The 72089-nt window shown below is 42.1% G+C and overlaps 4 protein-coding genes and 1 pseudogene across 4 annotated transcripts; 3 read left to right on the forward strand and 2 right to left on the reverse strand.

Annotated features, from left to right (window-relative positions):
- Nucleotides 1–27650: 27650 nt before the first annotated feature.
- LOC115124966 (olfactory receptor 52D1-like) lies at nucleotides 27651–29247 on the forward strand. Its single transcript, XM_029654470.2, has one exon. It carries the CDS (start codon nucleotides 27742–27744, stop codon nucleotides 28711–28713), a length of 972 nt encoding a protein of 323 aa, XP_029510330.1. The 5' UTR covers nucleotides 27651–27741; the 3' UTR covers nucleotides 28714–29247.
- Nucleotides 29248–31327: 2080 nt separating this feature from the next.
- On the reverse strand, nucleotides 31328–33821 carry LOC115124964 (putative gustatory receptor clone PTE03; annotated as a pseudogene).
- A 42-nt stretch (nucleotides 33822–33863) lies between these two features.
- LOC115124968 (putative gustatory receptor clone PTE03) lies at nucleotides 33864–35404 on the reverse strand. The gene is made up of 2 exons (XM_029654473.2): nucleotides 35358–35404; nucleotides 33864–34983 (listed from the first exon to the last, which is right to left on the reverse strand). Exon 2 carries the CDS (start codon nucleotides 34934–34936, stop codon nucleotides 34004–34006), a length of 933 nt encoding a protein of 310 aa, XP_029510333.1. The 5' UTR covers nucleotides 34937–34983; nucleotides 35358–35404; the 3' UTR covers nucleotides 33864–34003.
- A 22162-nt stretch (nucleotides 35405–57566) lies between these two features.
- Nucleotides 57567–59678, forward strand: LOC115124965 (olfactory receptor 52E4-like). Its single transcript, XM_029654469.2, has one exon. It carries the CDS (start codon nucleotides 57586–57588, stop codon nucleotides 58519–58521), a length of 936 nt encoding a protein of 311 aa, XP_029510329.1. The 5' UTR covers nucleotides 57567–57585; the 3' UTR covers nucleotides 58522–59678.
- A 6110-nt stretch (nucleotides 59679–65788) lies between these two features.
- Nucleotides 65789–68247, forward strand: LOC115124967 (olfactory receptor 10J1-like). The gene is made up of 2 exons (XM_029654471.2): nucleotides 65789–65823; nucleotides 67294–68247. The coding sequence occupies exons 1-2, from the start codon at nucleotides 65805–65807 to the stop codon at nucleotides 68244–68246; spliced, it is 972 nt and encodes a 323-aa protein (XP_029510331.1). The 5' UTR covers nucleotides 65789–65804; the 3' UTR covers nucleotide 68247.
- The last annotated feature ends 3842 nt before the right edge of the window (nucleotides 68248–72089 follow it).

The following is a 72089-nucleotide window of genomic DNA, read 5'->3' on the forward strand; positions in this document are numbered from 1 at the left end:
GCAGGGTGGCAGCCACAGTGAGGATGGCAGGGTGGCAGCCACAGTGAGGATGGCAGGGTGACAGACACAGTGAGGATGGCAGCCACAGTGAGGATGGCAGGGTGACAGACACAGTGAGGATGGCAGGGTGACAGACACAGTGAGAATGGCAGGATGGCAGCCACAGTGAGGATGGCAGGGTGACAGACACAGTCAGAATGGCAGGGTGACAGACACAGTGAGGATGGCAGGGTGGCAGCCACAGTGAGGATGGCAGGGTGGCAGACACAGTGAGGATGGCAGGGTGACAGACACAGTGAGGATGGCAGGGTGACAGACACAGTGAGGATGGCAGGGTGACAGACACAGTGAGAATGGCAGGATGGCAGCCACAGTGAGGATGGCAGGGTGACAGACACAGTGAGGATGGCAGGATGGCAGCCACAGTGAGGATGGCAGGGTGACAGACACAGTGAGGATGGCAGGGTGACAGACACAGTGAGAATGGCAGGGTGACAGACACAGTGAGAATGGCAGGATGGCAGCCACAGTGAGGATGGCAGGGTGACAGACGCAGTGAGAATGGCAGGATGGCAGCCACAGTGAGGATGGCAGGGTGACAGACACAGTCAGAATGGCAGGGTGACAGACACAGTGAGGATGGCAGGGTGGCAGCCACAGTGAGGATGGCAGAGTGGCAGCCACAGTGAGGATGGCAGGGTGGCAGACACAGTGAGGATGGCAGGGTGACAGCCACTGAGGATGGCAGGGTGACAGACACAGTGAGGATGGCAGGGTGACAGACACAGTGAGGATGGCAGGATGGCAGCCACAGTGAGGATGGCAGGGTGACAGACACAGTGAGAATGGCAGACAGGATGGCAGACGCAGTGAGGATGGCAGGGTGACAGACACAGTGAGGATGGCAGGGTGACAGACACAGTGAGAATGGCAGGGTGACAGCCACAGTGAGGATGGCAGGGTGACAGACACAGTGAGAATGGCAGGGTGACAGACACAGTGAGGATGGCAGGGTGACAGACACAGTGAGGATGGCAGGATGACAGACACAGTGAGGATGGTAGGATGACAGACACAGTGAGGATGGCAGACAGGATGGCAGACGCAGTGAGGATGGCAGACACAGTGAGGATGGCAGGGTGACAGACACAGTGAGGATGGCAGGGTGACAGACACAGTGAGGATGGCAGGGTGACAGCCACAGTGAGGATGGCAGGGTGGCAGACACAGTGAGGATGGCAGGGTGACAGACACAGTGAGGATGGCAGGGTGACAGACACAGTGAGGATGGCAGGGTGACAGACACAGTGAGAATGGCAGGATGGCAGCCACAGTGAGGATGGCAGGGTGACAGACACAGTGAGAATGGCAGACAGGATGGCAGGATGGCAGATGCAGTGAGGATGGCAGGGTGACAGACACAGTGAGGATGGCAGGATGGCAGCCACAGTGAGGATGGCAGGGTGACAGACACAGTGAGGATGGCAGGGTGACAGACACAGTGAGAATGGCAGGGTGACAGACACAGTGAGAATGGCAGGATGGCAGCCACAGTGAGGATGGCAGGGTGACAGACGCAGTGAGAATGGCAGGATGGCAGCCACAGTGAGGATGGCAGGGTGACAGACACAGTCAGAATGGCAGGGTGACAGACACAGTGAGGATGGCAGGGTGGCAGCCACAGTGAGGATGGCAGAGTGGCAGCCACAGTGAGGATGGCAGGGTGGCAGACACAGTGAGGATGGCAGGGTGACAGCCACTGAGGATGGCAGGGTGACAGACACAGTGAGGATGGCAGGGTGACAGACACAGTGAGGATGGCAGGATGGCAGCCACAGTGAGGATGGCAGGGTGACAGACACAGTGAGAATGGCAGACAGGATGGCAGGATGGCAGACGCAGTGAGGATGGCAGGGTGACAGACACAGTCAGGATGGCAGGGTGACAGACACAGTGAGAATGGCAGGGTGACAGCCACAGTGAGGATGGCAGGGTGACAGACACAGTGAGAATGGCAGGGTGACAGACACAGTGAGGATGGCAGGGTGACAGACACAGTGAGGATGGCAGGATGACAGACACAGTGAGGATGGTAGGATGACAGACACAGTGAGGATGGCAGACAGGATGGCAGGATGGCAGACGCAGTGAGGATGGCAGACACAGTGAGGATGGCAGGGTGACAGACACAGTGAGGATGGCAGGGTGACAGACACAGTGAGGATGGCAGGGTGACAGCCACAGTGAGGATGGCAGGGTGGCAGACACAGTGAGGATGGCAGGGTGACAGACACAGTGAGGATGGCAGGGTGACAGACACAGTGAGAATGGCAGGATGGCAGCCACAGTGAGGATGGCAAGGTGACAGACACAGTGAGAATGGCAGGATGGCAGCCACAGTGAGGATGGCAGGGTGACAGACACAGTGAGGATGGCAGGGTGACAGACACAATGAGGATGGCAGACAGGATGGCAGGATGGCAGACGCAGTGAGGATGGCAGACACAGTGAGGATGGCAGACACAGTGAGAATGGCAGGGTGACAGACACAGTGAGGATGGCAGGGTGACAGACACAGTGAGGATGGCAGACAGGATGGCAGGATGGCAGACGCAGTGAGGATGGCAGACACAGTGAGGATGGCAGACACAGTGAGAATGGCAGGGTGACAGACACAGTGAGGATGGCAGGGTGGCAGCCACAGTGAGGATGGCAGGGTGACAGACACAGTGAGAATGGCATCTTTCCGCCGTCACAGACTTCCTCTGGACATCGTCTCTGACCGGGGTCCCCAGTTTGATTGATAATATCAACAGTAAAATTAACATATCCCATAAAAATAAGAAGTAAATTGTGCACTGTGACATGATATACACTCTTTTCTTTACTGCATCATTCACATGTACCTACAACGGGGTAACTCAGATGTGCGGCAGGTAGCCCAGTGGTTAAGAATGTTGAGCCAGTAACTGAAAGGTTGCTGGGTTGAATCCCCGAGTCGAGCAGGTGAAAGATCTGTCGATGTGCCCTTGAGCACGGCACTTAACCCATTTTTTTCTGCATAAGATTGACTGCTAAATAGCTAAATTACAGAACAACATATAAACACTTGAGGCAAATTTGCTACACTTAGGGATCATACAGTTTATATCAGGTATAAAAGGTGCGGCGATAAACACATAACACATAAGCATTTTGCTGAACCACCACCACAGCACAGGTGAAGATAACGAAGGACCGCGGGCCTAACAGGACAACCAGAGACTTAGCTGTCGCTAGTTTCCTGTTGAAGCTGGCCAGTCTGTATACAGGGCTGTGTTCACAGCAAGAGCTATGCACCACCCTGGAGGCACAGTAAGGCAGACTAGAGGCCAGGGCGACAGGGGAGACCTCCAAAAGGAAGGCCAGGGTCCAGATCCCTACCAGGATTAGCAGCAACCTCAGGTTGGTGTTGATGGTGAGGTAACGCAGAGGGAAACAGATGGCTATCACACGGTCGTATGCTAGGAGAGCCAGGAAAAAGGAATCAATATCACCCAAAAAATGAGTGAAGAACATCTGAGAAAAACACGTCCCAATGGAGACATAGTTCAGATTGAACACAAATACAGGCACCATCTGGGGGAATCATCCAGTGTTCAAAGAGATGTCTACTATTGTTAAATTCCAAACTGCAACATCTTGGGGATTTGGTAGGCTTGTGTTTATAATGAAGACTGCTAACAGAGCAAAGTTACCCGTTAGAGTGACGATGTACAGTATATTATAGATAGAGCTTAGATGAGGTAGTTCTTATTGCCCAGTGTGTAGAAGGCTGTAATATAGAATCCATCATCTGATGATTCCAGTCCATTGTAAAGGAGCACAGAAAAACCCATGTGAGGGGACGCTGTGTGTCTGGAAGAGAACTTAATGAGTTCTTATATTTTTTTAATCCATAAATTATCCGAAGATATAAAATTAAGTTCTAAACCAAACATTGACCAAGGCAAGACAATCTTTCTGGTCATTTAATACCTCCCTGACAACATTTTACTATAATACTGAACACCCACTGTACCCACGTCAATAATACTGAACACCCACTGTACCAATGTCAATAATACTGTACACCCACTGTACCCACGTCAATAATACTGAACACCCACTGTACCAACGTCAATAATACTGAACACCCACTGTACCCACGTCAATAATACTGAACACCCACTGTACCCACGTCAATAATACTGTACACCCACTGTACCAACGTCAATAATACTGTACACCCACTGTACCCACGTCAATAATACTGAACACCCACTCTACCAACGTCAATAATACTGAACACCCACTGTACCAACACCAATAATACTGTACACCCACTGTACCAACATCAATAACACCGAACACCAATTGCAACTCTGCTTTTAACAATGTTTTGTAAGCAGTCTGTCGTTTTGGTTTAATTAATGTGAGAAAACAAGCACATATGTATGTATTAACAACTCATTAAATGTAACATTGTTAATAGATCTAAGGACCTAATTATCGCCATCGTATTTTATCATATCAGGGCCTAATTATCTCTTTTGACAAATGTTTACGCTCATTAGCCTCTCTGTTAAATTATGACAACAAAAACCAAGGATAATATAGCGGAAACCACTCAGTTCTGCCTCCAGGGTCAGTGCTACAGGCCAGTGCTCCAGGCCAGTGCTCCAGGCCAGTGCTACAGGTCAGTGCTACAGGCCAGTGCTACAGGCCAGTGCTACAGGCCAGTGCTACAGGCCAGTGCTACAGGCCAGTGCTACAGGTCAGTGCTACAGGTCAGTGCTACAGGCCAGTGCTACAGGTCAGTGCTACAGGTCAGTGCTACAGGCCAGTGCTACAGGCCAGGTCAGTGCTACAGGCCAGTGCTACAGGTCAGTGCTACAGGCCAGTGCTACAGGTCAGTGCTACAGGTCAGTGCTACAGGCCAGTGCTACAGGCCAGTGCTACAGGCCAGTGCTACAGGTCAGTGCTACAGGCCAGTGCTACAGGCCAGTGCTACAGGTCAGTGCTACAGGCCAGTGCTACAGGTCAGTGCTACAGGCCAGTGCTACAGGCCAGTGCTACAGGCCAGTGCTACAGGTCAGTGCTACAGGCCAGTGCTACAGGCCAGTGCTACAGGCCAGTGCTATCCCAATATCTTTTGACAAAGGCCTTGCAGTAGTTGTGCCCACATGGGATGGACACTGGCTCAGTGAACAGACAGATAGAACATTGGAACTGCTGGAGGAAGCCATAGCTGGAAACAGACCAAAGACAATATGATTTATGATCGTCACTCTGGTGGTCAGAGTTGATAGATTTGAAAGAGACCACTGTCTGGTTCATTCATTTGATACGTACAACATTAATTTACTTTACTCAAACAAAACAAAATATTTAAAATAGCTATCTGTTAACAAAAAAATCCATAGTCGATCAACTTGTCTCATGAGTCAGAAAAATGTCCTCAACACATACTTTGAAGTCGATTAAACAATCCCCCAACTTGTCCCATTTGGTCAGAACAAACTCAACATTTGAATTTCATTCAACACTTTGCCAAAAAAAGGTGGGTCAATTCAAAAAGGCTGTTGAACTAGTTTTTTTTTTAGGTGGCCCAACTCAAAACTGGTACAGTGTGACCAAAGCCATTCCAGCTGAGGTGACCCCAGCTGAGGTGACCCCATCTGTAGTTGGTCAAATATTGCTCTTTCACAGATGACTGACACAATAACCTGAGGCTCTTGCTGTCAGCCGTTCCATAGAGGTCCATTACCAGGGCTAAGTAGGGAGGTAGAGGGACCCAGGAGAGGAGCATGTGTGCCGCACCCTTCCTATCAACTCTGCTGTAAACAAAGCAGTCATTAACCTAATGAGCAAAGTTGAAAAGAAAGTAAACATTGTGGTTGCTACAGTATACACATGGTTGGTAAGTGTACTCTTCAATAACAAGGCCTAAGGTGAGGAGAGACCCTCCAATGACACGTGTTCACAGAGGCAGCCTATGAGGTGAAGGTTATGATGACACCACTGTGTCATAATTCCATTGGGTGCTTTGTCGTAGCAACATCTCTAAGCTTCATTTCAGTTGTAACAGAGACAGATAGAGGACCTCACACTACCGAGCTCATTACAGAAATGTATCCACTGTTATATGTACAGATACATTTTATTTTCTGTTCAGGCACTGTAGAAGAGGACAATACTACACATGTGTTGTCTATGGTATACACAGCACACTGAATAAATCCTTATAGGAGTCAACTAACTACGAATGAATGTTCATTCCTATCAGGTGTCGGCTGTCAAGTCAACAAAACACCTTTTTAACAGAGCTTGTCAACTGTAATCTGCACATGATCAAGCTCCAAATCATGTTGTGGACCTCATGCTCAATGTTGAGATTGAACGTTGAGACACAATGTGCCCCAGATTCAATTGACCTGTATAAAACTGCTATTTGATGCTTCATGTAATATTTTCAAATGAGGATGCTATAGTTCCTGAATGATCAACAATCTTTCTATGAGCAACAAGTACGTAATGCATTGTACAATAAATGTCAAATGGGAATATAGTTTACATAGGTTCTCATAAAAGCCAGGAGGTTTTATTTTGTATGTGTATTTGTATCTTTCGTATAGTCTGAGATCCCCAAACACTGGAAAGCTGCTGCAGGTGTAGAAGCACGGTGGCTAGGAAAATCTCCCTAGAAAGGCCAAAACCTAGGAAGAAACCTAGAGAGGAACCAGGCTATGTGGGGTGGCCAGTCCTCTTCTGGCTGTGCCGGGTGAGATTATAACAGAACATGGCCAAGATGTTCAAATGTTCATAAATGACCAGCATGGTCAAATAATAATAATCACAGGCAGAACAGTTGAAACTGGAGCAGCAGCACGGCCAGGTGGACTGGAGACAGCAAGGAGTCATCATGTCAGGTAGTCCTGGGGCACGGTCCTAGGGCTCAGGTCAGTTGAAACTGGAGCAGCAGCACGGCCAGGTGGACTGGGGACAGCAAGAAGTCATCATGTCAGGTAGGAGCTTGGAACCCAAATTATTTGAGTGGATCCCATCCTCCTTATGAACCAGGCTTCGTTTCCAGAAGGTGTCAACATGGTAAATTAATGTTGCTACAATAGTCTCGTAGCCAGTTGTGAACGCTTATAGCAAAAAAGTGACACTGTTTTCAGTAATTCATGCATAATGCATTATACATGGGCTGATAATTTAAAGGCCTATTAATGAATGCTACAGTAGCAACAACAAATGTATGAATGCAGTCTGATATGACAGACTATACAGCGCTCTCCTCGTCTTTGGTGAAATAAGACATACTGTAAGTAAACAGAAGTAAGCTGACAAAAGTGGAGGGGAAAGGCTCCACCCATCAAGAACCTACAATTGAAGTTAAATTGTTCTTTTTTTTATAATACCAAAAAAGTGTATGAATCATGTGAAAGACAGTTCACTTTCACTATAAAACCACTATAAAATCCTTCCATAAAATAGCCTTAAGTAACCTTTCTCTCTCTTTCTTTCTTTTTTACTATTTCGGTGCTTGATCTGCAGAACATATGGTTCATCAGTTACCAAGTTCCATTGTTCTGATGAAGGCCTGAACAACCATGGCCCTGCCAAAGCATGTCTGTAGCAACCGTGTGTATTTCAATATTTGAGTATTTATTGTTTAAATATTTGAGTATTTGTAAAAACCAAATAGTCAACCAAATTGTACTTGACAGGATTTTCAGATACCTAGGTTAAATGCATAGGAGTGCCACGTCTGCTCCAGCTCTTCCCTCCCCCTGGTGCTTGAGGACACCAGGTTGCCCTGCATCACGCACTCCTGCCATCCATCACACACACCTGCCTTCCCTCTTCACGCGCATCAGCGATATTGGACTCACTCACCTGTTTATTACCTCCCCTATATTTGTCAGATCCCTGCTCTGATCACCTGGACTCACTCTTCACCTGTTGATTACCTCCCCTATATGTGTCAGTTCCTCATCACCTGTTTATTACCTCTCCTATATGTGTCAGTTCCTCATCACCTGTTTATTACCTCCCCTATATGTGTCAGTTCCTCATCACCTGTGTATTACCTCCCCTATATGTGTCAGTTCCTCATCACCTGTTTATTACCTCTCCTATATGTGTCAGTTCCCTGCTCTGATCCCCTGGACTCACTCATCACCTGTTTATTACCTCTCCTATATGTGTCAGTTTCTCATCACCTGTTTATTACCTCTCCTATATGTGTCAGTTCCTCGTCACCTGTTTATTACCTCTCCTATATGTGTCAGTTCCTCATCACCTGTTTATTACCTCTCCTATATGTGTCAGTTCCTCATCACCTGTTTATTACCTCCCCTATATGTGTCAGTTCCTCATCACCTGTTTATTACCTCTCCTATATGTGTCAGTTCCTCATCACCTGTTTATTACCTCTCCTATATGTGTCAGTTCCTCATCACCTGTTTATTACCTCTCCTATATGTGTCAGTTTCTCATCACCTGTTTATTACCTCCACTATATGTGTCAGTTCCTCATCACCTGTTTATTACATCCCCTATATGTGTCAGTTCCTCATCACCTGTTTATTACATCCCCTATATGTGTCAGTTCCTCATCACCTGTTTATTACCTCCCCTATATGTGTCAGTTTCTCATCACCTGTTTATTACCTCTCCTATATGTGTCAGTTTCTCATCACCTGTTTATTACCTCCCCTATATGTGTCAGTTCCTCATCACCTGTTTATTACCTCTCCTATATGTGTCAGTTCCTCATCACCTGTTTATTACCTCTCCTATATGTGTCAGTTACCTGCTCTGATCCCCTGGACTCACTCATCACCTGTTTATTACCTCCCCTATATGTGTCAGTTTCTCATCACCTGTTTATTACCTCCCGTATATGTGTCAGTTTCTCATCACCTGTTTATTACCTCTCCTATATGTGTCAGTTCCTCATCACCTGTTTATTACCTCCCCTATATGTGTCAGTTCCTCATCACCTGTTTATTACCTCCCCTATATGTGTCAGTTCCTCATCACCTGTTTATTACCTCTCCTATATGTGTCAGTTCCTCATCACCTGTTTATTACCTCTCCTATATGTGTCAGTTCCTCATCACCTGTTCATTACCTCTCCTATATGTGTCAGTTTCTCATCACCTGTTTATTACCTCCCCTATATGTGTCAGTTCCTCATCACCTGTTTATTACCTCTCCTATATGTGTCAGTTCCCTGCTCTGATCAGCTGAACTCACTCATCACCTGTTTATTACCTCTCCTATATGTGTCAGTTCCTCATCACCTGTTTATTACCTCTCCTATATGTGTCAGTTCCCTGCTCTGATCAGCTGGACTCACTCATCACCTGTTTATTACCTCTCCTATATGTGTCAGTTCCCTGCTCTGATCAGCTGGACTCACTCATCACCTGTTTATTACCACCTCTATATGTGTCAGTTCCTCATCACCTGTTGATTACCTCCCCTATATGTGTCAGTTCCCTGCTCTGATCACCTGGACTCAGTCATCATCTGTTTATTACCTCCCCTATATGTGTCAGTTACCTGCGCTGATCCCCTGGACTCACTCATCACCTGTTTATTACCTCCCCTATATGTGTCAGTTCCTCATCACCTGTTTATTACCTCCCCTATATGTGTCAGTTCCTCATCACCTGTTGATTACCTCCCCTATATGTGTCAGTTCCCTGCTCTGATCCCCTGGACTCACTCATCACCTGTTTATTACCGCCCCTATATGTGTCAGTTCCTCATCACCTGTTTATTACCTCCCCTATATGTGTCAGTTCCCTGCTCTGATCCCCTGGACTCACTCATCACCTGTTTATTACCTCCCCTATATGTGTCAGTTCCTCATCACCTGTTTATTACCTCCCCTATATGTGTCAGTTTCTCATCACCTGTTTATTACCTCTCCTATATGTGTCAGTTCCTCATCACCTGTTTATTACCTCTCCTATATGTGTCAGTTACCTGCTCTGATCCCCTGGACTCACTCATCACCTGTTTATTACCTCCCCTATATGTGTCAGTTTCTCATCACCTGTTTATTACCTCCCCTATATGTGTCAGTTTCTCATCACCTGTTTATTACCTCTCCTATATGTGTCAGTTCCTCATCACCTGTTTATTACCTCCCCTATATGTGTCAGTTCCTCATCACCTGTTTATTACCTCCCCTATATGTGTCAGTTCCTCATCACCTGTTTATTACCTCTCCTATATGTGTCAGTTCCTCATCACCTGTTTATTACCTCTCCTATATGTGTCAGTTCCTCATCACCTGTTTATTACCTCTCCTATATGTGTCAGTTCCTCATCACCTGTTTATTACCTCCCATATATGTGTCAGTTACCTGCTCTGATTACCTGGACTCACTCATCACCTGTTTATTACCTCCCCTATATGTGTCAGTTACCTGCTCTGATTACCTGGACTCACTCATCACCTGTTTATTACCTCCCCTATATGTGTCAGTTACCTGCTCTGATTACCTGGACTCACTCATCACCTGTTTATTACCTCCCCTATATGTGTCAGTTCCCTGCTCTGATCCCCTGGACTCACTCATCACCTGTTTATTACCTCTCCTATATGTGTCAGTTTCTCATCACCTGTTTATTACCTCTCCTATATGTGTCAGTTCCTCGTCACCTGTTTATTACCTCTCCTATATGTGTCAGTTCCTCATCACCTGTTTATTACCTCTCCTATATGTGTCAGTTCATCATCACCTGTTTATTACCTCCCCTATATGTGTCAGTTCCTCATCACCTGTTTATTACCTCTCCTATATGTGTCAGTTCCTCATCACCTGTTTATTACCTCTCCTATATGTGTCAGTTCCTCATCACCTGTTTATTACCTCTCCTATATGTGTCAGTTTCTCATCACCTGTTTATTACCTCCCCTATATGTGTCAGTTCCTCATCACCTGTTTATTACCTCCCCTATATGTGTCAGTTCCTCATCACCTGTTTATTACCTCCCCTATATGTGTCAGTTTCTCATCACCTGTTTATTACCTCTCCTATATGTGTCAGTTCCTCATCACCTGTTTATTACCTCTCCTATATGTGTCAGTTTCTCATCACCTGTTTATTACCTCCCCTATATGTGTCAGTTCCTCATCACCTGTTTATTACCTCTACTATATGTGTCAGTTCCTCATCACCTGTTTATTACCTCTCCTATATGTGTCAGTTACCTGCTCTGATCCCCTGGACTCACTCATCACCTGTTTATTACCTCCCCTATATGTGTCAGTTTCTCATCACCTGTTTATTACCTCCCGTATATGTGTCAGTTTCTCATCACCTGTTTATTACCTCTCCTATATGTGTCAGTTCCTCATCACCTGTTTATTCCCTCCCCTATATGAGTCAGTTCCTCATCACCTGTTTATTACCTCTCCTATATGTGTCAGTTCCTCATCACCTGTTCATTACCTCTCCTATATGTGTCAGTTTCTCATCACCTGTTTATTACCTCCCCTATATGTGTCAGTTCCCTGCTCTGATCAGCTGGACTCACTCATCACCTGTTTATTACCTCTCCTATATGTGTCAGTTCCCTGCTCTGATCAGCTGAACTCACTCATCACCTGTTTATTACCTCTCCTATATGTGTCAGTTCCCTGCTCTGATCAGCTGGACTCACTCATCACCTGTTTATTACCACCTCTATATGTGTCAGTTCCTCATCACCTGTTGATTACCTCCCCTATATGTGTCAGTTCCCTGCTCTGATCACCTGGACTCAGTCATCATCTGTTTATTACCTCCCCTATATGTGTCAGTTACCTGCGCTGATCCCCTGGACTCACTCATCACCTGTTTATTACCTCCCCTATATGTGTCAGTTCCTCATCACCTGTTTATTACCTCCCCTATATGTGTCAGTTCCTCATCACCTGTTGATTACCTCCCCTATATGTGTCAGTTCCCTGCTCTGATCCCCTGGACTCACTCATCACCTGTTTATTACCTGTTTATTACCCCCTATATGTGTCAGTTCCTCATCACCTGTTTATTACCTCCCCTATATGTGTCAGTTCCCTGCTCTGATCCCCTGGACTCACTCATCACCTGTTTATTACCTCCCCTATATGTGTCAGTTTCTCATCACCTGTTTATTACCTCCCCTATATGTGTCAGTTCCTCATCACCTGTTTATTACCTCCCCTATATGTGTCAGTTTCTCATCACCTGTTTATTACCTCTCCTATATGTGTCAGTTCCTCATCACCTGTTTATTACCTCTCCTATATGTGTCAGTTACCTGCTCTGATCCCCTGGACTCACTCATCACCTGTTTATTACCTCCCCTATATGTGTCAGTTTCTCATCACCTGTTTATTACCTCCCCTATATGTGTCAGTTTCTCATCACCTGTTTATTACCTCTCCTATATGTGTCAGTTCCTCATCACCTGTTTATTACCTCCCCTATATGTGTCAGTTCCTCATCACCTGTTTATTACCTCCCCTATATGTGTCAGTTCCTCATCACCTGTTTATTACCTCTCCTATATGTGTCAGTTCCTCATCACCTGTTTATTACCTCTCCTATATGTGTCAGTTCCTCATCACCTGTTCATTACCTCTCCTATATGTGTCAGTTTCTCATCACCTGTTTATTACCTCCCCTATATGTGTCAGTTCCCTGCTCTGATCAGCTGAACTCACTCATCACCTGTTTATTACCTCTCCTATATTTGTCAGTTCCCTGCTCTGATCAGCTGAACTCACTCATCACCTGTTTATTACCTCTCCTATATGTGTCAGTTCCCTGCTCTGATCAGCTGGACTCACTCATCACCTGTTTATTACCTCTCCTATATGTGTCAGTTCCCTGCTCTGATCAGCTGGACTCACTCATCACCTGTTTATTACCTCTCCTATATGTGTCAGTTCCCTGCTCTGATCAGCTGGACTCACTCATCACCTGTTTATTACCTCCCCTATATGTGTCAGTTCCTCATCACCTGTTTATTACCTCTCCTATATGTGTCAGTTCCTCATCACCTGTTTATTACCTCTCCTATATGTGTCAGTTCCTCATCACCTGTTTATTACCTCTCCTATATGTGTCAGTTCCTCATCACCTGTTTATTACCTCCCATATATGTGTCAGTTACCTGCTCTGATTACCTGGACTCACTCATCACCTGTTTATTACCTCCCCTATATGTGTCAGTTACCTGCTCTGATTACCTGGACTCACTCATCACCTGTTTATTACCTCCCCTATATGTGTCAGTTACCTGCTCTGATTACCTGGACTCACTCATCACCTGTTTATTACCTCCCCTATATGTGTCAGTTACCTGCTCTGATCAGCTGAACTCACTCATCACCTGTTTATTACCTCTCCTATATTTGTCAGTTCCCTGCTCTGATCAGCTGAACTCACTCATCACCTGTTTATTACCTCTCCTATATGTGTCAGTTCCCTGCTCTGATCAGCTGGACTCACTCATCACCTGTTTATTACCTCTCCTATATGTGTCAGTTCCCTGCTCTGATCAGCTGGACTCACTCATCACCTGTTTATTACCTCTCCTATATGTGTCAGTTCCCTGCTCTGATCAGCTGGACTCACTCATCACCTGTTTATTACCTCCCCTATATGTGTCAGTTCCTCATCACCTGTTTATTACCTCTCCTATATGTGTCAGTTCCTCATCACCTGTTTATTACCTCTCCTATATGTGTCAGTTCCTCATCACCTGTTTATTACCTCTCCTATATGTGTCAGTTCCTCATCACCTGTTTATTACCTCCCATATATGTGTCAGTTACCTGCTCTGATTACCTGGACTCACTCATCACCTGTTTATTACCTCCCCTATATGTGTCAGTTACCTGCTCTGATTACCTGGACTCACTCATCACCTGTTTATTACCTCCCCTATATGTGTCAGTTACCTGCTCTGATTACCTGGACTCACTCATCACCTGTTTATTACCTCCCCTATATGTGTCAGTTACCTGCTCTCATTACCTGGACTCACTCATCACCTGTTTATTACCTCCCCTATATGTGTCAGTTCCTCATCACCTGTTTATTACCACCTCTATATGTGTCAGTTCCTCATCACCTGTTTATTACCACCTCTATATGTGTCAGTTCCTCATCACCTGTTGATTACCTCCCCTATATGTGTCAATTCCTCATCACCTGTTTATTACCACCTCTATATGTGTCAGTTCCTCATCACCTGTTTATTACCTCCCCTATATGTGTCAGTTCCCTGCTCTGATCAGCTGGACTCACTCATCACCTGTTTATTACCTCTCCTATATGTGTCAGTTCCCTGCTCTGATCAGCTGGACTCACTCATCACCTGTTTATTACCTCCCCTATATGTGTCAGTTTCTCATCACCTGTTTATTACCTCCCCTATATGTGTCAGTTCCTCATCACCTGTTTATTACCTCCCCTATATGTGTCAGTTTCTCATCACCTATTTATTACCTCCCCTATATGTGTCAGTTCCTCATCACCTGTTTATTACCTCCCCTATATGTGTCAGTTCCTCATCACCTGTTTATTACCTCCCCTATAAGTGTCAGTTCCCTGCTCTGATCAGCTGGACTCACTCATCACCTGTTTATTACCTCTCCTATATGTGTCAGTTCCCTGCTCTGATCAGCTGGACTCACTCATCACCTGTTTATTACCTCTCCTATATGTGTCAGTTCCCTGCTCTGATCAGCTGGACTCACTCATCACCTGTTTATTACCTCTCCTGTATGTGTCAGTTCCCTGCTCTGATCAGCTGGACTCACTCATCACCTGTTTATTACCTCCCCTATATGTGTCAGTTCCTCATCACCTGTTTATTACCTCTCCTATATGTGTCAGTTCCTCATCACCTGTTTATTACCTCCCCTATATGTGTCAGTTTCTCATCACCTGTTTATTACCTCTCCTATATGTGTCAGTTCCTCATCACCTGTTTATTACCTCCCCTATATGTGTCAGTTTCTCATCACCTGTTTATTACCACCCCTATATGTGTCAGTTCCTCATCACCTGTTTATTACCTCTCCTATATGTGTCAGTTCCTCATCACCTGTTTATTACCTCCCCTATATGTGTCAGTTTCTCATCACCTGTTTATTACCTCTCCTATATGTGTCAGTTCCCTGCTCTGATCAGCTGGACTCACTCATCACCTGTTTATTACCTCTCCTATATGTGTCAGTTCCCTGCTCTGATCAGCTGGACTCACTCATCACCTGTTTATTACCTCTCCTATATGTGTCAGTTCCTCATCACCTGTTTATTACCTCTCCTATATGTGTCAGTTCCTCATCTGTTTATTACCTCTCCTATATGTGTGATTACCTCTCCTATATGTGTCAGTTCCTCATCACCTGTTTATTACCTCTCCTATATGTGTCAGTTCCTCATCACCTGTTTATTACCTCCCCTAGATGTGTCAGTTCCCTGCTCTGATCAGCTGGACTCACTCATCACCTGTTTATTACCTCTCCTATATGTGTCAGTTCCTCATCACCTGTTTATTACCTCTCCTATATGTGTCAGTTCCTCATCACCTGTTTATTACCTCTCCTATATGTGTCAGTTCCTCATCACCTGTTTATTACCTCCCCTATATGTGTCAGTTCCTCATCACCTGTTTATTACCTCTCCTATGTGTGTCAGTTCCCTGCTCTGATCAGCTGGACTCACTCATCACCTGTTTATTACCTCTCCTATATGTGTCAGTTCCCTGCTCTGATCAGCTGGACTCACTCATCACCTGTTTATTACCTCTCCTATATGTGTCAGTTCCCTGCTCTGATCAGCTGGACTCACTCATCACCTGTTTATTACCTCTCCTATATGTGTCAGTTCCCTGCTCTGATCAGCTGGACTCACTCATCACCTGTTTATTACCACCCCTATATGTGTCAGTTCCTCATCACCTGTTTATTACCTCCCCTATATGTGTCAGTTTCTCATCACCTGTTTATTACCTCCCCTATATGTGTCAGTTTCTCATCACCTGTTTATTACCTCCCCTATATGTGTCAGTTCCTCATCACCTGTTTATTACCTCCCCTATATGTGTCAGTTTCTCATCACCTATTTATTACCTCCCCTATATGTGTCAGTTCCTCATCACCTGTTTATTACCTCCCCTATAAGTGTCAGTTCCCTGCTCTGATCAGCTGGACTCACTCATCTCCTGTTTATTACCTCTCCTATATGTGTCAGTTCCCTGCTCTGATCAGCTGGACTCACTCATCACCTGTTTATTACCTCTCCTATATGTGTCAGTTCCCTGCTCTGATCAGCTGGACTCACTCATCACCTGTTTATTACCTCCCCTATATGTGTCAGTTTCTCATCACCTGTTTATTACCTCCCCTATATGTGTCAGTTCCTCATCACCTGTTTATTACCTCCCCTATATGTGTCAGTTTCTCATCACCTATTTATTACCTCCCCTATATGTGTCAGTTCCTCATCACCTGTTTATTACCTCCCCTATATGTGTCAGTTCCTCATCACCTGTTTATTACCTCCCCTATAAGTGTCAGTTCCCTGCTCTGATCAGCTGGACTCACTCATCACCTGTTTATTACCTCTCCTATATGTGTCAGTTCCCTGCTCTGATCAGCTGGACTCACTCATCACCTGTTTATTACCTCTCCTATATGTGTCAGTTCCCTGCTCTGATCAGCTGGACTCACTCATCACCTGTTTATTACCTCTCCTATATGTGTCAGTTCCCTGCTCTGATCAGCTGGACTCACTCATCACCTGTTTATTACCTCCCCTATATGTGTCAGTTCCTCATCACCTGTTTATTACCTCTCCTATATGTGTCAGTTCCTCATCACCTGTTTATTACCTCCCCTATATGTGTCAGTTTCTCATCACCTGTTTATTACCTCTCCTATATGTGTCAGTTCCTCATCACCTGTTTATTACCTCCCCTATATTTTTCAGTTTCTCATCACCTGTTTATTACCACCCCTATATGTGTCAGTTCCTCATCACCTGTTTATTACCTCTCCTATATGTGTCAGTTCCTCATCACCTGTTTATTACCTCCCCTATATGTGTCAGTTTCTCATCACCTGTTTATTACCTCTCCTATATGTGTCAGTTCCTCATCACCTGTTTATTACCTCTCCTATATGTGTCAGTTCCTCATCACCTGTTTATTACCTCTCCTATATGTGTCAGTTCCTCATCACCTGTTTATTACCTCCCCTATATGTGTCAGTTCCTCATCACCTGTTTATTACCTCCCCTATAAGTGTCAGTTCCCTGCTCTGATCAGCTGGACTCACTCATCACCTGTTTATTACCTCTCCTATATGTGTCAGTTCCCTGCTCTGATCAGCTGGACTCACTCATTACCTGTTTATTACCTCTCCTATATGTGTCAGTTCCCTGCTCTGATCAGCTGGACTCACTCATCACCTGTTTATTACCTCTCCTATATGTGTCAGTTCCCTGCTCTGATCAGCTCGACTCACTCATCACCTGTTTATTACCTCTCCTATATGTGTCAGTTCCTCATCACCTGTTTATTACCTCTCCTATATGTGTCAGTTTCTCATCACCTGTTTATTACCTCTCCTATATGTGTCAGTTCCCTGCTCTGATCAGCTGGACTCACTCATCACCTGTTTATTACCTCTCCTATATGTGTCAGTTCCCTGCTCTGATCAGCTGGACTCACTCATCACCTGTTTATTACCTCTCCTATATGTGTCAGTTCCCTGCTCTGATCAGCTGGACTCACTCATCACCTGTTTATTACCACCCCTATATGTGTCAGTTCCTCATCACCTGTTTATTACCTCCCCTATATGTGTCAGTTTCTCATCACCTGTTTATTACCTCCCCTATATGTGTCAGTTTCTCATCACCTGTTTATTACCTCCCCTATATGTGTCAGTTCCTCATCACCTGTTTATTACCTCCCCTATATGTGTCAGTTTCTCATCACCTATTTATTACCTCCCCTATATGTGTCAGTTCCTCATCACCTGTTTATTACCTCCCCTATATGTGTCAGTTCCTCATCACCTGTTTATTACCTCTCCTATATGTGTCAGTTCCTCATCACCTATTTATTACCTCTCCTATATGTGTCAGTTCCTCATCACCTGTTTATTACCTCTCCTATATGTGTCAGTTCCTCATCACCTGTTTATTACCACCCCTATATGTGTCAGTTCCTCATCACCTGTTTATTACCTCCCCTATATGTGTCAGTTTCTCATCACCTGTTTATTACCTCTCCTATATGTGTCAGTTCCCTGCTCTGATCAGCTGGACTCACTCATCACCTGTTTATTACCTCTCCTATATGTGTCAGTTCCCTGCTCTGATCAGCTGGACTCACTCATCACCTGTTTATTACCTCTCCTATATGTGTCAGTTCCCTGCTCTGATCAGCTGGACTCACTCATCACCTGTTTATTACCTCCCTATATGTGTCAGTTCCTCATCACCTGTTTATTACCTCTCCTATATGTGTCAGTTCCTCATCACCTGTTTATTACCTCCCCTATATGTGTCAGTTTCTCATCACCTGTTTATTACCTCTCCTATATGTGTCAGTTCCTCATCACCTGTTTATTACCTCCCCTATATGTGTCAGTTTCTCATCACCTGTTTATTACCACCCCTATATGTGTCAGTTCCTCATCACCTGTTTATTACCTCTCCTATATGTGTCAGTTCCTCATCACCTGTTTATTACCTCCCTATATGTGTCAGTTCCTCATCACCTGTTTATTACCTCTCCTATATGTGTCAGTTCCTCATCACCTGTTTATTACCTCTCCTATGTGTGTCAGTTCCCTGCTCTGATCAGCTGGACTCACTCATCACCTGTTTATTACCTCTCCTATATGTGTCAGTTCCCTGCTCTGATCAGCTGGACTCACTCATCACCTGTTTATTACCTCTCCTATATGTGTCAGTTCCCTGCTCTGATCAGCTGGACTCACTCATCACCTGTTTATTACCTCTCCTATATGTGTGTCAGTTCCCTGCTCTGATCAGCTGGACTCACTCATCACCTGTTTATTACCTCTCCTATATGTGTCAGTTCCCTGCTCTGATCAGCTGGACTCACTCATCACCTGTTTATTACCACCCCTATATGTGTCAGTTCCTCATCACCTGTTTATTACCTCCCCTATATGTGTCAGTTTCTCATCACCTGTTTATTACCTCCCCTATATGTGTCAGTTTCTCATCACCTGTTTATTACCTCCCCTATATGTGTCAGTTCCTCATCACCTGTTTATTACCTCCCCTATATGTGTCAGTTTCTCATCACCTATTTATTACCTCCCCTATATGTGTCAGTTCCTCATCACCTGTTTATTACCTCCCCTATATGTGTCAGTTCCTCATCACCTGTTTATTACCTCCCCTATAAGTGTCAGTTCCCTGCTCTGATCAGCTGGACTCACTCATCACCTGTTTATTACCTCTCCTATATGTGTCAGTTCCCTGCTCTGATCAGCTGGACTCACTCATCACCTGTTTATTACCTCTCCTATATGTGTCAGTTCCCTGCTCTGATCAGCTGGACTCACTCATCACCTGTTTATTACCTCTCCTATATGTGTCAGTTCCTCATCACCTGTTTATTACCTCTCCTATATGTGTCAGTTTCTCATCACCTGTTTATTACCTCTCCTATATGTGTCAGTTCCCTGCTCTGATCAGCTGGACTCACTCATCACCTGTTTATTACCTCTCCTATATGTGTCAGTTCCCTGCTCTGATCAGCTGGACTCACTCATCACCTGTTTATTACCTCTCCTATATGTGTCAGTTCCCTGCTCTAATCAGCTGGACTCACTCATCACCTGTTTATTACCACCCCTATATGTGTCAGTTCCTCATCACCTGTTTATTACCTCCCCTATATGTGTCAGTTTCTCATCACCTGTTTATTACCTCCCCTATATGTGTCAGTTTCTCATCACCTGTTTATTACCTCCCCTATATGTGTCAGTTCCTCATCACCTGTTTATTACCTCCCCTATATGTGTCAGTTTCTCATCACCTATTTATTACCTCCCTATATGTGTCAGTTCCTCATCACCTGTTTATTACCTCCCTATATGTGTCAGTTCCTCATCACCTGTTTATTACCTCCCCTATAAGTGTCAGTTCCCTGCTCTGATCAGCTGGACTCACTCATCACCTGTTTATTACCTGTCCTATATGTGTCAGTTCCCTGCTCTGATCAGCTGGACTCACTCATCACCTGTTTATTACCTCTCCTATATGTGTCAGTTCCCTGCTCTGATCAGCTGGACTCACTCATCACCTGTTTATTACCTCTCCTATATGTGTCAGTTCCCTGCTCTGATCAGCTGGACTCACTCATCACCTGTTTATTACCTCTCCTATATGTGTCAGTTCCTCATCACCTGTTTATTACCTCTCCTATATGTGTCAGTTTCTCATCACCTGTTTATTACCTCCCCTATATGTGTCAGTTTCTCATCACCTATTTATTACCTCCCCTATATGTGTCAGTTCCTCATCACCTGTTTATTACCTCTCCTATATGTGTCAGTTCCTCATCAACTGTTTATTACCTCTCCTATATGTGTCAGTTCCTCATCACCTGTTTATTACCTCTCCTATATGTGTCAGTTCCTCATCACCTGTTTATTACCTCTCCTATATGTGTCAGTTCCTCATCACCTGTTTATTACCTCTCCTATATGTGTCAGTTCCTCATCACCTGTTTATTACCACCCCTATATGTGTCAGTTCCTCATCACCTGTTTATTACCTCCCCTATATGTGTCAGTTCCTCATCACCTGTTTATTACCTCTCCTATATGTGTCAGTTCCTCATCACCTGTTTATTACCTCTCCTATATGTGTCAGTTCCTCATCACCTGTTTATTACCTCTCCTATATGTGTCAGTTCCTCATCACCTGTTTATTACCACCCCTATATGTGTCAGTTCCTCATCACCTGTTTATTACCTCCCCTATATGTGTCAGTTTCTCATCACCTGTTTATTACCTCCCCTATATGTGTCAGTTTCTCATCACCTGTTTATTACCTCCCCTATATGTGTCAGTTCCTCATCACCTGTTTATTACCTCTCCTATATGTGTCAGTTCCTCATCACCTGTTTATTACCTCTCCTATATGTGTCAGTTCCTCATCACCTGTTTATTACCTCTCCTATATGTGTCAGTTCCTCATCACCTGTTTATTACCACCCCTATATGTGTCAGTTCCTCATCACCTGTTTATTACCTCCCCTATATGTGTCAGTTTCTCATCACCTGTTTATTACCTCTCCTATATGTGTCAGTTCCCTGCTCTGATCAGCTGGACTCACTCATCACCTGTTTATTACCTCTCCTATATGTGTCAGTTCCCTGCTCTGATCAGCTGGACTCACTCATCACCTGTTTATTACCTCTCCTATATGTGTCAGTTCCCTGCTCTGATCAGCTGGACTCACTCATCACCTGTTTATTACCTCCCCTATATGTGTCAGTTCCTCATCACCTGTTTATTACCTCTCCTATATGTGTCAGTTCCTCATCACCTGTTTATTACCTCCCCTATATGTGTCAGTTTCTCATCACCTGTTTATTACCTCTCCTATATGTGTCAGTTCCTCATCACCTGTTTATTACCTCCCCTATATGTGTCAGTTTCTCATCACCTGTTTATTACCACCCCTATATGTGTCAGTTCCTCATCACCTGTTTATTACCTCTCCTATATGTGTCAGTTCCTCATCACCTGTTTATTACCTCCCCTATATGTGTCAGTTCCTCATCACCTGTTTATTACCTCTCCTATATGTGTCAGTTCCTCATCACCTGTTTATTACCTCTCCTATGTGTGTCAGTTCCCTGCTCTGATCAGCTGGACTCACTCATCACCTGTTTATTACCTCTCCTATATGTGTCAGTTCCCTGCTCTGATCAGCTGGACTCACTCATCACCTGTTTATTACCTCTCCTATATGTGTCAGTTCCCTGCTCTGATCAGCTGGACTCACTCATCACCTGTTTATTACCTCTCCTATATGTGTCAGTTCCCTGCTCTGATCAGCTGGACTCACTCATCACCTGTTTATTACCTCTCCTATATGTGTCAGTTCCCTGCTCTGATCAGCTGGACTCACTCATCACCTGTTTATTACCACCCCTATATGTGTCAGTTCCTCATCGCCTGTTTATTACCTCCCCTATATGTGTCAGTTTCTCATCACCTGTTTATTACCTCCCCTATATGTGTCAGTTTCTCATCACCTGTTTATTACCTCCCCTATATGTGTCAGTTCCTCATCACCTGTTTATTACCTCCCCTATATGTGTCAGTTTCTCATCACCTATTTATTACCTCCCCTATATGTGTCAGTTCCTCATCACCTGTTTATTACCTCCCCTATATGTGTCAGTTCCTCATCACCTGTTTATTACCTCCCCTATAAGTGTCAGTTCCCTGCTCTGATCAGCTGGACTCACTCATCACCTGTTTATTACCTCTCCTAAATGTGTCAGTTCCCTGCTCTGATCAGCTGGACTCACTCATCACCTGTTTATTACCTCTCCTATATGTGTCAGTTCCCTGCTCTGATCAGCTGGACTCACTCATCACCTGTTTATTACCTCTCCTATATGTGTCAGTTCCTGCTCTGATCAGCTGGACTCACTCATCACCTGTTTATTACCTCTCCTATATGTGTCAGTTCCTCATCACCTGTTTATTACCTCTCCTATATGTGTCAGTTTCTCATCACCTGTTTATTACCTCTCCTATATGTGTCAGTTCCCTGCTCTGATCAGCTGGACTCACTCATCACCTGTTTATTACCTCTCCTATATGTGTCAGTTCCCTGCTCTGATCAGCTGGACTCACTCATCACCTGTTTATTACCTCTCCTATATGTGTCAGTTCCCTGCTCTGATCAGCTGGACTCACTCATCACCTGTTTATTACCTCTCCTATATGTGTCAGTTCCCTGCTCTAATCAGCTGGACTCACTCATCACCTGTTTATTACCACCCCTATATGTGTCAGTTCCTCATCACCTGTTTATTACCTCCCCTATATGTGTCAGTTTCTCATCACCTGTTTATTACCTCCCCTATATGTGTCAGTTTCTCATCACCTGTTTATTACCTCCCCTATATGTGTCAGTTCCTCATCACCTGTTTATTACCTCCCCTATATGTGTCAGTTTCTCATCACCTATTTATTACCTCCCCTATATGTGTCAGTTCCTCATCACCTGTTTATTACCTCCCCTATATGTGTCAGTTCCTCATCACCTGTTTATTACCTCCCCTATAAGTGTCAGTTCCCTGCTCTGATCAGCTGGACTCACTCATCACCTGTTTATTACCTGTCCTATATGTGTCAGTTCCCTGCTCTGATCAGCTGGACTCACTCATCACCTGTTTATTACCTCTCCTATATGTGTCAGTTCCCTGCTCTGATCAGCTGGACTCACTCATCACCTGTTTATTACCTCTCCTATATGTGTCAGTTCCCTGCTCTGATCAGCTGGACTCACTCATCACCTGTTTATTACCTATCCTATATGTGTCAGTTCCTCATCACCTGTTTATTACCTCTCCTATATGTGTCAGTTTCTCATCACCTGTTTATTACCTCCCCTATATGTGTCAGTTTCTCATCACCTATTTATTACCTCCCCTATATGTGTCAGTTCCTCATCACCTGTTTATTACCTCTCCTATATGTGTCAGTTCCTCATCAACTGTTTATTACCTCTCCTATATGTGTCAGTTCCTCATCACCTGTTTATTACCTCTCCTATATGTGTCAGTTCCTCATCACCTGTTTATTACCTCTCCTATATGTGTCAGTTCCTCATCACCTGTTTATTACCTCTCCTATATGTGTCAGTTCCTCATCACCTGTTTATTACCTCTCCTATATGTGTCAGTTCCTCATCACCTGTTTATTACCACCCCTATATGTGTCAGTTCCTCATCACCTGTTTATTACCTCCCCTATATGTGTCAGTTTCTCATCACCTGTTTATTACCTCCCCTATATGTGTCAGTTTCTCATCACCTGTTTATTACCTCCCCTATATGTGTCAGTTCCTCATCACCTGTTTATTACCTCCCCTATATGTGTCAGTTTCTCATCACCTATTTATTACCTCCCCTATATGTGTCAGTTCCTCATCACCTGTTTATTACCTCTCCTATATGTGTCAGTTCCTCATCACCTGTTTATTACCTCTCCTATATGTGTCAGTTCCTCATCACCTGTTTATTACCTCCCCTATATGTGTCAGTTTCTCATCACCTGTTTATTACCTCTCCTATATGTGTCAGTTCCTCATCACCTGTTTATTACCTCCCCTATATGTGTCAGTTTCTCATCACCTGTTTATTACCACCCCTATATGTGTCAGTTCCTCATCACCTGTTTATTACCTCCCCTATAAGTGTCAGTTCCCTGCTCTGATCAGCTGGACTCACTCATCACCTGTTTATTACCTCTCCTATATGTGTCAGTTCCCTGCTCTGATCAGCTGGACTCACTCATCACCTGTTTATTACCTCTCCTATATGTGTCAGTTCCCTGCTCTGATCAGCTGGACTCACTCATCACCTGTTTATTACCTCTCCTATATGTGTCAGTTCCCTGCTCTGATCAGCTGGACTCACTCATCACCTGTTTATTACCTCTCCTATATGTGTCAGTTCCTCATCACCTGTTTATTACCTCTCCTATATGTGACAGTTTCTCATCACCTGTTTATTACCTCTCCTATATGTGTCAGTTCCCTGCTCTGATCAGCTGGACTCACTCATCACCTGTTTATTACCTCTCCTATATGTGTCAGTTCCCTGCTCTGATCAGCTGGACTCACTCATCACCTGTTTATTACCTCTCCTATATGTGTCAGTTCCCTGCTCTGATCAGCTGGACTCACTCATCACCTGTTTATTACCTCTCCTATATGTGTCAGTTCCCTGCTCTAATCAGCTGGACTCACTCATCACCTGTTTATTACCACCCCTATATGTGTCAGTTCCTCATCACCTGTTTATTACCTCCCCTATATGTGTCAGTTTCTCATCACCTGTTTATTACCTCCCTATATGTGTCAGTTTCTCATCACCTGTTTATTACCTCCCCTATATGTGTCAGTTCCTCATCACCTGTTTATTACCTCCCCTATATGTGTCAGTTCCTCATCACCTGTTTATTACCTCACTGCTCTGATCAGCTGGACTCACTCATCACCTGTTTATTACCTCCCCTATATGTGTCAGTTCCTCATCACCTGTTTATTACCTCCCCTATAGTTCCTGCTCTGTCAGTTCCTCATCACCTGTTTATTACCTCCCTATATGTGTCAGTTCCCTGCTCTGATCAGCTGGACTCACTCATCACCTGTTTATTACCTGTCCTATATGTGTCAGTTCCCTGCTCTGATCAGCTGGACTCACTCATCACCTGTTTATTACCTCTCCTATATGTGTCAGTTCCCTGCTCTGATCACCTGTTTATTGGACTCACTCATCACCTGTTTATTACCTCTCCTATATGTGTCAGTCTCATCACCTCTCCCTGTGTGTCAGTTTCTCATCACCTATTTATTACCTCCCCTATATGTGTGTTCCTCATCACCTGACTGTTTATTACCTCCTATATGTGTCACTCATCACCTGTTTATTACCTCTCCTATGTGTATGTGTCAGTTCTCATCACCTGTTTATTACCTCCCCTATATGTGTCAGTTCCTCATCACCTGTTTATTACCTCTCTATCATGTGTCATGTTCAGTTCCTCATCACCTGTTTATTACCTCCCTATATGTGTCAGTTCTCTCACCTGTTTATTACCTCCCCTATATGTGTTCCTCATCACCTGTTTATTACCTCCCCTATATGTGTCAGTTTCTCATCACCTGTTTATTACCTCCCTATATGTTCAGTTCCTCATCACCTGTTTATTACCTCCCTATATGTGTCAGTTCCTCATCACCTGTTTATTACCTTTATGTGTCAGTACCTCATCACCTGTTTATTACCTCCTATATGTGTCAGTTCCTCATCACCTGTTTATTACCTCTCCTATATGTGTCAGTTTGCTCTGATCCCCATCACCTGTTTATTACCTCTCCTATATGTGTCAGTTCCTCATCACCTGTTTATTACCTCTCCTATATGTGTCAGTTCCTCATCACCTGTTTATTACCTCTCCTATATGTGTCAGTTCCTCATCACCTGTTTATTACCTCTCCTATATGTGTCAGTTCCTCATCACCTGTTTATTACCTCCCCTATATGTGTTCCTCATCACCTGTTTATTACCTCTCCTATATGTGTCATCTGTTCCTCATCACCTGTTTATTACCTCTCCCTCTCATCACCTGTTTATTATATGTGTCAGTTCCTCATCACCTGTTTATTACCTCCCTATATGTGTCAGTTCCTCATCACCTGTTTATTACCTCCCCTTATTCAGTTCCTCATCACCTGTTTATTACCTCCCTTATATGTGTCAGTTCCTCATCACCTGTTTATTATGTGTCAGTTCCTCATCACCTGTTTATTACCTCCCTATATCAGTTCCTCATCACCTGTTTATTACCTCTCCTATATGTGTCAGTTCCTCATCACCTGTTTATTACCTCTCCTATATGTGTCAGTTCCTCATCACCTGTTTATTACTTCCCCTATATGTGTCAGTTCCTCATCACCTGTTTATTACCTCCCCTATATGTGTCAGTTCCTCATCACCTGTTTATTACCTTCGAAGAGCCATTGTTCTTAGAGTATTGTATATTTTCTGATTGTGGGATGTTTATTGCACTAGAGAACAAAGGCTCCCAATGAAATATGCTTATTTTTAAGAATAGTTAATAATTTCTTAAATCTGAATATGTAATCTCATGTGCCAGGTTTATACGTTTTGTAAATTTATGAAAAGTCTTAGTTCAGCTGATATGACATTTGCTTTCTGAAAGAGATGATCTAATCATTTACATCACGTGTCAAACAGGGCGGCAGGGTATCCTAGTGGTTAGAGTGTTGGACTAGTAACCAAAAGGTTGCAAGTTCAAATCCCTGAGCTGACAAGGTACAAATCTGTTGTTCTGCCCCTGAACAGGCAGTTAACCCACTGTTCCTAGGCCGTCATTGAAAAAAAGAATTTGTTCTTAACTGACTTGCCGAGTTAAATAAAGGTAAAAAAAAAAGAATAAACACATTACATGGAAGGCCGATTATCTGTGTGTTTTCGCTCATCCCTTTTACTTGAATGATGAATTAAGGTCACTAATTAGTAAGGAACTCCCCTGACCTGGTTGTCTAGGTCTTAATTTAAAGGAAAATCCAAAAACCCACTGACACTCATCCCTCCATGGAATAAGTTTGACACCCTTGAATTATATTGTCCAATCACCACCTCCAAAATCCATTAATACATTATTAATGACAGACCAATAATATTTTGAGGTAAGGTTGTAGAACCACAAATCACAGGATCAGCTTTCTTATAAATATACATGCAACCACATGCTTCCATGTTATGCACTCTACATCTCCAAGGCTATCAGTCAATAACAATTGCTGTTCATTTAAGTTGATGTTTTGGGACATTTTTAGAATTCTTCAAGCTGCCGTGAGGTTCAACGCTACAGGAGGATGGGGAACCGAACCATAGATGCACTCAACACTGTTTTCATAATGGGCAAAATAGACTTGTCTTCTGAAGGGAAATATTGGACTGTCCTAATTGGCTCTCTCGTCTACTTATTTACACTGTTCGGTAACCTGTCTTTGCTTGCGGTTATAGTTTTCAACAGAAATCTACACGAGCCTATGTATCTGTTCCTTCTCAACTTATCCATCAATGACTTGATCGGTATCAGCGCCATGATTCCAAGGGTCATGTCAGATGTATTGTCTGAAGATAGGCACATCACTTACCCAGCATGCTTGATTCAGGCTTTCTGTATTCATATGTATGGCGGAGCGACACTTCTCATATTGTCTATCATGTCGTTTGATCGCTACATAGCTATCTGTCATCCACTAAGGTACCACTCCATCATGACTAAGAACACTGTTGTAAGTCTCATTGCCTCTGCTTGGCTGATTGACTTTCTACTGGTTGGGATCCTGTTCGGGCTCACCTTGCGTTTCCCTGTTTGTAAAACAGTTATCGTGAACATCTATTGTGACAACATGTCCCTGTTAAGACTGACCTGTGCAACAGAAACCACAGTGAACAACATCTATGGCTTATTTATCACAGGTCTACTCCATGGGGCAGGGGCTTTTTCTGTGGTCTTCTCCTACTCACTCATTCTATTCACATGCTTTAGAGGTAGTGACTCTGATGCCAAGCTAAAGGCCTTGCATACATGTGCCACACACCTGCTTGTCTTTCTAATCTATGAGTTCTCAGGTATCATTGTTGTCCTTGTGTATCGAATACCAAACACTCCTCTCCTACTTCAGACATTTGCAGGAATGATATTTGTCATATTTCCTCCAGGTCTGAACCCAGTAATATATGGTATCAAAACTAAAAAGATTCGAGTGAAATTACTTCAGCTTTTCTCCATGGCCAAAGGTTCAGTTAGAGTAGTAAAAGTCAATAGTGTAACTTAATAATGTAACGTTAATTATTTGTTGTCCTGTTTGTTATACGTTTACATTAGTATTGTCAAGGAAAATAATTCTCAAGAGGAATGTATGATAAAAAGCATAGGGAAGTCACTATGTTAGAAAGCATACGGACCAGAAGAGGAGCTATAGGTGGATGGGCTCATTGTAATGGCACAGTGAGGAGGAGACTGAGGTCATTGATTATTCCTTCCTCAACGTGCAGATCCTGTGGTCTAGCAGTCACTCTCATGGCCAGTCATATACTGCTCTGCATTGCAGACCAGGGATCAATCCCTGCATCCACCCTGTCTACTGTTGTCCCACTTGCCTGTCTCCTCCTCTGTTTCTATCTGTAAAGGGTTTATATATATTATTAATTGATTAGTCAATTTATGTGATTGTGTTTCAAGTCACCAGAATTACCACAAAAATTAATTTTTAACCTTTAATACGTTTAATTAGCAAATACAATTTCCTACAGTATTTTCATTTTTACTTTGGTTTTGTGTTCGAAAACTGTCGGCTGGAATATCACTTCTCTCATAAAATATCAAATAAATGATGTGAATCATTTTTTCAATTTGTAAACTACACTTTCCACCACTCTTGTCCTGACACATTCTCAGTTTGCATTTGTAGTTGCATCATTTGTAGTATTGTTTTATGTAATTGATTCAACCTGTATGGCACTGAAATGAATCTGTCCTCTGATGAAGGGTGCTATCTATGCAACATGATTTTTCAGTAATCAGACCAAATCCTCAGAAGCCATGTGGGCTAAACCCGCCCATATTTTCTGAGAGGATGCTGATCAAGTCCTCGACTGGAGAATTTCCAGACTCAATCAGCGATATTCAATGTGGAGTCCAGGCTATATTTGGTGCAGAACAGTCACTAGAGGGTGCTATGAACTAATTTGGCCAACGAAGTGTGTTCATTTTTTATCAGTTCATCAACATAGTTCTAATCAGCATCCCAGACCTAAGTAAAAATGGGTATGTCTCATTCAATACATTTGAAATCTGTCTTGTTTTGTGGTATCCACAAACGAAACATGGGTTTGGAAGATGGAGAGAAGAGGAACAATTAGGCCTACATCTAGGTCATCATACTGATATCATATCTTTAATGTGGAGAGACAGCCAAATACACCAGACATAATGCATAAGCCTACATATGAGATGTATAACAATTACTTTTCCATTTTAGTCATTCAGCAGAGCGATTTACATGAGCATTAAGGGTTAAGTGCCTTGCTCAAGGGCACAGACAGATTTTTCACCTAGTCAGCTCAGGGATTTGAACCAGTGAACATTCGGTTACTGGTCCTCTTAACAGCTACTTACCACCCCTAGTTTTTATGTTAGTATTTGAGAATCCAGGGAAAGACTACTGGAGTGTAAACTGGGCAAAATAACATTATTTAACCAAATCAGACCAACGTTGAAAGGGGATATTGGAAATAATTTTATCCATTTTAGACACATCTTCACAGATCAATAAAAGTCAAGATGAGTCCATGTCTCACGCCATCTGTGGTGTTTTTATTTTATTTTTAAATTTGACCTTTATTTAACCAGGCAAGTCAGTTAAGAACAAATTCTTATTTACAATGACGGCCTAGGAACGGTGGGTTAACCGCCTGTTCAGGGGCTGAACGACAGATTTGTACCTTGTCAGCTCTGAGGTTTGAACTTGCAACCTTCTGGTAACTAGTCCAACACTGTAACCACTAGGCTACTCTTTAGTCTGCAATCCCAATGAATTAGGAAAGATAGGCACCAAATAATATGAAATGAGGTGGTGCCTATGCATTTTAAAATGTGGAGTCATTCTTCAACGCAGACTGTTTTATCCATGATCAAACATGTCATAGGATGGCATTCGTCATAGGAGTCATCAAATCGCTTTAAATGTCTCTCATAGTTTGATGTCTAAGGGAAGGTCTCAATTGCATATTTCTTTCTTCCTCTCTCCGCTCTCCTCATCTCCTTCTCAAAGCCCATTCGAGGAGAAGGTCAGAGGGGCGGGACCTCTGGCTTTCTTATCCAATGGGTTTTGAGAAGGAGATGAGGAGAGAGAACAAGAGGAGAATGCAATTGAAATCTTCCAATTGACAGCGTGATTTACATTTTCGTGTCTGAAACCTCTTTACTAGTTTATTCAAAATATGATCTACTTACATTGACTGTTGTTGGTTGCCACATACAATTTTTTAAGTGTATTTGTAGGGTTATTTAAGTTTGTTCCAACTATATCAGTCTCTGATTAACATTAGCTTCACAGGGCCGAAAATGAATGGCACCCAACAATGGTTGTTATATCATTTCCCATGTCCGTTAGAAATCAAGTGAGGGATTTCTTGACAACCCGTGGTGTTCAAAATGGCTTATTGGTTTTGGAATACAAGTCATACATTTACAGTTATGAAGATAAATATAACAACAATTGGTACATCAAGCTTTCAGACTGTAAAATACAACAAAATAGCCTAAATACAACCACACTAAAAAGATTGTGACAAATGTCAACAATTAATATAGATTTATATTAATTATGAATGAGTTATTTTCAAATCTATGTCTACCACTGAAAACATAGACTAGGATGGAAAGATCTTTGTCTGCAAGAAATGAATTACTTTTACTTTGATTTGTTTTAAGACAATATATGATTGGATTTAAAGTTGGGAGGAATATTAAAACCTCTTAAGGATTAGCCCATTTTTTTCAATGTTGGCCTAAAATGACATACCCAAATCTAACTGCCTGTTTCTCAGGCCCTGAAGCAAGGATATTTGATTTGATTTGGATCTCTTTTAGTCCCCATTAGGACTAATCTTCCAAGAGTCCTTAAACATTAAAATACAATTTATAATACGAACACATTTTCACATATAACACACAAACATACATAATATACTAACATAATGACCCACTAAATACTCAATCTAAAAAATATTGATTATTCATCTACTATAGTCCCACAACATTTCTATATATTAAATTTAAATATTTTTAAAATAATGTTTAAATGTATATCTCAAAAGGTTTCTGTATTGCTCAGTTAATTTATTTCATTTTTTTATTGCTCTAAATCGAAATGTTCTTTTGCCTATTTCTCTTTTCTGTCTGGATAACACATAGATCTATTCCTTGTATTTACAGAATGCATATGCATATTCTAAATACCATTTCAAAGGAAACACTTTGAAGTTTATGGAAATGGGAAAGGAATGAAGTAGAATATAACACAATAGATCTGGTAAAAGATAATACAAAGAAAAAAACAACCGTTCTTTTTTTTTGTACCATCGTCTTTGAAATGCATTAGAAAGGCCATAATGTATTATTCCAGCCCAGGTGCAATTCAGTTTTTGGCCACTAGATGTCATCGGTGTATGTGCAAAGTTTTAGACTGATCCAATGATCCATTGTATTTCTGTTCAAAATGTTGTATCAGGACTGCCAAAATATGCCTAATTTGTTTATTAATAACTTTTCATGTTCAAAATTGTGCACTCTCCTCAAACAATAGCATGGTATTCTTTCACTTTAATGGCAACTGTACATTGGACAGTTCAGTTAGATTAACAATAATTGAAGGTTTCTGCCAATATCAGATATGTCTATGTCCTGGGAAATGTTCTTGTTACTTACAACCTCATGCTAATTGTATTAGCCTACCTTAGCTCAACCGTCCCATGGAAGGGACACCGATCCCAAAGACATTTTTATGTGGAAACCCTATGAGTCTCTGTAATTGCGGGGGAAATTGGCTCAGTCGGTATGAAATAATGGTGAGAAGCCCTAAACACGTGAAGAGGAGAAAACTATTAAATGTGTAGCACAAGTCTGCAGAACTTTGCTTTTATTGTCAGCTGATCCTTTGTTCCTGAAACATGTGACAAGTACATGAAAGTAAGTGTAGAGAATGGTCCAAACAACTATGACCTGCATGAGGGCAGGAATAAAGAGACCATAGATGTTATTGATGGCTGTGTTAGAACAGACAAGTTTCAACAGTGAGGTGTTGTCACAGCAGGATTGTGTCATCAGAGATCTACAGCATGGTAACCTAAGCAGCAGGTAAAAGAGCCCCCTCATCAAAATCAAGTCACACACTCATATAAGTGTGATGATTTTCATGAAATGAGCATTGGTCATAATTGTGTTGTACCTCAAAGGGCAATATATGCCAATATATCTGTCACGTGCCATAGCATTCAGGATGAACACTGCTCCCGTCCCATAGATATGAATAAAGAAAACTTGTGAAACAAGCAGAGTATTGAAAGGTCCCTGTGTCAAGTACAAGCTCTTTGATGACCTGCGTAAAGAGTGCCGTGGAGCCTGTAAGGTCATTGATGGGAAGGTTTAGCAGCAGAAGATACATGGGCTGGAGGAGCCTCCTGTTGAGGACGATGGTAAAAATCAGGTCCAGGTTACAGGCATTCAGCTCAGTGCAGCAAAGGCACTTTCAGGGGGGAGATCGAAGCCTTGCAGTGTCAAAACAGATGATGGATTTGATAAAGAGTTATCCATGGTCCAGTTCAGATATCTTTATTGCAAAAAAGGGGATCCACAAATTATTTATGCTAGAAAAAACCTACTGTACACCTTTCAAAAACGGAAATGATTGACTTGTTATACTGTGGTGCCATTATCTAGGCAAATCTTTGTCTTTCTATCACAAATAGGCATACCTTCTCACAGGAACAAAGTACAGGCATAATAATTATACAATACAACTTAATTATATATGTAGAGCAGACAACTGATATGTGTCTTCTGCTTTTGTTACAATGAAATGTATTTACAATGACGGGGTAGGCGGTCACTTTAAATAAGAATTTGTTCTGAACTGACTTGCCTGGTTAAATAACATTTTAAAAATATATATAAAAAATGTATTCTACATGAACGTCAAGTCAGTCAGGCCCTAGCCACACACACACACACACACACACACACACACACACACACACACACACACACACACTATTTTGTGCTGTCTTTGTTGTTGTTATTAAAATGCTGAAGAATGACAAAACAAAAGAAGTTACACACAATTTACTCAACATGCTGTAGCCAACCCATAACCAATCTTAACCCATTACACTTTTGAACCCCCCCATTTTTTTTGTCATTGTCTTGCACAAAAAGACGGAACACAACTCTAATATTCATTGACTGATTTACAAAGGAGAATTTCTTTATTTTATTGGGAAGGCCTTAAAAACTGTCGAAAGCCCATGCCATGTATTATACAGACTCATGTACAGTATTTATTCTCATTTAACTGAAGATACCTTCCGTTTGTAGAAACCCAGAACATTTTGTCGAATTTCTTTAGTTTTTAGACCATATATGAGGGGATTGAGAATGGGAGGGAACACCATAACTGACACTCCAAAAGCCCTCCTCAAGGAAGGGGCTACTTGCTCAAATCGATGAGCTATCAGGCTAAAGCAGGCGTTGAACTCTAAGAATAAGAACACTACAAGATGTGTACCACATGTCTGAATGGCCTTGCTCCGGGCATCAGATGACTTATTCATGACACAGCTGAGCAGGATCTGGATATATGTAAATATAACCACTATCAACGATACACCCTGAAAGACAGCTATTATCAACAACCCATAGTAGTTGTTTATACGTGTGTCATCACAAATGAGCCTCACCAATGACGGATTGTTACAATAAATGTCCACTATTGTTGTTCTGCAGATCTTGAAGCGAGTGACCAGAGCCAACAGAACCACAATCAGGGTAATGACCAAAAGCCACGTGAAAATGATGATTTTCATCAAGTTATTGGAACTCATGATGGAGTTATACCTCAGTGGACAGCAGATTGCGATATACCGGTCATAAGCCATGCCAGTCAGGATAGTTAAGGAGCCAGCTCCGTACAGGTGGACGAGCAGAGCTTGGAGGTAGCATGCAGGGTAGGAGATGGACCTGTTCTGAGCCAGGATGCTTACCAACAGCTGAGGGAAGAAGGCTGTAGCACCAATCAAGTCATTGATAGGCATGTTGAAGAGTAGGATAAACATGGGTTTATGCAGCTTTCTGTCCAATGCTATGGTGGATAAAACCGTCACGTTACAAAACACAATGAAACAGTACATAAGGGTTCCAAAAAGGAATGCTGGGTAAACACCTGATGGAGCTATGGCCAGTGATTCCATGCTCAACATGTATGTAGAGTTTGTATACATAACTACTGTAGGATGATTTTGTAATTGCCTTCTGGAAAGCAGCCCACCTGAAATAATACAGAAATAGTCATATAGTCTTCAGCACATATGTTTGTCCAATGAATATACTGAATTAAAAGAGCACAATGTTGCCTACTGTAACGCACATGATGTTGTTGGAACTGCAACAAATATGACAGAAAGAACACCTCTACAACTAAAATGAACAAAACAAAAATCAAAATAATACATATATACATATATACATATATATATTTTGCAACTGTTAAACATAACACACATTTTTCTTTGCCTAATGGAAACACATTAATTACATCTACCATATTTATGTGATAATGCCCAAGATCCCTGGAATATCCTTTTAACCATTCAATCTTCAGGATTAGACCCACCCGTTGTATAATAATTAAAGCATGCCTACTTCTCTCTTCCTGGATGTCAGCCCACGACCAGAGCTGGAGGCTACCTTCAGTTGTGACCCTGTGTGACGGCTCCCTGACAGGCCCTTTTTATTGCCTCATTATCAGTAAAGGACAGCCCTTTAGTGTCCTAGAGGTCTGTCACCTAGCTGATGTAACCTGGGAACCTCCTGACATATGTGTTGCAGTGTAGTCTACTTAATGATTACGAATGTTAAAACAACTTTTGCAATATTATCAACTCCTTAGATTAACATGTAATTCAATGGTGACTGAGATGATGTAGCAAAACTGTTCAGAATTCTCCCATTAAATTTTGCTAACACTGAATTGTGATCAGGTAAACAAAGCCAGGTTTTCGGTTGCTGACTCTCTTCCATCATCCATATTTTGCCAGTTATCTGTCAATGTGTAACTTGGGTGAACTATCAGTTTATAACAGCCCCACATGTATGAAACAAGTGAACTATCGCTTTAGAGCAGCCCAATGTATATTATGAGGCCACCAAACTGTTCCTTTACAACAGCCCAATGTGTATGACGTCAAGTGTATTTTTGTATGTATTCTTGTAAATAACAGCTTGTGCACGATATCTCAGGAAGTGTCCAGGTTTTGCTCGCCTGAGGTAGAGTATCTCATGATAAGCTGTAGACCACACTATCTACTACCTAGAGAGTTTTCATCTGTATTTTTCGTAGCTGTCTCTATACCACAACAGACTGATGCTGGCACTAAGACTGCACTCAATGAGCTGTATTCCACCATAAACAAACAGGAAAACGCTCATCCAGAGGCGGCGCTCCTAGTAGCCGGGGACTTTAATGCAGGCAAACTTAAATCCATCTTACCAAATTTCTATCAGCATGTTGAATGTGCAACCAGAGGGGAAAAATCTCTGCACCACCTTTATTCCACACACAGAGACACATACAAAGCTTTCCCTCACCCTCCATTTTGCAAATCTGACCATAATTCTATCCTCTTAATCTATCCTCTTGCTTACAAGCAAAAATTAAAGCAGGAAGCACCAGTGACCCGATCAATAAAAAACTGGTCAGATGAAGCAGATGCTAAGCTACAGGACTGTTTTGCTAGCACAGACTGGAATATGTTCTGGGATTCCTCCGATGGCATTGAGGAGTACACCACATCAGTCATTGGCTTCATCAAGTAACACTGAAACATGCATGAGAGCACCAGCTCTTCCGGAAGACTGTGTGTTCATGCTCTCCGCAGCCGATGTGAGACCTTTAAACAGGTCAACATTCACAAGGCCGCAGGGCCAGACAGATTACAAGGACGTGTACTGCGAGCAGGTGCAGACCAACTGGCGAGTGTCTTCACTAAAATGTTCAACCTCTCCCTGTCCGAGTCTGTATTACCAACATGTTTAATTAAGCACACAATCATAGTCCCTGTGGCCAAGAACACTAATGTAACCGGCCTAAATGTCTACTGACCGATAGCACTTACGTCTGTAGCCATGAAGTGCTTTGAAAGGCACCATTACCCAGAAACCCTAGACTCACTCCAATTTGCATACCGCACTAACAGATCCACTGATGATGCAATCTCAATTGCACTCCACACTGCCCTATCCCACCTGGACAAAAGGAACACCTATGTGAGAATGCTATTCATTGGTTACAGCTCAGCGTTCAACATCATAGTGCCCTCAATCCTCATCAATAAGCCATGGACCCTGGGACTAAATACCTCCCTCTGCAACTGGATCCTGGACTTCCTAACGGGCCGCACCAGGTGGTATGAGTAGGTATCAACACATCCGCCACGATGATCCTCAACACAGGGGCCCCTCAGGGGTGTGTGCTCAGTCCCCTCCAGTACTCCCTGTTCACTCTTGACTGCACAGCCATTAAGTTTGCCGATGACACAACAGTGGTAGGCCTGATCACCGACAACAACGAGACAGCTTATAGGGAGGTGGTCATGGACGTGGCCGTGGTGGCAGAACAACAACCTCTCCCTCAACGTGATCAAGACAAACAAGATGATTGTGGACTACATATGTTAATCTTGGCTATATTTAGCACTTTTCTGGGATGCTTGATTGTTTTCATTGCTTTACTGGGAAGCTTAGCAGCATGTTATTTATGTTAGTGCAGGGGGAACTGCACACGGTGGACTTCCTGCTAAGGCACACCCCCTCATTGCTAAAAGTATATATCTGGTTCATGGACACATGATAACTGCATACAAAAGCTGTAGGATCAGCAGAGGCGTTTAGGGCAGTTAGAGGGACATAAATGAGGTTACTTACATTGTGTCTTCCAACGCCCCTGGTATGATGTACATTTGCTGAAGCATTATGAAAACTAAGCGACAAATTGGTAGAGATGAGCTGAGCTGGGCTTGGGTCCTTGATAAGGCATTGTCTCAACGCAGCCTTTTAATGCTGTGAATGGATCCAGGAACCCAAATGATTTGAGTGGATCCCATCCTCCTTGTAAATTAATGTTGCCCGTCTCGTAGACAGTTACGAACGCTTATAGCAAAAAGTGATATTGTTTTCAGTAATTCATGAATAATGAATTATATATAGGTTGTTAATATAAAGGCCTATTAAAGAATGCTACAGTAGCAACAACAAATGTATGAATGCAGTCTGATATGACAGAATATACAGCGCTCTCCTCGTCTTTGGTGAAATAAGACATACTGTAAGTAAACAGAAGTAAGCTGACAAAAGTGGAGGGGAAAGGCTCCACCCATCAAGAACCTACAATTGAAGTTAAATTGTTCTTAATTGTTATTTTTTTGATTACCAAAACAGTGCATGAATCATGATTCTTATATGACTGGCTGTAAGAGTTACTGCTAGACCACAGGCTCAGCATGTTAGTCAGGGATAATCAACGAAGGGCTATAATGAATGACGTGGAAGCTTAGCTCCACTCCAATAGCATGTCGTGGAACACACCTTCCACATCGTTCATTATTTTTCATTGAACACATAGCCCCTCGTTGATCATCTCTTACCTGACTTGCAGAGCCCGTGGTCTAGCAGTATCTCTTACTTGACGTGCAGAGCCCGTGGTCTAGCAGCATCTCTACTGGCCAGTCATGTACTGCTCTGCATCAGAGATCAGGGATCAATCCCTGTGTTGTCTCACTTGCCTGTCTCCTCCTCTGTTGTTTCCATCTGTCTAAGTAAAGGCTAAATATACATATATATACATACACTGGGGGGGAAAAAGTATTTAGTCAGCCACCAATTGTGCAAGTTCTCCCACTTAAAAAGATGAGAGAGGCCTGTAATTTTCATCATAGGTACACTTCAACTATGACAGACAAAATGAGAAGAACAAACCCAGAAAATCACATTGTAGGATTTTTAATGAATTTATTTGCAAATTGTGGTGGAAAACTGTTTCATTTTGTGTCATTCTCTTTGTTATTTTTGATTTAGTGTTCTGTGATTAATAAATTAATTATGAACACGTACCACGCTGCGCATTGGTCCTCCGATCCTTCTTACTCCTCAGACGACGAACGTTACAGAATCACCCATCAAAAAAGACCAAGCAGCGTGGTATCGGGCAGCAGCAGAAATCTTTGGACTCATGGACATGGGAGGAGATTCTGGACGGAGAAGGACCCTGGGCACAGGCTGGGGAATATCGCCGCCCCAAGGCAGAGCTGGAGGCAGCGAAACGCTGAACGGTGGTGGTATGAGGAGGCAGCACGGCAGCGCGGCTGGGACGAGAGGCAGCCCCAAAAATGTTTTGGGGGGAGGCACACGGGGAGTGTGGCTAAGTCAGGTAGGAGATTTGAGCCAACTCCCCGTGCTTACCGTGGAGAGAGGTGGACCAATACTCTACTCAGCAAACTGGATGCAGTTTATCACAGTGCCATCCGTTTTGTTACTAAAGCACCTTATACCACCCACCACTGTGACCTGTATGCTCTAGTCGGCTCGCCCTCGCTACATGTTCGTCGCCAGACCCACTGGCTCCAGGTCATTTACAAGTCTATGCTAGGTAAAGCTCCGCCTTATCTCAGTTCAATGGTCACGATGGCAACACCCACGCGTAGCACGCGCTCCAGCAGGTGTAGCTCACTGACCATCCCTAAAGCCAAAACCTCATTTGGCCGCCTTTCCTTCCAGTTCTCTGCTGCCTGCGACTGGAACGAATTGCAAAAATCTCTGAAGTTGGAGACTTTTATTTCCCTCACCAACTTCAAACATCTGCTATCTGAGCAGCTAACCGATCGCTGCAGCTGTACAGTCCATCGGTATATAGCCCACCCAATTTACCTACCTCAGCCCCATACTGTTTTTATTTTATTTACTTTTCTGTTCTTTTGCACATCAGTATCTCTACCTGCACATGTTCATCTGATAATTTTTCACTCCAGTGTTAATCTGCTAAATTGTAATTATTCGCTCCTATGGCCTATTTATTGCCTACCTCCTCATGCCTTTTGCACACAATGTATATAGATTCTCTTTTTTTCTACTATGTTATTGATTTTGACTATGTTTATTGTTTACTCCATGTGTAACTCTGTGTTGTCTGTTCACACTGCTATGCTTTATCTTGGCCAGGTCGCAGTTGCAAATGAGAACTTGTTCTCAACTAGCCTAACTGGTTAAATAAAGGTGATTTTATTTTATTTTTTTAAGTTATTGAGACTGGGTAAGAGTACCAATTACACACACAGTTGTCTCATATTCTGCTCGACTCTACAGACAAAATAGGCTTTCATAGACTGATGCAGTTCATAATCAATTGAATAATTCATAATCACACGTATTAATAATGTGTTTCTTGGCTGATTGAACAATATAACACAGCACCAAGTGATTCTCTCTGGGTGACTTGGAAAATTGCAGGACAACTTTTTCACATGACATAATTTTCCACACTGAGGTCACCTTGCGATATACCAATCTATATGAAAATGTTATGCATACATTAATAATATCAAGTAAAATATAAAAGAGTAAAGCAAACATTTATAGAGGCCACTGCCTAACATATCCAGTTTACAAAATGTGATTGAATAGTAATCTCCAAACAAGTCAAGGAAGAAAGGTATTAAACAGATGTTCTGTATGTTACTATGACAGATTATTGATACACCACATCAGTAGAATAAGTTGTTTCCCCAAGACCGATTCATTTGATATTTCCCCCCAATGATTAGAGAAAGAGATATAACAATGAGTCCTGAGAGACACAGGAAACCAGAGCGTCGCTGACATTCATTAAATGTTCACTTGAACACCTTCTTTTTGTTTCTCTCCACCTGTTCTGATGTCTGTTGTTTTCATCCCATATATAATTGGAGTAATAAATCAAATCAAACTTTATTTGTCACATGCCCCGAATACAAGAAGTGTAGACCTTACTGTGAAATGCTTTCTTACAAGCCCTTAACCAACAGTGCAGTTCAAGAAGAGTTATGGAAATATTTACCAAATACACTAAAGTGAAAAATAATAAAAAGTAAGACAATAACATTACAACAACGAGGCAATATACAGGGGGTACTGGTACCGAGTCAGTGTGCAGGGGTACAGGTTAGAGGTCATTTGTACATGTAGGTAGGGTTGAAGTGACTATGCATAGATAATAAACAGCGAGTAGCAGCAGTGTACAAAATAATGGGGAGAGGGGGGGCAATGAAATAGTCCAGTGACCAATTGATTAATTGTTCAGCAGTCTTATGGCTTGGGGGTAGAAGCTGTTAAGGAGCCTTTTGGTCCTAGACTCGGCGCTCCGGTACCGCTTACCATGCGGGAGCAGAGAAAATAGTCTATGACTTGGGTGACTGGAGTCTCTGACATTTGTATGGGCTTTCCTCTGACACTGCTTATTATATAGGTCCTGGATTGCAGGAAGCTTGTCCTCAGTGATGTACTGGGCCGTACGCACTACCCTCTGTAGCGCCTTACGGTCAGATGCTGAGCAGTTGCCATGCCAGATGGTGATGCAACCAGTAGGATGTAGGATGCTCTCGGTGGTGCAGCTGTAGAACTTTTTGAGGCTCTGGGGACCCATGCCAAATCTTTTCAGTTTCCTGAGGGGGAAAAGGTTTTGTCGTGCCCTCTTCACAAATGTCTTGTGTTTGGACCATGATAGATCGTTGGTGATGTGAACACCAAGGAATTTGAAACTCTCGACCCGCTCCGCTACAGCCCCATTGATGTTAACAGGGGAGTGTTCAGCCCACCTTTTCCTGTAGTCTACGATCAGCTCATTTTTCTTGCTCACGTTGAGGGGGAGGTTGTTGTCCTGGCACCACACTGCCAGTTCTCTGACCTCATCGTCTCATCGTTGTCTGTGATCAGGCCTACCACTGTTGTGTCGTCAGCAAACTTAATGATGGTGTTGGAGTTAAGTTTGGCCATGCAGTTGTGGGTGAACAGGGAGTACAGGAGGGGACTAAGTACACACCCCTGATGGGCCCCAGTGTTGAGGATCAGCATGGCAGACGTGTTGTTGCCTACCTTCATCACCTGGGGGCGGCCCATCAGGAAGTCCAGGATCCAGGTAGAGAGGGAGGTGTTTAGTCCCAGGGTCCTTAGCTTAGTGATGAGCTTCGTGGGCACTATGATATTTGACGCCGAGCTGTAGTCAATGAACAGCATTCTCACATAAGTGTTCCTTTTGTCCAGGTGGGAAAGGGCAGTGTGGAGTGCGAGATATTGCATCATCTGTGGATCTGTTAGGGCGGTATGGAAATTGATGTGGGTCTATGATATCTGGGAGGATGCTGTTGATGTGAGCCATGACCAGCCTTTCAAAGCTCTTCATAGCTATCGACATGAGCGCCACGGGGTGGTAATCAATTAGGCAGGTTACCTTCACTTCCTTGGCCACAGGGACTATGATGGTCGGATTGAAACATGTTGGTATTACAAACCCAGTCAGGGAGACGTTGAAAATGTCAGTGAAGACACTTGCCAGTTCACGCATGCTTTGAGTATACAGTACATCATGCTAATCCATCTGGCCCCACAGCTTTGTGAATGTTGACCTCTTGAAAGGTCTTGCTCACGTCGGCTACCAGTGCTGTTGTGCATGCTTCAGTGTTGCTTGCCTCGTAGCGAGCATAAAAGGCATTTAGCTTGTCTGGTAGACTCACGTCACTGTGCAGCTTGCGTCTGGGTTTCCCTTTGCAGTCCGTAATAGTTTTCAAGCTCTGCCACATCCGACAAGCATCAGAGCCGGTGTAGTAGGATTCAATCTTAATCCTGTAGTTGCGCTTTGCTTGTTTGATGGTTTGTCTGAGGGCATAGCGGGATTTCTTATAGGTGTCCGGATTAGTGTCGCGCTCCTTGAAAGGGGCAGCTCTAGCCTTTAGCTCGATGCAGATGTTGCCTGTAATCCATGGCTTCTGGTTGGGATATGTACGTACGGTCACTGTAAGGATAACGTCGTTAATGCACTTTTTGATGAAGCCAATGATTGAGGTGGTGTACTCCTTCAATGCCATTGGATGAATCCCGGAACATATTCCAGTCTGTGCTAGCACAACAGTCCTGCGCCATCTGACCACTTCCGTATTGAGCGAGTCACTGGTACTTCCTGCTTTACTTTTTGCTTGTAAGCAGGCATCAGGATGACAGAATTATGGTCAGATTTGCCAAATGGGCGGCAGGGGAGAGCTTTGTATGCATCTCTGTGTGTGGAGTAAAGGTGTTCGAGAGTTTTTTCCCTCTGGTTGCATGTGACATGCTGGTAAAAATTTGGTAAAACTGATTTAAGTTTGCCTGCATTAAAGTCCCCGGCCACTAGGAGCACCGCTTCTGTGTGCACATTTTCTTGCTCACCCAGAAACAAATAATATAGATGAGAGCTCTCTTGGTAGATAGTGTGGTCTACAGCTTATCATGAGGTACTCTCCCTCAGGCGAGCAATACCTCGAGACTTCTTTAATATTAGACATTGTGCACCAGCTGTTATTGAAAAAAAGACACACACGCCCACAACTCATCTTACCAGACGTAACTTCTCTGTTCTGCCGGGGGCATTGAAAATCCCTCCAGCTCGATGTTATCCATGTCGTCATTGTGCCACGACTCATAAGTGAAACATGAGATATTAAAGTTCTTTTTTAATTTTTTTTACCCCGTTTTCTCCCCAATTTTGTGGTATCCAATTGTTGTAGTAGGTACTATCTTGTCTCATCACTACAACTCCCGTACGGGCTCGGGAGAGAAGAAGGTTGAAAGTCATGCGTCCTCCGATACACAACCCAATCAGCCGTACTGCTTCTTAACACAGCGAGCATCCAACCCAGAAGCCAGCCGCACCAATGTGTCAGAGGGTACACTGTGCACCTGGCAACCTTGGTTAGCGCTGGTGCGTGATGAGACAAGGACATCCCTACCGACCAAGCCCTCCCTAACCCGGACGACGCTAGGCCAATTGTGTGTCGGCCCACGGACCTCCCAGTCGCGGCCGGTTACGAGAGAGCCTGGGCGCGAACCCAGGGACTCTGGTGGCACAGCTGGCACTGCAGTACAGCACCCTTAACCACTGCGCCACCCGGGAGGCCTGATATTAAAGTTCTTAATGTCCCATTGGTAGGTTCGTAATCGTAATCGTAGGTCATCAATTTTATTTTCCAATGATTGCAATTTAGCAAGTAGAATTTAATTGATTCGCTCCCCTACGGATTCTCAAAAGGCAGCCTGATCTGTGTCCTCTTTTCCACCATTTTTTCTTTCTCGTCGGACTCATTAAAGGAAAAAGTTTCTTTCAGTTTGTGGTGAGTAATCTCAGTTCTGATGTCCAGAAGTTATTTTAGGTCATAAAAGATGGAAGCAGAAACATTATGTACAAAATCATTTAAAAAATAAGTTACAACCAACGCAAAAAAAAACTAACAAAATAGCACAATTGCTTACGGGCATATAAAAGATCAGCCATCCTCTAATAACGGGCAGGAGCAGGTAGATCACCATACCACACACGTTCTGTTCATTAGGAGGTATGTTCTGAAAGCGATATGACAGTATCACAAAGGTGGTATTATATTAAAAAAGTTCAATTGTGACCCGCTGAGCAACCTAGGTGTTTACAGCCTAGCTCTTCGTGTCAGGTTGTTGATTAATTAGGTATATTACAAGAATGTTCATATTTATTTATTTTATTTTAATTTAATTTCACCTTTATTTAACCAGGTAGGCAAGTTGAGAACGAGTTCTCATATACAATTGCGACCTGGTCAAGATAAAGCAAAGCAGTTCGACAGGTACAACAACACAGAGTTACACATGGAGTAAAACAAACATACAGTCAATAATACAGTAGAAAAATAAGTCTATATACAATGTGAGCAAATGAGGTGAGATAAGGGAGTTAAAGGCAAAAAAGGCCATGGTGGCAAAGTAAATACAATATAGCAAGTAAAAAAATACATATAAAATCAAATCAATAAACACTGGAATGGTAGATTTGCAGTGGAAGAATGTGCAAAGTAGAGATAGAAATAATGGCGGAGCAAAGGAACAAAATAAATAAATAAATAAATACAGTATGGGGAGAGGTAGTTGTTTGGGCTAAATTATAGATGGGCTATGTACAGGTGCAGTAATCTGTGAGCTGCTCTGACAGCTGGTGCTTAAAGCTAGTGAGGGGGATAAGTGTTTCCAGTTCGTTCCAGTCATTGGCAGCAGAGAACTGGAAGGAGAGGGAAAAAATGAATATAGCTGAATACCCACACTGATAATCTGCATAACCTCTGTCATAGATAAACCATAAATGTTGTTAACTGTGAAATCTTCTCCACATGAGAGGCGAAGTAGAGAGGGGTAGTCACAGTAGATATTTAGTATGTAAGCCTTGCACCTCAAACCTCTTAGGGATAGGCGGGACGCAAATGTCTCAACTGGCCAATTACCAGATTCAAATAAAATGCTATAAAATTCTAACTTTCATTAAATCACACGTGTAAGATACTCAATTAAAGCTACACTCGTTGTGAATCCAGCCAACATGTCAGATTTTTTAAATGCTTTTCGGCGAAAGCATAAGAAGCAATAGCTTCTTATGCTTTCGCCGAAAAGCATTTAAAAAATATCTGATAGCCTGCACCATCTGCACCAGCAGTGAACAAAGGAGCTAGCATATTTCAACCCTGCAGTTGCTACACAAAACGCTGAAATAAAATATAAAACATGCATTACCTTTGACAAGCTTCTTTTGTTGGCACTCCAATATGTCCCATAAACATCACAATTGGTCCTTTTGTTCGATTAATTCCGTCCATATATATCCAAAATGTCCATTTATAAAGTGTGTTTGATCCAGAAAAAATCTGTCAATTGATATCGCTGCTAGTAGGGAAAGCACACCACCCCCGTACATGTGACAAGGAAAGGCTTGAAAAACACATGGAGTGGTGTCTGCCAACTCACTGGGTAGCATAGAGCTGATTCCTACCAAGTCGTTCAGGGGGAGACTGAATAGGATGTAAAACATGGGCTTGTGGAGCGTCCACTGTGTGATGAGCAACAGCATGATGGTGATGGTGATGGTGCAGAAGACAGAGAACAGAGAGAGCAGGAGACCAATGGTGAACACAGGGTAGCTCACTGGGGTAGGGATGTCAAAACTGGCAATCTGCAGGTGGTAACTGAATGTCTGATTAAGATTCTGGCCCACCATCATCAAATACCTGTAAAGGAAGAAAAGCTCATCTTATGTACACATTTAATGTACTATAAGGTATGTAAATCTGACTCATCACTAGCAAAAAAATATCTAAAGCTAGTTAGCTCCAGTCTAGGTTACTGTAGGGCTCATATTAACTGAATTATCACATTGGTTATAGTCAGTCACTCTAGAATTGAAATGTAATCATATTGCAGTTGATCATTTTAAACATATTTTGTCTTTAACTTAACATGTACTCTGCATTAAAGCAATGTGTGTATATGGCATGTTATTCAGATGAGTGGTGTAGCTTAGCTGAGGGTTTACCTGTCTGTTACATTTTGTCTAAAAGCAAACAATACCTTGCTATTATGATGTCAATCTTTCTAAACTAGCTTGGCTAGAGCAGAAATAATGCCCACTCAAAGAACCACTCACACTTTCTGACTTAACTCAAGACTAAGTGATAGGCTGTTGATGATATAATTACTGTTTATACAGTGCATTTGGAAATTATTCAGACCTGTTGACGTTTTCCACATTTTGTTACATTACAGCTGTATTCTAAAATGTATTAAATAGTTTTTTCCCACTCATCAATCTACACACAATACCTCGTAATGACAAAACAAAAAACAGATTTTAGAAAATGTAACAAATTTATTTTAAAAAAAATCTGAAACTGAGTATTCAGACCCTTTGCTAAGTACTTTGTTAAAGAACCTTTGGCAGGGATTACAGCCTCGAGTCTTCTTGGGTATGACCCGAACAGCTTGGCACACCTGTATTTGGGGATGTTGGATGGGGAGCGTCGCTGCACAGCTATTTTCAGATCTCTCTAGAGATGTTCGATCAGGTTCAAGTCCGGGTTCTGGCTGTGTGCTTAGGGTGGTCCTGTTGGAAGGTGAACCTTGACCCCAGTCTGAGGTCCTGAGCAGGCTTTCATCAAGGATCTCTCTGTACTTTGCTCTATTCATCTTTCCTCGATCCTGACTGGTCTCCCAGTCCCTGCAACTGAAAAACCTCCCCACAGCATGATGCTGCCACCATAATGCTTCCCCGTAGGGATGGTATTGACCAGGTGCTGAGTTTCCTCCAGACGTGAGACTTGGCATTCAGGCCAAAGTGTTCAATCTGGTTCCATCAGACCAGGTGAATCTTGTGTCTGAAGGTCTGAGTCCTTTACATGCCTTTCGGGCAAACTCCAAGCTGGCTGTCATGTGCCTTTTACTGATGAGTTGCTACCATCTGGCCACCATAAAGGCCTGATTGGTGGAATGCTGCAGAGATGGTTGTAACTCTGCAAGGTTCTCCTATCTCCATAGAGGAACTCTAGAGGTCTGTCAGAGTGACCATCAGGCTATTGGTCACCTCCTTGACCAAGGCCCTTCTCCCCCAATTGCTCAGTTTGGGCAGGCGGCCAGCTCCAGGAAGAGTCTTGGTGGTTCCAAACTTATTCCATTTAAGAATGATGGAAGCCACTGTGTCTTCAATGCTGCAGAAATGTTTTGGTATCTTTTCCCAGATCTGTGCCTTGACACAATCCTGTCTCTGAGCTTGACAGACAATTCTTTTGACCTTGTGGCTTGCTTTTTGCTCTGACATGCACTTCTTCTTCTTTATGTTTTATTGGCGAATCACAACCAACAGACAGGTGCATACACCGCCACCTACTGTACTGGAGGGTGAGACCGTTCACAACCTATCTATACGACTATATTCTCTTAACTAACCCTGAATTTCTAATAAAATACAATTCCCTACAAACCTCACTACTCCCATCACCCCCACCCCAAATACCACCCATTCCTGACCAACCTCTCTGACACTATGAAACAATCTCTTCCTTTCTACATCATTCATTTCACAATATAATAATACATGTTAAATGGTTTCCTCTACCATACATCCATTGTACATTCCAGTACCATGTTTCCCTATCACTTTTAAAGATGAATTCAATCCCATATGTTAATTTCATCCTACACAACCTCCTCCCTTCTGTTCCCAGTATATGACACTATCTCCCGTACAGATGTCCTTGTACTATAAACATGTCTGCCCTTACTACTTTCATCCCATTGTCTCTGCCAGCAATCTAACCCATTTTTCTGAATCAATGTTTTAATTTCCCCTCTACCCAACTGCACCTGTATATTATTTTTCACTGCTCTTTTTGCCATTATATCTACTGTGTAATTTACATTCACTCCTGATTGAGCCGAAATCCAACGGAACTGAATTTCAATACCATTTCCTTGTTAACCTAACAGCTGCATCTTTATTTTTACTCATACATGCTCACGTTCTGACTTTCCAGATCTTAAACTACATATAACCATGGTGGCACATTTCCTATTGCCACAGATGGCCCTATTACAATATCACATTTCCTGTTGTCACAGATGGCCCTATTACAATAACACATTTCCTGTTGCCACAGATGGCCCTATTACAATATCACATTTCCTGTTGCCACAGATGGCCCTATTACAATATCACATTTCCTGTTGCCACAGATGGCCCTATTACAATAACACATTTCCTATTGCCACAGATGGCCCTATTACAATATCACATTTCCTGTTGCCACAGATGGCCCTATTACAATAACACATTTCCTGTTGCCACAGATGGCAGTATAACAATATCACATTTCCTGTTTTCACAGATGGCCCTATAACAATGTCACATTTCCTGTTGCCACAGATGGCCCTATTACAATATCACATTTCCTGTTTTCACAGATGGCCCTATAACAATATCACATTTCCTGTTGTCACAGATGGCCATATAACAAGATCACATTTCCTGTTGTCACAGATGGCCCTATAACAAGATCACATTTCCTGTTGTCACAGATGGCCCTATAACAAGGTCACATTTCCTGTTGCCACAGATGGCCCTATAACAATATCACATGTCCTATTGCCACAGATGGCCCTATAACAATATCACATGTCCTATTGCCACAGATGGCCCTATAACAATATCACATTTCCTGTTGTCACAGATGGCCCTATAACAATATCACATGTCCTATTGCCACAGATGGCTCTATAGTCCCTATTCATCAACACTTTTTCCAATCTCTGGGTCAAACCCCCTCTTTTGATATTGTTCATAATCCCAACAGTCTTCCAATACTGTCAGTGTAGGATGATTTGCCATACTACCCTTCAGTCTTGCCCAGTATGCCAGGGCCATCTTAACTCTTCTAAGGGCTAGTGGCATTTCCCCAGTATCTACTTGAAAAGCCTCAACCGATGTAGTTTTAAATGCACCATCGCACATCCTGAGTGTCCTCGCTTGCATCCTATCAAGGTGCAACAGCGAAGTAAAAAATGTACATAGCACCCATAATCTACAGACGATCTCATCAAAGTACTATAAATATTCAGTAAAGATTTCCTATCTACCCCCCAATCACGCCCAACTATTGTCCTCATTAGATTTAATATTTGCTTACATTTACATTTAGTCTCAATACATGTAATATGTTGTCTCCATGTAAGCTTTTCATCAAACCATAGCCCCAAATACTTAAATTATGTTACCCTTCCCATTCGTTCTCCATACAATTGAACAATGACATCTTCTTTAATAATTTTCGTCGTTTAGCGAACATCATATGGCAATATTTAGATACAGATAACTTGAAACCCCATGATAAGGGGCATTCCAGCACTTTGTTTGTCTCTATTACATAATGAATATTATTTCCCCTTTTTTTTAAATGGCACCATCATCTGCATACAGTGGGGCAAAAAAGTATTTAGTGAGCCACCAATTGTGCAAGTTCTCCCACTTAAAAAGATGAGAGAGGCCTGTAATTTTCATCATAGGTACCCTTCAACTATGACAGACAAAATTATTTTTTTTAAATCCAGAAAATCACATTGTAGGATTTTTTATGAATTTACAAATTATCGTGGAAAATAAGTATTTGGTCACCTACAAACAAGCAAGATTTCTGGCTCTCACAGACCTGTAACTTCTTCTTTAAGAGGCTCCTCTGTCCTCCAATCGTTACCTGTATTAATGGCACCTGTTTGAACTTGTTATCAGTATAAAAGACATCTGTCCACAACCTCAAACAGTCACACTCCAAACTCCACTATGGCCAAGACCAAAGAGCTGTCAAAGGACACCAGAAACACAATTGTAGACCTGCACCAGGCTGGGAAGACTGAATCTGCAATAGGTAAGCAGCTTGGTTTGAAGAAATCAACTGTGGGAGCAATTATTAGGAAATGGAAGACATACAAGACCACTGATAATCTCCCTCGATCTGGGGCTCCACGCAAGATCTCACCCCGTGGGGTCAAAATGATCACAAGAACGGTGAGAAAAAATCCCAGAACCCCACGGGGGGACCTAGTGAATGACCTGCAGAGAGCTGGGACCAAAGTAACAAAGCCTACCATCAGCAAGGGAGTGGCTTCGTAAGAAGCATTTCAAGGTCCTGCAGTGGCCTAGCCAGTCTCCAGATCTCAACCCCATAGAAAATCTTTGGAGGGAGTTGAAAGTCCGTGTTGCCCAGCAACAGCCCCAAAACATCACTGCTCTAGAGGAGATCTGCATGGAGGAATGGGCCAAAATACCAGCAACAGTGTGTGAAAACCTTGTGAAGACTTACAGAAAACGTTTGACCTCTGTCCTTGCCAACAAAGGGTATATAACAAAGTATTGAGATAAACTTTTGTTATTGTCCAAATACTTATTTTCCACCATAATTTGCATATAAATTCATTAAAAATCCTACAAAGTGATTTTCTGGATTTTTTTCTTCTCATTTTGTCTGTCATAGTTGAAGTGTACCTATGATGAAAATGACAGGCCTCTCTCATCTTTTTAAGTGGGAGAACTTGCACAATTGGTGGCTCACTAAATACTTTTTTGCCCCACTGTATATGTAGGGTACAGAGATGAGGTCGTCATTCAAAAAGCATGTTCAACACTGTTATTGCACAGTGTGAGTCCATACAACTTATTATTTGATTTGTTAATAACATAGTTGCTACTGAACTTGTCATAACAGAGGGGTTGAATACATATTGACTCAAAACATTTCAGCTTTTCATTAATTTTTTACATTTCTGAAAAACATAATTCCACATTGACATTATGGGGTATTGTGTGGAGGTCAGTGACCAAATAAAATCTACGTTTAATCCACTTTAAATTCAGGCTGTAACGCATCAAAATGTGGAAAGATTCAAGGGGTGTGAATCTTCTCTGTTTTTCTGTTTTTAAAGACCAAATTCCCCACCAATTCAGTGGGTTTGTGACCTACGGCTACAAGTGCGTAAAGTGAGTCTTCCATCCCCCAGGATCCTCCAGTCACGAGAGGGGTGTCCTCACACTGACCCTTCATCAACTAACAATGACCAGAGCTCGATTCAATTCAATGTTATTGGTCACATACACATATTTAGCAGATGTTATTGTGGGTGTAGCGAAATGCTTGTGCTTCTAGCTCCAATAGTACAGTAGTATCTAACACTTCACAACAATACACACGACTCTAAAAGTAATTAACTACCTCCCTGTCCAATAGGGCTCTCTCTCCTGGGTTAACCTATCCCTTTAGTCCATTCCCCAGTTCTTTTAGCCACTTTGGTAAAGAGGCCCTCTTGTCCCCATTGCAATCCCATAGGTCAGTGTCCACATATTCCCTTATCCCCTCCTAATAGATACTTAATCAATGTTTCTCTCTGTGGACGTTCTGACTCAACATGAAGGAAGGAGTTATAGATATGACTAGATAAAATATTCATTTTTAACATTTGATTCGATATATGTTCTGATGGACCATCAACATGTATACTCAGGCTAGAGCATGCCTGGGCTAGAGGCATGGAGAATAAAATAAGGCAACGTTATGATAGATATATATATTTCTCCCTTCTATTGAAATGCATTGGACATTTGAGATATCATCTACATGATTTATGTCATTCAAATATGTGCAATGTCACCTAACTATAAGGCAGAGGCCTAACTTGAACTTGTGGTTCCTCGGGGTAAATTTATCAACATGCTTCATTAGCGAGAGGTGAAGACTAATAACTGTTTCCGCAGTCCCAATGGATTAATTACAACAAGATACACTCAATAATACATTATTTCATCAACTCTCTACGGGGCTCATTAATAAGTGTTTTTCACACCAAGATGAAAGTCTCTGCTAACTGATGTAATCATGGAAGTGTTGTGATTAACAAAATAGCCACAATGAACTGTATTAGGCGAATAAAGGTAAACAGATAGAATACTAGATGGGGCCTTTATAAGACGGTAAAAGTTAAAAAGAGACATCTGATGTCTTTTCTCTTTGCTTATTTGAGCTGTTCTTGCCATAATATGGACTTGGTCTTTTACCAAATAGGGAAATCTTCTGTATACCAACCCTACTTTGTCACACAACACAACTGATTGGCTCAAACGCATTAAGAATGAATGAAATTCCACAAAATTACTTTTAAAAAGGCACACTTAATTGAGGCTGGTCAGAAATACTGCCAAATTCTCTAAAATGACGTTGGGAGGTGTCTTATGGTAGAGAAATTAACATTAAATTCTCTGGCAACAGCTCTGGTGGACATTCCTGCAGTCAGCATGCCAATTGCACACTCCCTCAAAACTTGAGACATTTGTGGAATTGCATTGTGTGCCAAAACTTCACATTTTAGAGTGGCCTTTTATTGTCCCAGCACAAGGTGCACCTGACTAATGATCATGCTGTAAAATCAGCTTCTTGATATGCCACACCTGTCAAGTGGATGGATTATCTTGGCAAAGGAGAAATGCTCACTAACAAATTTGCGCACAACATTGTTCCATATGCTTTTTCATTTCAGCTCATGAAACATGGGACCAACACTTTACATTGCGTTTATATTATTGTTCAGTGTAAAACGCTATTGTTTAACAACCCTAAAAAGCTATTGTTTACCTTTTAGATTTCTAAACACACTATCTATTTGTTCGACTCGCAACCTAACACTCAGATCATATTTTGGCCTAAAAGTCCCAAAAGGCCCAAAAGTTTGAGCACCCCTGTTTATTGATACAAAAGTTTGGATTACGCACACATCATTTTTTTAACAGTAAATGTAGCCATACTAATTTGTTAGCACATCCACTAGTGTTTTCCTCTCCATTGCATCATTCCTCTCCCTGGTGGGAATTAGAGTTTAGGGATCCTAGATAATTAGCCCTCTGTTATTAGCCTGATTTGTTAGTGCTACAGTGCATAGTGATCATAGCGCTCATTAGTTCCTCTGGTCTTTGTACTATAACAGCTTGTCCAACCATGGAAAACAGACTTTTTAATGTCAGGTAACTATCACCTGACCCACTGTCAATATCAAATGTATCCACTCGCTCCACTTGGGTAATTAACAGTGAAATTATGTCATTCAAAAAGGGTTGCAGATAGGTGTCATTTCACTGACAAAGGGCACCAAATTATAGGTCCAAGTCATTGTTGAAAGTATAACAGTTGGCCATAAACGTAGATATGTATACACTTCGAGTATATACTTCATCGTCTAGTTTACTGATAATTAAACAGCATAACTTGGTTATTTGTTGCATATCTATGTACCATAAAGGCTGAATGCTGTAACCAATGTGAAGGCCTGAATGAAACCACTTGAGGTATCAGCATAAATACAGTACAAGACTAAAAGTATGTGGACACCTGCTTGTGGTAAATCTCATTCCAAAATCATGGGCATTAATATGGAGGGCATTAATCTTCTGGGAAGGTTTTCCAGTAGATGTTGGAACTAGAGGTCGACCGATTATGATTTTTCAAAGCCTATACTGATTATTGGAGGCCCAAAAAAGCAGATACCGATTAATCGGCCGATTTGTTTTATTTATTTGTAATAATGACAATTACAACAATACTGATTGAACACTTATTTTAACTTAATATAATACATCAATAAAATCAATTTAGCCTCAAGTAAATAATGAAACATGTTCAATTTGGTTTAAATAATGCAAAAACAAAGTGTTGGTGAAGAAAGTAAAAGTGCAATATGTGCTATGTAAGAAAGCTAACGTTTCAGTTCCTTGCTCAGAACATGAGAACATATGAAAGCTGGTGGTTCCTTTTAACATGAGTCTTCAATATTCCCAGGGAAGAAGTTTAGGTTGTAGTTATTATAGGAATTATAGGACTATTTCCCTCTATAACATTTGTATTTCATTAACCTTTGACTATTGGATGTTCTTATAGACACTTTAGTATTGCCAGTGTAACAGTATAGCTTCCGTCCCTCTCCTCGCTCCTCCCTGGGCTCGAACCAACAACACAACGACAAGAGCCACCATCGAAGCAGCGTTACCCATGCAGAGCAAGGGGAACAACTACTAGAAGGCTCAGAGCTAGTGACGTCTGAAATGCTATTAGCGTGCGCTAACTAGCTAGCCATTTCACTTCGGTTACACCAGCCTCATATCGGGAGTTGATAGGCTTGAAGTCATAAACAGCGCAATGCTTGATGCAAAATGAACTAAAGTGCTGTTTACATGAATGTTTACACGCCTGCTTCTGCCTACCACCGCTCAGTCAGATACTTAGATACTTGTATGCTCAGTCAGATTATATGCAACGCAGGACACGCTAGATAATATCTAGTAATATCATCAACCATGTGTAGTTCACTAGTGATTATGACGGATTGTTTTGTATAAGATAAGTTTAAAGCATTAAAGCATTAGCTAGCAACTTACCTTGGCTTACTGCATTCGCGTAACAGGCAGTCTCCTTGTGGAGTACAACGAGAGGCAGGTGGTTATAGCGTTGGACTAGTTAACTGTACGGTTGCAAGATTGGATCCCTCGAGCTGACAAGATGAAAATCTGTGGTTCTGCCCCTGAAAAGGGCACCGTTCCTAGGCCGTCATTGAAACTAAGAATGTGTTCTTAACTGACTTGCCTAGTTAAATAAAGGTATCAATAAATATATATCCAAAAATAATAATAATTAAAAAATTAAAAATTGGCAAATGGGCGCCCAAAAATACCGATTTCCGATTGCTATGAAAACTTGAAATCGGCCCCAATTAATCGGCCATTCCGAATAATCGGTCGAGCTCTAGTTGGAACATTGCTGTGGGGACTTGTTTTCATTCAGCCACAAAAGCATTAGTGAGGTCGGCGCTGATGTTGGGCGATTAGGCCTGGCTCGCAGTCGGCATTCCAATTCATCCTAAAGATGTTCAATGGAATTGAGATCAGGGGTCTGTGCAGGCCAGTCCAAAACAATTACTCCCCCTGACCCGCCAAGTAGAAGCCAACAATCTCACCCACCTTCCGACACTACTAGTCTGTTCCCTATCAGATGACCAGCGGGAGAAGTATACATCGCTGCTGCGTGCTTTGAACGGTGAGTTTTCTCGTCGTTTTGAGGATTTCAAAGTGTTGGAAAATGACATGCTTTTGGTTTCCTCTCCTTTCACCTTCAATGTGGATAACACTCCCACTGAACTTATCGGTTTTCATTCTGATGCAGTGATTGAAGAACTATTCAAAACAATGTCACTGACTAGTTTCTATGCATCTTTCGATGAACAAAACTTTCCAAAGATTAGGAGTCATGCTCACAAGATGTTTGTTCTGTTTGGGTCAACCTATGTATGTGAACAGACATTTTCAGTGATGAAATATAGCCAGTCAAGGAAAAGATCTCTTACTGACTCTCACCTCTCAGACATCCTGCACATAGCGATGTCAGAAATTATACCTGACTTCACTGCTCTAGTCAATGCCCATCAGAGACTTCACTCCTCACACTGATTGAGTAGTTTAAATGTAATGTTGAGCTCTCTCTCTCTTGTGTTTTTGTGCGTACCCATTAGCAACTCCGTGTGGTTGATTGCATGTTTAATAATGAAAATACTTACCAAAAGGAGACATGGATGTGGTTTTATTTCTGTGCATGTTAAAAAACTAAAATAAGTATCATATCTGGACGTGATTTACAGTAGATATATCATACACATGTATAATCCTGTAATATGATTCTGGCCCGCGATGGCAAAAATATATTCTAATGTGGCCCTCCATGGAAAATAATTGCCCAGGCCTTGTCTAGAATGTGTATGCTGTAGCGTTAATATTTCCCTTCATTGGAACTAAGGGGCCAAGCCTGAACCATGAAAAACAGCCCCAGCCCCCTCCTCCAAGAAACTTTACACTGCACTATGCATTAGGGCAGGTAGCGTTCTCCTGGCATCCGCCAAACCCAGATTCATCGGACAGCCAGATGGTGAAGCAAGATTCATCACTCCAGAGAACGTGTTTCTACTGCTCCAGAGTCCAATGGCGGCGAGCTTTACATCACTTCAGCCGATGCTTGGCACTGCGCATGGTGATCTTAGGCTTGGGTGCGGCTGTTAGGCCTTGGAAAGCCCTTTCATGAAGCCCCGACGAACAGTTATTGTGCTGACGTTGATTACAGAGGCAGTTTTAACCTGGTAGTGAGTGTTGCAACCGAGGACAGACAGTTTTTACGCACTACGCGGTTCAGCACTCAGCGGTCCTGTTCTGTGAGCTTGTGTGGCCTAAATCTTCGCTGTTTCTACTTCACAATAACATCACTTACAGTTGACCGGGGCAGCTCTGGCATGGCACACATTTTAAGAACTGACTTGTTGGAAAGGTGGCATCCCATGACGGTGCCACGTTGAAAGTCACTGAGCTCATTAGTAAGACCATTCTACTGCCAATGTTTGTCTATGGAGATTGCGTGGCTGTGTGCTCTATTTTATACAGCTGTCAGCTATGGGTGTGGCTGAAATAGCCAAATCCACTCATTTGAAAGGGTGTCCACGTACGTTATATATAGTGTATCAGGATTTGATCCTACACAGGACACAAAAATACCAGCTAGTCTAGATCCAAAACTGTTTGTGCTGTCTATCCAAGTCCTATATGGAGTAATTGCCACGCCAACCAGCCATGTTGGCCTACTTGGTGTGAAGACGGCACAAACAGATCCAGGTCCAGGCTAACAAACACCTACAGAATATCATTCAAAACCTAGTTGCCAGATGGCTTCCATTAGTGGTCACTCACACAATATTTTAAACATTTTAAATGCATAACATTTTCCTTCTCAAGAGGAGTTGTCATGACAATCTGCCTAGCTAAAGCTCTTGAGACTATGACATGAAAATCCACACGTGACCATTTGACTTACCTCATCATTGTTGAAATAAAACGAAGGATGATAAATGATGGGGGAGTGTTGTAGATAAAAAGGATGTAGCCGATACCTGTGGCAGGATTCGTACCCTCTTCAGCAAGGTACAAGCGTGGCTTTGAAGGACTGCCTGTCTACAGGTTTTCCTCTTGACTGACTACAGCTGTTAATGCTGTGGCATTCTTACTCACTCTGTCAAATGTGTTTATATGGGGTATTCAAAATTCCTAGCAGCAGATTTTTAAAAAAGAGGATACAAACAGCATGTGTAGTATATCTTCATTTAAAACTTGTATTTACAATTATAACAAATTATATATTTTTTTATATTTCTGTCCTTTTTTTCAGGTTTGCCTTTCATTGATAACAGGATGGACGACAACATGTCATTACCAAGCCATATCCTTCACATCCAGGGTTTTCAATTGCCACAGACATTCATGTATCCAATTTTTTTCTCCTTGCTGTTTGTCTATCTCGCCCTCCTTGTGTCTAACATTGGAGTCCTGGTCACCATCATCACAGAGAGAAGCTTGCACCAACCAATGTACATCCTCTTCTGTAACCTGTCTGTAAATGATCTGATTGGCAACACTGTCTTGTTGCCTCGCCTCATGGCTGACATTGTTTCAACTGAGAGGTTTATCACGTACAGCCAATGTGTTGCTCAGGCCTTTTTCAGTCACACGTTTGGATCAGCCTCACATATGATACTGATCATTATGGCCTTTGACAGGTATGTGGCCATATGTTACCCGTTAAGGTACACGTCCATAATGACAACCAGAACGGTAGTTAGGCTGTCTGTGTCTGCTTGGGGGGCTTCCCTTGTGTTAGTGTCTGTCCTACTGGGTCTCACCATGCGGCTTTCTCGTTGCAGTTCAATCATTCAGAATGCTTACTGTGACAATGCATCATTGTTCAAGCTGTCCTGTGAGAACGTTTCAATCAACAACATCTATGGACTCTTTTTCACTGTGCTGCTCTTTACTTCATCAATGGGAAGCATCGCTGTCACTTATTTCAGGATTGCTGTGATTTGCTGGACCAAGAAGAGCAAAGAGCTGAACAACAGAGCGTTGCAGACCTGTGCAAGCCACCTGGTACTGTATCTCATTATGCTGTGGAGTGGGTTTCTAACCATCATACTGCATCGCTTTCCAGACTATCCATATCTGAGAAAACTGGCTTACGTTCTATTTCATGTCGTCCCTGCTAATTTGAATCCAATTATCTACGGCTTGCAAACAAAGTCATTGAAGCAGAAAATTATACAAATACTCAGCCGGAAAGTTACACACTCTTAATACAGATATTTGTTTGGCACTTTGTAAATAATATTGACAGGCTTGTTGATTAGTCTGGTATCCCTAAAACCCTAAAACAAAATGGATTAGAATTCACCACATACCATTCTTTAAAAGTGATGTTTAAGGTACATTTCAAAAATGTTCTACTCCATATTCATAATCTTCAGCACCACCCCAACATCAACATATGTTAAAATGACACCTTTCTATGTTTTGTAGATAAGATAAGTGTTTCCGGTGACATAATCTAGTCTGTTTCGTGATTTTAACCAATTATGTGCAGGCAATGAGCAGGCAATGTTCGGGAGTAAATTGCAATATTTCCCTTTAAAGGTTATGTCTTGCCATTTACACATTTTGATGTTGGAGATTATGAATATGAAATAGAAAAATTGTGAAATCACCCTTTAAAGGTGATGTTCTGTAAGATATTAGGAAGTATGAATGAGGGAACTGTAAAGGTGATGATGAGCACACATTGTTTAACAGGCTTTCCTGTCTGTGCCTAGTCATTACCTGACTGCCAGTCAAAATTGTATCTCTATAGAGACCTCTAGTGTCTGTTAGCTGAAAATTCAGAGGGACGTCTGAGATGCTCAATTCCAAGATTGAAGGTCTGCAATACTGCTGGTTTTCAGGTGAATTGAGAGATTGCCCTTGATGGCCAGAGATTTCACTCACCTGTAGCTGATTCAATCTACAGAGTCAACCTGAAACTGATTCACTCTATAGAGTCAACCTGTAACTAATTCACTCTATTGTCAACCTGTACCTGATTCTGGTGCCCCAGGTCTGAATGAAAAACAGCCTGGAATTGAGACAGTAAAGAGATATACACTGAGTGTTCCAACATTTATACTGGCACAGACTGATCAGGTGAATCCAGGTGAAACTATGATCCCTTATTGATGTCACCACTTGTTAAAAAACCTCTCTAGGGTATGTGGGACGCTAGCGTCCCATCTGACCAACATCCAGTGAGATTGCAGAGCGCCAAATTCAAATACAGAAATACTCATTATAAAAATTCAGAAAACAAAACATATTTTACATAGGTTTAAAGATGAACTTCTTGTTAATCCAACCACGGTGTCAGATTTACCGATTATTTGAGAACATAGCAGACAAATCATTACAAACAGTAGCCAGCCAAGTAGAAGAGTTACACAAGTCAGAAATATTCATATGGTGGCACTCAGAAGACATTTATTGACTCAATAAATGTTCCTTTTGTTCGATAAAGTCTCTTTATATCCAAAAACCTCCATTTTGTTCATGCGTTTTCTTCAGTAATCCACAGGCTCAAACGCAGTCGAAACAGTCAGACAAAAAAATCCAAATTGTATCCGTAAAGTTCATAGAAACATGTCAAACGATGTTTATATTCAATCCTCAGGTTGTTTTTAGCCTAAATTATCTAGAATATTTCAACCGGACAATTACGTAGTCAATATAAAAGGTAAACAAGAAATGCACTCTCTCGGGATTGCGCATGAAAAAGCTCTGTGACACGGTAGGGTCCACTCATTCAGACTGAAACTATTTCTAAAGACTGTTGACATCTAGTGGAAGGCATAGGAATTGAGTCCTAAGTCAATGGATACTGTCATGGCATTGAATAGAAAACTACAAAACAAAAACAAAAATACTTCCTGAATTGATTTTTCTCAGGTTTTCGCCTACCAAATCAGTTTTGTTATACTCACAGACACTATTTTAACAGTTCTGGAAACTTTAGAGTGTTTTCTATCCAAATCTACCAGTTATATGCATATCACATATTCTGGGCCCAAGTAGCAGGTGGTTCAATTTGGGCATGCTTTTCATCCAAAATTCTGAATGCTGCCCCCTACCCTAGAGAGGTTAAATCCAATTCAATCAGTGTAGATGAAGGGGAGGAGACAGGTTAAAGAAGGATTATTAAGCCTTGAGACAATTTAGACATGGATTGTGTATGTGTGCCATTCAGAGGATGAATGGGAAAGACAAAAGATTTAAGTACCAGGGTATGGTAGTAGGTGCCAGGCACACCAATTTAAGTGTTTCAAGAATTGCAACGCTGCTGGGTTTTTCACACTCAACAGTTTCCTGCGTGTATCAAGAATGGTCCACCACCCAATGGACAGCCAGCCAACTTGACACAACTGTGGGAAGCATTGGAGTCAACATGGGCCTGCATCCTTGTGGAACTTTGACACCTTGTAGAGTACATGCCCTGATAGTGGGGTGGGGGGGTCACTGTAAATAAATACTTTTTTTTGTATGAACTGATATTAAAGAAGCAAGGTATTCACAGCTCGGGAGCCTGAATGTGAACTCAAATGTGCATAACCGGTCTAAGCATGGGCAAAACTCTGGCAAAAGCATTATAATGTCATAGAAATATGTGCTATTTTGGACATTTTAACTGGCATCGGGCAGAAATGTGCTCTTTTTTAAACCACAACATTTTATGAAAAAGTAGACATTTAAATTATTTGAATCATAATAAACAATATGCATCAACTTGTTATGACATTATTGCTATTCTCTATATACGTTTCTAGAAATGTATATACCATAGGCAAAATATAATGTATTTTATTACATTCATTTTATTTAGTCAATGCAATAAGATAGGATAGACTAATTGTTACCAGAAAACATTTGTCCTCTTTGCTGGCAAAGGAGACAGATAATATTGAATAAAATATTTAACAATTTCTTATAGATATCATTGTATCAGATATCATCATCGGATAAAGCACTAAATAAACTTCAGTTAAATAAATACTAAATACTGCTGCTAGAAAATGTGATCATACTACTCCAGTGCTAGCCTCCCTACACTGGCTTCCTGTCAAGGCAGGGGCTGATTTCAAGGTTTTACTGCTAACCTAGAAAGCATTACATGGGCTTGCTCCTAACTATCTCTCTGATTTGGTCCTGCCGTACATACCTACACGTGCGCTACGGTCACAAGACACAGGCCTCCTAATTGTCCCTAGAATTTCTAAGCAAATAGCTGGAGGCAGGCCTTTCTCCTATAGAGCTCCATTTTTATGGAATGGTCTGCCTACCCATGTGAGAGACGCAGACTCGGTCTCAACCTTTAAGTCTTTACTGAAGACTCCTCTCTTCAGTGGGTCATACGATTGAGTGTAGTCTGGCCCAGGAGTGTGAAGGTGAACGGAAAGGCTCTGGAGCAACGAACCACCCTTGCTGTCTCTGCCTGGCCGGTTCCCCTCTCTCCACTGGGATTCTCTGCCTCTAACCCTATTACAGGGGCTGAGTCACTGGCTTACTGGTGCTCTTTCATGCCGTCCCTAGGAGGGGTGCATCACTTGAGTGGGTTGAGTCACTGACGTGATCTTCCTGTCTGGGTTGGTGCACCCCCCCTTGGGTTGTGGGCTATACTCGGCCTTGTCTAAGGATGGTAAGTTGGTGGTTGAAGATATCTCTCTAGTGGTGTGGGGGCTGTGCTTTGGAAAAGTGGGTGGGGTTATATCCTTCCTGTTTGGCCCTGTCCGGGGGTATCATCGGATGGGGCCATAGTGTCTCCTGACCCCTCCTGTCTCAGCCTCCAGTATTTATGCTGCAGTAGTTTATGTGTCGGGGGGCTAGGGTCAGTTTGTTATATCTGGAGTACTTCTCCTGTCTTATCCGGTGTCCTGTGTGAATTTAAATATGCTCTCTCTAATTCTCTCCTTCTCTCTTTCTTTCTCTCTCTCGGAGGACCTGAGCCGTAGGACCATGCCTCAGGACTACCTGGCATGATGACTCCTTGCTTTCCCCAGTCCACCTGACCGTGCTGCTGCTCCAGTTTCAACTGTTCTGCCTGCGGCCATGGAATCCTGACCTGTTCATCGGACGTGCTACCTTTCCCAGACCTATTGTTTGATCATGCTGGTAATTTATGAACATTTGAACATCTTGGCCATGTTCTGTTATAATCTCCACCCGGCACAGCCAGAAGAGGACTGGCCACCCCTCATAGCCTGGTTCCACTCTAGGTTTCTTCCTTGGTTTTGGCCTTTCTAGGGAGTTTTTCCTAGCCAACGTGCTTCAACACCTGCATTGCTTGCTGTTTGGGGTTTTAGGCTGGGTTTCTGTACCGTTTTGAAATTACAGCACTTTTTGTACATAGTTCCCACATTTTAGGGGGCCAAAAGTGCTGGGTATAATTAACTTATGTGTATTAAAGTAGTCAAAGTAGTCAGGGGCTGAGTCACTGGCTTACTGGGGCTCTCCCATGTCGTCCCTGGAAGGGGTGCGTCACCTGAGTGAGTTGATTCACTGATGTGGTCATCCTGTCTGGGTTGGCGCCCCCCCTTGGGTTGTGCCATGGCGGAGATCTTTGTGGGCGGTTGAAGTTGGTGGTTGAAGATATCCCTCTAGTGGTGTGGGGGCTCTGCTTTGGCAAAGTGGGTGGGGTTATATCCTTCCTGTTTGGCCCTGTCCGGGGGTGTCCTCGGATGGGGCCACAGTGTCTCCTGACCCCTCCTGTCTCAGCCTCCAGTATTTATGCTGCAGTAGTTTATGTGTCGGGGGGCTAGGGTCAGTTTGTTATATCTGGAGTACTTCTCCTGTCCTATTCGGTGTCCTGTGTGAATCTAAGTGTGCGTTCTCTAATTCTCTCCTTCTCTCTTTCTTTCTCTCTCTCGGAGGACCTGAGCCCTAGGACCATGCCCCAGGACTACCTGACATGATGACTTCTTGCTGTCCCCAGTCCACCTGGCCGTGCTGCTGCTCCAGTTTCAACTGACCTGAGCCCTAGGACCATGCCCCAGGACTACCTGACATGATGACTCCTTGCTGTCCCCAGTCCACATGACCGTGCTGCTGCTCCAGTTTCAACTGTTCTGCCTTATTATTATTCGACCATGCTGGTCATTTATGAACATTTGAACATCTTGGCCATGTTCTGTTATACTCTCCACCCGGCACAGCCAGAAGAGGACTGGCCACCCCACATAGCCTGGTTCCTCTCTAGGTTTCTTCCTAGGTTTTGGCCTTTCTAGGGAGTTTTTCCTAGCCACCGTGCTTCAACACCTGCATTGCTTGCTGTTTGGGGTTTTAGGCTGGGTTTCTGTACAGCACTTTGAGATATCAGCTGATTTACTCTGGGCTATATAAATAAATTTGATTTGATTTGATTTACAGTAGTACTTGTAATACGCAATGACTACATCAAGCTTGTGACTCTGCACATTTGTTGGATGCATTTTCTGTTTATTTTGGTTGTGTTTCAGATTATTTTTTAAATAAGAATATAATATTTTTCTAAACACTTCGCCATTAATGTGGATGCTACTGTACCAGTATTATGGATCATCCCGAATGAATCATGAATAATGATGAGTGAGAAAGTTACAGATGCACAAATATCAAATATGCACAAGTATACAGAAGATGGCCCTATTTGGTAAAACACCAAGTCTATATTATGGCAAGAACAGCTCAAATAAGCAAAGAGATCGACAGTCCATCATTACTTTAAGACATGAAGGTCAGTCAATAAGGAATATTTCAAGCACTTTGAAAGTTTATTCAAGTGCAGGCGCAAAATCCATCAAGCACTATGATGAAACTGGCTCTCATGAGGACCGCCACAGGAATGGAAGACCCAGAGTTACCCGGCTGGAGAGGATAAATTCATTAGAGTTACCAGCCTCAGAAATTGGAGCCCAAATAAATGCTTCACAGAATTCAAGTAACAGACACATCTCAACATCAACTGTTCAGATGAGACTGTGTGAATCAGGCCTTCATGGTCGAATTGCTGCAAAGAAACCACTACCAATAAGAATAAGACACGTGCTTGGGCCAAGAAACACGAGCAATGGACATTAGACTGGTGGAAATTTGTCGTTTGGTCTGAAGTCCAAATTTGCGATTTTTGGTTCCAACTGCTGTTGTCTTTGTGAGATGCAGTGTGAGTGAACAGATGATCTCCGCTGTGTATTTGCTAATGTAAAGCGTGTAATTCCCAATGTAAAGCATTAGAATTCAAGGCACACTTAACCAGCATGGCTACGTCAGCATTATGCAGTGATACGCCATCCCATCTGGCTTGGGCTTAGTGGGACAATAATTTGTTTTTCAACAGGACAATGACCCAACATACCTCCATGCTGTGTGAGGGCTATTTGACCAAGAAGGAGAGGGATGGACTGCTGCATCAGATGACCTGGCCTCCACAATCCCCCGACCTCAACCAAATTGATATGGTTTGGGAGGAGTCAGACCGAAGAGTGAAGGAAAAGCAGCCAACAAGTGCTCAGTATATGTGGCAACTCCTTCAAAAGGAGTTGGAAAAGCATTCCGGGTGAAGCTGGTTGAGAGAATGCCAAGAGTTTGCAAACCTGTAATCAAGGCAAAGGGTGGCTATTTGAAACACTTTTTTGATTACTACATACATGATTCCATATGTGTTATTTCATAGTTTTGATGTCTTCACTATTATTTTACAATGTAGAAAATAGTAAAAATAAAGACAAAGCTTGATAGAGTAGTTGTTCTAAAGCTTTTGACTGGTAGTGTACATTTTCCCCAACACCCAAAAGTACTCATTACATTTTGAATGGTTAGCAGGACAGGAAAATGGTCCAATTCACACACTTATCAAAAGAACATCACAGGTCATCCCTACTGCCTCAGATCTGTCAGACTCACTAAACACACATGCTTCATTTGTAAAGTATGTTTGTGTTTTTAGACTTTGCCCCTTGATATCCATAAATAAAAAACACAAGGAAATGGTGCTGTCTGGTTTGCTAAATATAGGGAATTTGAAATGATTTATACTTTTATATATTTTTGCAATTACATTTCATTTTGATATTTAAGAATATTTAAAACCAAGTACTTTTAAGACTTTTTCTCAAGTAGTATTTTTCTGGGTGACTTTATTTTTACTTGAGTCATTTTCTATTAAAGTATGTTTACTTTTACTCAGGTATGACAATAGGATACTTTTTCCACCACTGGCATAGATTATGTTCTCCTACTTAGTATATTTAATCACTGCATGACTACTATATCATTTAATATTAAATCACAGTGTATTGAAGGGTCTCTGTGTGTTCTGATTAAACCAATTATGAGCTTGTGTTGTAGGTCCCAATTATGAGCTTGTGCCAGACAACACAATAAAAAGGTCCCAAAGTGACTCCTGTGTTTTCTGTCTAATTAAAAAGCTTCCTGAAAAGGATTACAGAGGAAGAGTGGGTGAGGAGTTGTTATATAAATTCCCACATTATGCAGCTCTTCCTCAATCCCAGAGATGCGGGTCTGGTGAGATGACCAACACAATGGCAAGTAAGTGAGAACTCCAGTGCTTTCTATGACATGACAATTGTTTGTGTTTTCTAATTTTCCAATTGGAAAAATCAAATGATACAAGAGCTGTTAAAGGAACAAGAAGAACGGCAGCCATAATTAACATCTTATATTTCTCTTTCAGGTGAACAAAATTATGTTCCCAATATTTAAATAGGAATTTCTTACCATCTGATTAATGTTAAATATATTGTCAACGTTGGCTGGTGAATTGGAGGATGCTAACACTTTTCTGGTTTCTTTAGAACGTCCTGTTAAATGTTTTTAAAATGCAATAACAAAATGTATAGCTCCAATTATTACCTTATTTGAGTCAATGTATTAACCCTAACATAATCCATTCAACCTTTGCAGATGTTCTTTCTCCCTTGTCCATTTGTTTTGTCTCTGTTTGTTAGATATTGTTATTTTATTCTCAGTTGTGTGAATCAATGTTTTTTTCTAAGTGGGATGCTTTGGATGGCCCAAATCTGGCCTCACCCCATTGAAATGTAAAATGGTTAAGGTAAGGGTTAGGGTTGGGTTTAGGTAAGGGTTTGTGTAATGGTCAGGGTTAGGTGTCAGGATTTAGGATAGGGTCGTCCCAATGATCCCGCTTAGCATCTAGCGAGGCTCTATGATTACCTGTGGCAACTTTGGACAACCATGCCCTTGTCTGGATCAACCTTACTTTAAACCTAATGTGCTCAATGCTCATCACACTGTTGTTTGATGTTTAGTTTGGTTTGGTTTGGTTTCTAATAGTGAATATTGATTTAAATGAACATCAACAGTGTAGCCTAGTGGTTCAAATACCTGGACCAGCAAAACAGTTCATCAACAACTGCTCCCTGTGTGCCAATTATGTTGATTAAGGCAGCCCCCGCACCTCTTTGAACCAGCGTGGTTGGGTTAAATGCGGAAGACACATTTTGGTTGAACGCACTAAGTTGTGCAAGTTGTGCAACTGTGAAACTGACTAGATATCCCCCTTCATTGTCAGCTGCTTCCATACAAATCTTTGCTTTCGAGTTTGCAGTGTTGTCTATTGGTGAAACATCTTTACCTGAACAGTGAACAACTATCAAACTAACTCTTACTTCATCCTTAACCTTAAAAGGCTTTTGTTTCGTTATATTATAATGTAACTTCTGTATCACTTGGATTTCAAAAAGGTCCTACTATATGTGTGTGTCTGTTTGTGTGAGTGCGTGCGTGCGTGCGCGTGTATGGTGTGTGTGTGCGTATGGTGTGTATGTATGTGTGTGTGTGAAAATACTGCATGCAGATGATATACCTATTCATAATAAGGTCATAACAACTATACTGCTTAACAATATATTCCTTGTAGTTACACTGTGCCCAACTATATGCTTTCTATGTAAATATAAACCAGTATGTGTTTTAGACAGTACTTCGTGGGTGCATGTTTTTACATGAAAATCTCATTCTTCTCATAATGTTTTTCAGATGTTTCTCTACCACTGGAGTTCAACGTGAGCCTGTTTTCAGATTTCCTGATACATGGAGGGGAGCTGGGTCTCAAGGAGATCTACACAGACTTGGCCATCTTTCTTCTTGTGGTATACATTATGGTCCTCATCGGCAACGCCATGATCATCACTCTGGTGTTGCTCGACTCCAAACTTCACACACCAATGTATATTTTCCTCTGTAATCTGTCTCTCACAGATATAGTGATCACCACCAGCGTTTTACCTAAAATGATATCAGTGTGTTTGTGGAATGATGTGTCCATTTCATTTGCAGGTTGCTTCTTGCAGATGTATACCTATTTGACATTCCAAACTACAGAGGGATTTCTCCTATGTGCTATGGCCTGCGACCGCTATGTTGCTATCTGCAATCCTTTACGCTACAACAGCATCATGACAATCAAAATATGTGTGATCCTGGCCTCAACAGCATGGGCTTTGGGATTAATTCTTCCAGCATTGAATGTCATTCTTGCATCACAACTACCTTTCTGTAGTAATCAGATAATGTATTGGTTTTGTGATTATCCTCCGATTGTTACATTGTCTTGTTTGGACACAACACAGTTGATAGATCTAGCCCTCGCATGTGCTTTATTTGTGATGTATGTTCCATTCACTGTCATCATTTGGTCATATTGTAAAATCATCAAATCTGTTTGCAAAATTGCCACATCTGAAGGGCGGAAAAAAGCTTTCTCTACCTGCTCCTCTCATCTCATTGTTGTCCTTACCTTCTACATTGCTCATTCATGTGTCTACATCAGTGCTAAATCATATCATATTCATCCCAATGTTCTCATCTTGATATCTATTGTCAACTGTATTTTAACTCCTCTTGTGAACCCACTGGTTTACAGTTTCAGGAACAAACAGATAAAGGATTCTGTCCTGAAACTCTTGTTCTCCAATAAAGTTATTCCATAATGCACAATGTTTGGATTTTATTATTTAAAGGTCCAATACAGCCCTTTTTTTATTAAGTACCTTACTGTGATTGTTTTCAATTTTAAAAAACTTACTTTTGCTTGGACTGTCTGGGAGTGGTCTGAGTTGGGAGGGAAAAACTGAAAACTAGCTGTTATTGGCAGAAAGGTTTGGAACTCTCTTTCTTATTGGTCTATTAACTATTAACTAAATTACTGCCTGGTGAGGACACCAGGCAGGCCAAAACTCCACCTCACCAGAACAGACTGAAAATTCAGGCAGACTTAAAAAAAATGTATTTTACTAAAAGGGCATTATCAATTTCACAGTATTATTCCAACCTCATAGTGTGGAAATATGTATACAACACAGGTAAATCACGTTGTTGTCTGCACTGGGCCTTTAACAATAAATGAACATGTTTTTACATTTATATATGTACTTATTTTTTTCACCTTTGTTTAACTAGGCAATTCAGTTAAGAACAAATTCTTATTTTTAATGACGACCTAGCGGGGAACAGTGTGTTACCTGCCTTGTTCAGGGGTAGAACAACACATTTTTACCGTGTCAGCTTAGGGATTCGATCCAGCAACGTTTCGGTTACTGGCCCAACACTCTAACCACTATGCTACCTGCTGCCCTTGATAATTATACTCAAATATGATTATGTTACTTTGAAATGGTAAAAGGTTACACAGCGAGGAAAAAACAATGTCTATACACTCCGTGTTGATATTGACTGGAGCGTCCAGATTTGAATACTATCACACACATTTAAGTTCCACTGAGGTGTACAACTCCCTGCTGGAAACACAAGACTGTTTGCTGCATATCAGCATTTGCAGTGAACACCTAGCTTGCCAATGGAGTTTGTGAAGAGTTTGTTGAGCATCTATCCATGCATATAAACATTTTAGAGGATCAAAATGATGTGTTGGACATAATTCATCAGAAACTATTTGCCCCAGTCATAAGCCAACATAATGATGCAACATGGGAAGGGGAGCACAGAAGAGAGTAGTAGCTTTTATTATCCATTTCTAGCTCTGCTCTCCTTTGCCATGAATTCCATGCATGTATTACCAATCAATGCATGCTTGGGAGTTAATAGGCCTACTGTTGTGTGAAACGCTGATTGGCTGGAATAATCCCAGGAAACCAACTATGTTTTGAACTAAGAGAGAGTCTGCAGTGAGAGGAGGTGTGTGAAGCCCCTGGGAACTGCAGGAGCGCCACAACATAGACAGGACAACAGAAACACAACACTTGGTCTCTAGATCAAGTCCACATGAGGACCTGTACATTGAGATAAACTAGTCATATTGTCAAGTCACTATCAGGAGATTGGTATTTTATTCTGTGAATGCAGTCTTGTTAATGTCATTCTTTTTGTAAACCGTATTAAGCATTATTGTTTTGTGCACACTACACAGACGGTAAGTTACTGTATGGTGGGCAGGCATGGCCAATCATTGGTGTTATTGGGCTAATTCAATACCAGATTCATCAATTCATCATTTGCATCAATGGCAATTCAAACTTGTTGATATTAAATGTAGTGTTTACAATAGAGATGAATGATTCATGTTTGTTTGACTTTGTTGTGTGTCTTTTCACAGAAACAGTCCAAATAATATCCAAATCTGGAGTGTTGACAGCATAGATGCAGTGAACACATCTTTCACAATGTAGAAAGTAAGTGTCTCGTAACAAATAAGATTGTCTTATACCAAATGTCTCATACCAAATAAGATAACTATTTATGTCTTTGTCAAGCAAATGCTGATATTGTGCACCTTTGTAAAATGATCTTCCTTGACCGCCAGGTGACTCTTGCCTTCAAGCCAATGTGACTGACTTCCTCTTTGTTGGGGGTGAGAGAGGGCTGAACGTCTTCTACCCAGAGCTGGCCATCTTCCTATTGGTGGTCTACCTGATGATCCTGATTGGAAAGCTCATCATACTTACCCTGGTGGCGACAGACCCCAAGCTGCAGTCAGCCATGTACATTTTCATAATTAATCTGCTACAGCAGCATTATCACTAAGAGAATATGGTCTATCGGCTACACCAGCATTATCACTAAGAGAATGTGGTCTATCGGCTACAGCAGCATTATCACTAAGAGACTATGGTCTGTCGGCTACAGCAACATTATCACTAAGAGAATATGGTCTATCGGCTACAGCAGCATTATCACTAAGAGAATGTGGTCTATCGGCTACAGCAGCATTATCACTAAGAGAATGTGATCTATCGGCTACAGCAGCATTATCACTAAGAGAATGTGATCTATCGGCTACAGCAGCATTATCACTAAGAGAATGTGATCTATCGGCTACAGCAGCATTATCACTAAGAGAATGTGATCTATCGGCTACAGCAGCATTATCACTAAGAGAATGTGATCTATCGGCTACAGCAGCATAGGCATCTGGGCTCTATTTCTGTATAACTTTCATATCACATCAGTGCCAAGTCTGAAAACATTCACTGTAATGTTCTAATCTTGATAACTATTGTTAACTCCTTTCTGACAGTGTTCCATATATGAATCCTATCATCTAACGTTTCAGAAACAATGAGAGAAAGGCTGCGCTGAGAAAGCTCTGTTCTGGTAAAGTTGGCTCTTTTGGTGACTACCAGGGACACTGTTGAACTGTTTTGAGGATAAACACTCAATTAGAATATGCAGATATTCAAAAGGGAGTAATTTGTCAGGAGACTAGCAGAGTGTCTGAGCAGAAATAATGAAATATGTCTCTGTGGAGAGAGGTGAGATCATTAGGGAATACAAGTTGGCACAACAAAGCAACACACATGACATACAGTTCAGGATCAGGACATACAGTTCAGGATCAGGACATACCGTTCAGGATCAGAACATACAGTTCAGGATCAGGACATACAGTTCAGGATCAGGACATACAGTTCAGGATCAGAACATACAGTTCAGGATCAGGACATACAGTTCAGGATCAGAACATACAGTTCAGGATCAGGACATACAGTTCAGGATCAGGACATACAGTTCAGGATCAGGACATACAGTTCAGGATCAGAACATTCAGTTCAGGATCAGGAAATACAGTTCAGGATCAGGACATACAGTTCAGGATCAGGACATACAGTTCAGGATCAGAACATACAGTTCAGGATCAGAACATACAGTTCAGGATCAGGACATACAGTTCAGGATCAGGACATACAGTTCAGGATCAGGACATACAGTTCAGGATCAGAACATACAGTTCAGGATCAGAACATACAGTTCAGGATCAGAACATACAGTTCAGGATCAGGACATACAGTTCAGGATCAGAACATACAGTTCAGGATCAGAACATACAGTTCAGGATCAGAACATACAGTTCAGGATCAGGACATACAGTTCAGGATCAGAACATACAGTTCAGGATCAGAACATACAGTTCAGGATCAGGACATACAGTTCAGGATCAGAACATACAGTTCAGGATCAGGACATACAGTTCAGGATCAGGACATACAGTTCAGGATCAGAACATACAGTTCAGGATCAGGACATACAGTTCAGGATCAGGACATACAGTTCAGGATCAGGACATACAGTTCAGGATCAGGACATACAGTTCAGGATCAGGACATACAGTTCAGGATCAGAACATACAGTTCAGGATCAGGACATACAGTTCAGGATCAGGACATACAGTTCAGGATCAGGACATACAGTTCAGGATCAGAACATACAGTTCAGGATCAGGACATACAGTTCAGGAACAGGACATACAGTTCAGGATCCAGGACATACAGTTCAGGATCAGGACATACAGTTCAGGATCAGAACATACAGTTCAGGAT

Source organism: Oncorhynchus nerka, linkage group LG11, assembly GCF_034236695.1.
Source record: "Oncorhynchus nerka isolate Pitt River linkage group LG11, Oner_Uvic_2.0, whole genome shotgun sequence".
Lineage (NCBI taxonomy): Eukaryota > Metazoa > Chordata > Actinopteri > Salmoniformes > Salmonidae > Oncorhynchus > Oncorhynchus nerka.

What these genes read in the sequence shown, in the direction of transcription:
- LOC115124968 (XM_029654473.2), bottom strand. Translation starts at nt 34,936, where the DNA reads ATGTATACAAACTCTACATACATGTTGAGCATGGAATCACTGGCCATA.
- LOC115124966 (XM_029654470.2), top strand. Translation starts at nt 27,742, where the DNA reads ATGGGGAACCGAACCATAGATGCACTCAACACTGTTTTCATAATGGGC.
- LOC115124965 (XM_029654469.2), top strand. Translation starts at nt 57,586, where the DNA reads ATGGACGACAACATGTCATTACCAAGCCATATCCTTCACATCCAGGGT.